We start from the raw sequence: 72,089 nt of genomic DNA on the forward strand, positions 1-72,089 counted from the left end.
TATATACATAAAATAAAAATTTAATAATATATAAATAGTAATATTTTCCGTCGAAGGGAACCCCTGAATGTATGCTGGGTCCGCCCCTGGTTCGAGTCCTCGATATGAAGAAAATCTTGTTGGAAGCGTCACCCCGAATGGATCCTGCAGTGTGTGATTTAGATTTTGGCGATGCTGTAATGTAGACTTCGAAGACCAGATGAAAAAATAAAACAATATGTAAAAAATTTCGAAACAAAATTGGACAGCCTTAATTCCCAAGCAAAATTTAACTCATATGCATGTGGATACAAATAATTGACACATACCACATGTTACAAATCACCAAGATTTCACAAATGTCGAACACCTAGATCTGTAAATTAATAATAATCAAGCTGCTTATACTCAAAAGAGACATAATTATTATGATGAGAAAAAATCGAAGCATCTTTTGTTGTTAATAAAACGAGCCTTATTAGCTGTTATGTGCATAATTATTAATGATTTTACGAACAAAACAAATTTCAGTATATGCTTATTGTCAGTATAAGTATAATTGTATCTGAGAATTTTTTTTTAATAAGATGGAAAGTATTCAAAAGAAAATTATTGCACAACGTACTCCAATTACATGATTATTTATTTAAAACATGTATTAGGAAATTAATTTTAAGATGCATGTATGTATGCTTTTGTTCATGAGCTAGAAAATATGAAAAGTTTAGAATTAAATTATGATACGTATACTAGAATAGGTATATGTTAAAAGCACTAGATTTGAGTCCTGAATCACAGGCCATGTATGTACTAGAATGTTGGTCCAAAAAGCACTAGATTGATGAGATTAATTTGGAAGATGATACGGTGTTGAGATATAATTAAGTAAATAAATGTGTGTGTTTTCTTTCCGCTTAAGTTTTTAGATCTTGAGAAGGTCAAACAATACAACATGATATCAGATTAGGTAGAGATTCTAGGTTTGAATCTCACCACCATCCGAAATTTTCATATGTTTGACTCATGAAAAAGAGTCAAACCCACACGTGAAAGAGCGATGATCGGGTCATTGCAAGTACAAGCAATTTAAAATGAGTAATAATCTATGTGTCAAAATTCAAGGGAAAAAAATCAAACAAGGTTTCTTAGGAAGAACATGTTCCAATTACTATGTCTATATGTAAATCCCAAAATTTTGTATAATATATTTCATAGTACAAGTCTCTATGGAAAGGATGATTCATTTAGATCGAAATTACATTGTCAAAATTCATTTTGTATATTTGAAAGAGGTTGACCTTCTTGCTTCTTGCATTATACCTGTCATTCAATTTGGAACCTATGAATCTATCCGATTTAGAAGCTTGGTGTCTAACTTGTAACTCATAAATTGATGGTACATGTATGAACTAATCCAACAAAATAAGTTCAACACATAATTTTCCCAATATTCTAATTGTAAATTTTGTTGTACTTTTATTAGCTTAGGTTACATTTTACACCAATACTGAAGCATAAAGATTTGTCTATTCTAAAGGCTACAAATTGTTCTCCAGAAAACTAACAAAAGGAAAAACAAATACTCTTTTAAGGCCACAATAATGATAAGATATAAATTATCAATTCTTTTCACTTGCAACTGATGATCTATTGTTTGACCATAACTTACTGAACATTTTTTTCGGTCGATTCGGAAGAACACATAAAGCTTTAATTCTTGAAGATTTTCCAATTTCATCTGCATTATGTTCATCCAAATCATCATCTTCAGCTAGCTTCATTTTCAGAGTTGAAATGTTCGACTTTGGAGATTTTATGCCTGATGCATTACTCCACTGGTCATTAACTGGTGTCATTTTGGCCTTGTTAAAAGATGCTGCTGAAGTCTTGGCTGTGTCATCATGGTTTGCTAGAAGTGCTTTGATGTTACTAGGCAACTCTGTTACATGACCACCAGACATCGCGGTTCTAGCTTGCTCGAAAAAAAGAACTTGAACAACTACCCTTAGTGGAAGTAATTCATTTTGTGCAGCATGCATACAAACATCCATTGATAGTTTCTTGCAGTCTAATATCCTGCAAAGGCGCTTTCTTTCGCTCTTGTTCAGCCCTGGATGCCCCTGCATTTTTCGTTACAGTTTGAGTTATATGCACTGACGTTTTAAAAATAACATGAGTAACATATAGGACATGTGCAAAGGATTATTTCCATGTTATGTGCAATTTTACCTTGAGATAGATGTCGATGGCTTTGTAAAGATCATCATGATCAAGCCTGGCGAATCCTGGGATTGCTTCAGCAATTGATATGAATTTTGAGAGGGGTAAATTTGTGTCACTAGCAATTTCTTGAAGATATCCATCGACAAGCTTAGCTACCTTGAGTTTTGAGCTATGTGATGCTGAAGAAGATCTTCTACTTTCTTGAAACTCAAGGTCAATATTCTCCGCGGATCGAGACCTTCTCCTCTCAAAATCTCCTCTCCTTCTTTGTGGACTTGTTGGAGGACTTTGAACCTGCAACATGAACTGTTGTAATATGGTAATAACTATATCCACATCATAAATTGTGTCACATGTGTGTGACACACAAGGTATTAACAGATCATTAACACTAGCATCTTCTAATTGAAGTCCAACCCTTCTTGCCAATTCCATTTTAGATGAACAAGAACCCTTCAATATGTTAGTTGCTTTAAGTAGTTTCAACAAGAAACTACAAGAAACTGCCCCCTTTTCAGCTGGTAACAAGCTGATTATTGACTCCAAAAGCAGCCTGTGTTTTCCAATTGAATCCGATTCGGATTGATCATGTACTATCTGCTTCTCAAAATTTGCATACTTTGAAATGTTTGGTAACCATCTTGAGGCGTAAATTCGCAATGCATCACCGATAACAGTAGCAGGTACTTTCCCACCAGATTTGATAGCTATCATACTTCTCCAATAAAGGTCTATGCTCAATTCTGCTAAATCTTCAGCCCACCAAATTTTAGATGAATCTTTATTATGTCTTCTGCTATCGGATTCAATGCAAGAAATATCATCCCTCGGGCCTCTTCTCGAGTAGGTTCTTGACAAATTAACCTTTGAAGGATGAGCTAAAACTTTCGAAGCAATAGCTTCAATACATCTGCTTGTAATTACCAAATCCTCAGACCATAAAGGGTAAGACTTTGTACTTTGTAATGTCACAATTGAGTCTTTCCAACCTGAAAGTATGCAAGAATTGAAAAACACTTCGAGTTTGTAAATCAAGTTTCCTTTCTCTACGTCCTCTGTCATCTGTAGATACTCTGCAGCACAACGAGCCGCCACAATGTTGTAAGCACTTAGAGTGATGGTAATTCCATAACAGAACTTTGCACATAGCTCAAATGCCTCAATTCCACCTGGAAAATCTGGTAGCTGCACAATTTGGTGCTGTGAAGTTTCTGGACTTTCAGAACATAGCCTCTGTAGCCTTGAACACTTTGACAGCAGAGGAAACTGTTTAACACAATCAACTCCAAATTAGTAAGCATTTGGATTCATAATTTTTACATGTCCAAACACAATTTCCTCCAAATTAGCAGGCATTTGGATATGTTAATTCATTTTCACTAGCAAAATACATGTCCTTTCGACTCTGAGAAAAAGATAAAGAATCTAACCTTGTGAAGCAAATATCTACTACCCTTTACTTGAACTATAAGATCACTAACAACTTCAGAATTAACTGACCTGCATCAACCAAAAAAACAAAAAAAAAATCTTTGATTTCTTTGGAACATTTTTGAATTTTTTCTTCTTTGATTTCAAGAAACAGAGGAAACAATTAATAAATTACCTTACAGCCTCAGTAGTAATGAAAGTGTCAGGCCTAGATCCAAGTTTCATAAACTTCATATTCTTGAGTCTTTTATTTTTTCCCTCTTTTTGTTTCACAAAAAAACACAAAATATATCAAGCAATATGCAAAACCATGAGAGACAAAGGCAAATTCTACAACAGTTGAAAGGTTTACTTTTTTTAGACACCACTACTAGTACTAGCAAATAGCAATAGATATTGTCTAAAAACAAAAAAGAAGCACTAGTTAGTTTAGAATATCCTGTCTAAAAAAAGTTTGGTAAATAACACAACAAGATTGACACTTATTTCAACTCCACAAATAGTTGCTAAGGAGAAAATAATAATAATAATAGAGAGAAGAGGAGGGACATGAAACTAAAGGTTGTGGATTTGTTTGTATCTGGCTTGCACTAATGCAATTTATATTAATGATGATGCTGACCAAAATGATATGAATCAAGAAAATTTTAGTTAGTGACATGAAAACACAAAGAATCAAAGCTACCCCAATTCTCATTTAAATCAAAGGACTGTGACAATATAAGTCAAATAATTTTGAAAAGAGAGAGAGAGAAAAAAAAGGAGGAAAATGAAGAGCCACAAAATTTATTCTAATATTAATAATTGAAATTGGAGAAGACAAAAAAAACTAATAAAAAATCCCCTTTCTTATAAATAAACAATAGCAAAATATGTTTAACTCAGTATCAAAATTAGTTAACTTATGATGAATTCTTAGATTGCAAAATATATCAAATTGTACTCACTTAGGCACGTGTTACGCTAAGACGGACTTAAATAAAGTGTCAATCTTACCATTGGAGTATTTTCTTTAGGGGAAATGGAAAGGGAATTAACCCTCACTAGTAGTAGAAATTGATGGTCAACCAACTAAACTATTAAGATTATCTATTAAGTGGAAATCGAACCCTCACCAATAAGGTAAAAGTTTAGGTAGTCAACCAATTGAGTTCATCTTGCCATTGTACTATTTGATATTAAGCAAATTTGTCATTCATTAAACTTTTCGTCTAACATTTAAAGTCTCGTTACGCCCTTGACCCTTAAAAGAAGCTTCAATTTGACGATATTTTTAACACGTAATCATAAATTGAGGAGTAAATATGGATATTTTTTTCTTGAAAAAATTTACTCTTTTGTTTTTCTACTCATTTCATGTTGGATTTCCATTAATGGTAAAAGCAAATACGAAATGATTCGGTAAAGGCCCAATTATTTATTTAAATGAACCAAAAAAAAAAACAAGGAGAGACAAAATTTGATAATACTGTTTATCATTTTACCTGTTTTGATAGACTTTGTTCAGTGCCAAATGCCAGCCATGCTGGGGCGAAAGCCGATCTAGGAAAAGGCGAGGATGTTCATTCAACTCCTTCGACAATTTTTTTTATAGACTTCGAAACTCTTGAACACAAACTTATAGGTGACTCAGTAATTTTGAAAAATTCAAAATTCAAAATTCAAAGTAAAAACTACTTTTTTTAATTTTTTGAACCTTTATAGTGAAAATTCTGAATTCGTACACTATCCTTCTTTCTTAGCAAAGTTTTTGATTATTTTAGTCAAAAACAATCATACAAGTCATCCTACGCCGCTCTCTTTGTATTAAACATTTGCCTTTTCTGTTTATAATACAAGAAATATTATTCTTTTCCTTTTGGGAAAAAAAGAAAAAGAATACATGTAAAGATAAAGTAATGATATAAAGAAGAGAGCAGAAAGTAAAAGGATATATTGTGTATCACTTTCAAAGTTGGCTTTTAAGTATTCTCACATAAGGGCCTCAAGTTCATGATATATATATATAAAATAAAAATAAAATGGGGACAAAAAAAGTTTATATATATATATATATAAAATAAAAATAAAATGGGGACAAAAAAAGTTTGCCCTTGCTTTTCAATATATCTAAATAATAATAACTAGACCATCAAACATTTATTAAAAGAGGGCAATAGCCATTTAATATAATTTGTTCAAACTTGTATGTGAAATGTAGAATTTTGTTTACCTCAATTAGACAGTTTTTTTTTAAAGATTAAAATATTGATGTGGGGATAAAATGCATTAAATTGGCAGTTGAAAGATATGCTGGTCAATTTTGTTTCTGCCTTGGATTCTACTGAAATAATACTTTATTGTAAAATTATTTGATAACAAAATCAATCACAGTGATAATAACTCTGAAGGAAAAGTGTAGGGTCCAGTTGATATACAGATGAATAAACTTAGGAAAGATTAAAATTGAAGAGAATTTTAGTATGTGGCCGTGGCATCTATTTTCTATCCCCTTATCCATACAAAAAAGAAAGTAAATTTTGTTGTTATTAAGTCTACAGAGTGATGGTAGCCATCACTTCTTTTTATGGTTATCACTCGATATTCGATATTTGATAATCATATTCTTATTGAGGTTCGATTAAATTTGAATTCACCTCAAAAAGTTTTACAATGAAGGATAAAGCAAGTCCTAAAAATTAAAATAACTCTTAGGTCTCACGTTCAAACCTTAGCAGAGACAAAAAAAACTAGGTGATTCTTTCCATTTATCTTAGCATTGATGGACATAGTAACTATCAGGTACATGTTGATGGAAGATGGTAAGTATTCCATGGAATATGTGGACAACAGGGCCATCACAAAAAATAAACTAGAATAACTCTATACTCAGCATTCGAATATAAAATCTTTGATTAAAAATGGAGAGCGGTACACCACAAACTATATATTGTTGGTTTAGCAATCACTTATGGCTAAGTTGACTTCCTAAAACATAGGTGCAAATATTATACTAAGTACTTTCTGTCATTTATTTTCTTGTTAAATTTAGTTTCATTTGTTTTAGTAGTTACTTTTTAGCATGCAAAATATGTAGAATCGTCATCATTTCATAGAAGGCTTCTTAAGAATTGCCAAAGACAGTGACTGAATTAGTTGCTGAATTATATAGTATATATAATAATTGAAGTAGCTAGTGTTGCGTATACCACACTTTTATAACAAAACAAAAGTGTCTAATTAAGTAGGAATAATGGTTGGTTTCCAATTGTAATGATATATGATATATACATACCATTGTCTTTTGTAATTCAAATATAATAAAGTATGGTGTTTTGTGATAAAGCAGTAAATCGACCTAATATGTTGCATGATGACAAATAAAGAGATATTGACCCATAGTTGGAGTTGGCACAAGCGGAGTAACAGTTGAACACTCTTTGTCAAAATTATATTAGCATATATCACATATGTATATAGATATCTTGAACATCTTTAACAAAGATTTCTGACTTCGCCACCGAACACAAAGGCACAAGCAAGCTATATATGTCTATTATCTCTAGCTATTCTACAAGAATTGAATGTGTAATGGCTCTATCAATGTTTGGTGATGAGTAGCTGGAGGAAACTATATGATGAGTTACCTCTATCAAGGTCCGGCCAGGACCATTACCATTGGCATTTGCAAATAGGTCTATATCAACATATGTACACCACTCACTTCACTCATATATATATATATATATATATATATATATATATATATATATATATATAATTGTTTATTTATATATTCGATTTAATATCAAAGTTTACTTTTAAATAAGTTCATTTGTATGTCTCTTTATTTGTATATATAGTAGATAATTCAGCGTATAGAGTTTATCTTATACACATAACATTAAATTGTTTGTTCTTGTAAGTATTATGTTTATGTTCACACTCTAAGATGAAAATTGAACAAAGCTATCGATATAACTATAGAACAAGATTTATATATAATTTATCTTAATTATGTGATTATAGTTCCAACTTCTTATGCTAGTATATTTTGTATTGAACGGATCAAGTAGAGATAAGTATTTTATTCCGAGCTTGTAAAATAAATTTTCTAGTCCATTAAATGTACTTCTAATCTGAAATATTCTTAATCTTGATATAAAAGTATTAACTGTTTATGTTGTTCATTGTTTTGGTTTACTAAAAGACGAGATTCTTTTGTGGGTCAACAGATAAATTGGAAGGTGATGACTTACATTAACGAAGTAATTATTAGTTGATAGAATCAATGTCTTAATTTAAAAATTGATGATATCACTTCATAATAGCTTAAAATGTTGGTCAAAGTTCATTTAATTTAACTTTCGAATAACAAAACGCGACAAATAAAAATAAATGAGGAAGTATTTGTTGTAAAATGAGAATGGATCTAGATAACCAATACTATTCTATAGTAGTATAGTTATATTCCATGGAGCCATTTCAGCTTTTATAGCAAAAGCTTTTTTTGATCACTTTGAATATCCTTGGGAATATATATGTGCTATGAAATGCCAGAAAGGGAATGAAGGGCTAATGAATAAAGCAGGAAAAAAAAGTAAAAAAACGACGGATCAGAGAATAAGGGAAGAAATAATTGAAAAGGTAAATTCCAAGAAATTCACTTATTAAAAGATTAAAACAACAAAAAAATAAAGTTAATGCTAAATGACCAGAAAATTTGGCCAAAATTTGACCAGAAATTTAAAAAGTCTATAATATCTTTTTTATTTTAAAATAAACTGATCTTTTTTCAATTTTTAATTAAAATGTATTAAAGTTAAACGGGTAAAAATGTTCATAAAGATAAAATAACATAGTGTGAAATGTGTTATTTTACCATTCTGGCCAAATTTTCTAGCCAAAAGAAATTTTCCAAAAAATGAAAATAAATATGAAACTAGCATAACTCCCTAGGGTCAAGTTACTTTATATATTTAAGGAATAAGATTATAATTCAACAATTATTATTGAATTATCAATTAATTTGTTATGAAATTAAGTAAATCACTATTGAATTGATGATCCAGTAATCAAAAGATTTTAAGCTGATTAGTGGATAGTTTAATGATTTTTTAAATTAGTACAAAACTGAACAAATAGTCACACATGATATATATATCTACATACTTGTTCAACGTTATACAAGTTTAAGCGTTCACCGCGACTAGGGTTAAATTATGAAGCAAGTGGCAACGGCGTCCGTCTGGGGTCGCTATCTGTGTTACCCAACGGGGTTACCAGTATTAAACATGTAGGGTCTCACTAGTGATCAATGGACCCAAAAATAGTTGAAAATATCACTTCACCGTTAGAAAAATAAATATATTAATTGGGAATTAATTAAGCTCTTTTATTTTTAGAAAGAATTCTAGTGGGAGATTTTATGTCTTATAAGTAGGGTACATTATTTGGATTAAACCGAAAATCAAATCAAATCAAATTAAAACTAACCAAATTTTAATTTGGATTGGTTTTTTAGTTTTTTGGTTTGGTTTTGAATTAATAATTTATTTTTTTGGATTTTTGGTTTTGAATTTAGAAAAACGAAAACCGAAAAACTTAAAAATAATAATGAGAATTAAGTTGGAGTTATGTTTGAACATCTATAGTTGATATACTTTTAACTATTGTGTTTTACCTTTTACTTCTAAATTTTTTTCTATGATTGATATATTATTATTATTAATATTTTCAAATTACAAATATAATTTTGATTATGTTTCTAATTATTGAAATAACCAAATAATTGAACCGAAAAGAGAACTCAAACCGAACCAAATTTATTTTGATTCGAATTGGATTACACTTCTTCAAAACCAAAAATCGAAAAGTCCAAACCAAATCTAAAAACCGAATGCACACCCATACTTATAAGATCAAGGGTGAGCCATATTTTAGAGGAAATAATTGATTTCGTTGGTAATAATTTTTTTTATAAGAGATCTAAAAGATCATTTTTAAAATTTATTTTGTAAATAGTTAGGAAATCTTAATTCATTTTTTGTGTCTCTGTAAATTCAATTGAATTTATTACTTTTCACTAGAATTATATATACATTATGGAAAACATATTGTATACATGCAATATATCACACTTTTTTTAAACCTACAATTGATTCTAGAATTTGAATTCATCTATGGATTTCAATTATAGCCATGCTTAGATTCGTTTTACCGATGGTTATTAAACTTACTTTTTGTAACAACAAAATCACAAAATTATGTTTTAAAACAATACAATCACTAAACTAATTGTTATATTCCTAAAAATACTACACGAATTAACCCACTCTGTTTTTGCTTAAATAGACAAGAATTTGAAATGGGCGATGAATAATTACAATAACTATAACTCCCTCCGTTCTATATTAGTAGTCTAAGTTATTAAAAAAAGTTATTCAAATTATTTGTCAATTTAAAAAATAAAGAAAAAAACCAAAATTTTCATTTACCCCTACAATTTATTTATTTTTTAAAAATTGTAGCCAAGTTTGTAAAGTTCTAAATAAAATTACAAGGTAAACTAGTAAAAATATTTTTTTTATGATTTCTTTAAAAAAAATAACAGGCAACTAATATGAAAAGGAGGAAAGAAAAAGGAATTACAAGAACAAAAACTCCAGGGGTCGGTAAAAGAAAACAGTACTTAATGATTGCGTTAAATAGTTCCATCATGAATATATGAATTTTAGTCCTTTAATTAGAGATCTCGGGTTCAAATTTAAGGTATGAAAAAATATTTATTGAGAGCATCACCTTTAAATGAGTCTTATCGTATGCAATAAAAATTTAATCGAGACTTTTATACGAGCTTCGAATAAGATGAAAAGTCAAATATATATATATATATATATATATATATATATATATATACTGGATTTTGCAACAGAAAGGGAAACAGTCATTTCCATACCTTAATAAAATTCAAGAGTTATCAAGAAGACTAGTCTTACATAATTCAAAATGACTGGCAGCATGCAGAAGGTAAAACCAAAGTAGTCAAAAGAATGGCCTTTTGCATTCATTTTTGCATTTCACCATACTCACAAACAACTTATTAATTATTATTATTTTTGATGACATGTATTAGTTAATTTTCACGTATTTTAATTAATTTCATGAAATATCTGTCATCTCTTATCAGCAACAGGTATCAGATAACTATATCCATCAATTAGTTAAGACAGATGTGAAGAATCACTTAGTATTTTTGTCTCCGCTCGCAAACAACAAATTATTAATTCATTTTCATTTTTCAACCAAGTTGTTGGAATTATAAGTAGCTCTACCTTACAAACAAAGACCCATCACCTGCATCTTATATGTAGGGCATGTTAATTGTAGTTTGCTTCCCTTCCTTTTTCTCATAACTAATTTTGTGTGCTTATTCTAAGACAAATAAGTACTGATTAAGATTTATGTTCCTCACTCTTAGCTTTCTCTATATATTTTCCATCAATTATAATATTTCATTTCTTCAAAAGTTATACTAATCTTATAAACGTAAATATATTTACTTAAAACTATAACAAGAAGAAACGACATCGACGTGTAATTAAACATCATACCTTTCCACAATTAATAACCAAAGTTCTACAAATATCTATAAAAACTATGGAAAAGTTAAGGCATTTACAAAAAATTTATACATGTAATGTCGAGTTAATTAACTTGATTCGATTTGACTTTTTAAAATCAAACCATAATTATAGACACGTTTTTTTTCAATATCAAACCAAATCACTAGTCAATATTTTTCTAGTTTGATTTGAATTACGATTTGAAGCGATTTATCGATTTTGTTTGTACACCCCTAGGTGGAATATATGGATGTGCCTCTTTTATGGATGTAAATTATGTTACTTTACGTCTTAAAACATTGTACATATTAGGGGCATTCACACAACTCACAAGACAAGCCAAATCTGATAATAGATGTGATACTGCTGAGCTTCGACTTGTAATATTCATTCATTACACACACCTCTATGAACTGGCAAAATGGTCATGCAAAAGTCTCTATCATGCCATTTCTTTTTCTTTCATTTTGAGCATAAACCGTTATTTGGAAAATAACACTCTCATTTCATTTATGAATTAGTGACGACCTCAAAAACACTATTTTACTTGATTAACTAAACTTAAATGCACCTCCGATCTTGTAACATGAGTGAAATACACCTAAGTTCTTGCCAAGTTTTAAGAGTATTTTCAACACTTCTCTCGACTTTTTATTAAGAGTGTCATGCTCATACAAGAGTTTGAGACCACTTGCTATGCCATATGACAGATCGAGGGTGTATCTAAATTTAATTAATTAGTCAAGTAAAAAGGTATTTTTATAATTTTCAATAGTTTGAAAATAAAACTAATAACTTGTGCTAAATTTAAGGATATTTTCGATACTTTTGTTTATATAAATATTGTGTAAATCAACCATAGATTTGGCGCCGCTTCATTGTGGGCCTCCCTTTTTGTTAATTAGACGTCTTGTTATTCTCTAAGATGAATGAATACAAGTATGAATCTAGCCACTAAGGCAACAGACCAAACACTACTGGCTTTCATCTGGCATTGCCTCCTCAACCTCCTACTTTTCTTAATTATATTAGACGGTTCTTATTTCTTTGTTAGCTTATAATATATACACATTAAGGGTGTGTTTGGTATGAAGGAAAATGTTTTCCATGGAAAATGTTTTCCTAGAAAATGTTTTCCTGGAAAACAAGTTGTTTTTTGACTTATTTTCTCATGTTTGGTTGGTGAGTAGAAAATATTTTCCGAAAAAGATTTTTAGTGTTTGATTTATGAATGATTTTTTTTTTTTGAGAAATATCTTTTATTTTTACTAGGGTAGAAAATAATTTTTGAAATTGAAAATATTTCTTAAAAACATAACTTAAATTTTTTTGGGGGTGGGGTGGGGGGGTGGGTTGAGGGTAGGGGTGAAAAATTGAATTTTTAAAGTTGAAAATATTTTTTAAAAACAAACTTAAATTTTTTTTGGGGGGATGGGGGGCTGGTAGGGGGTGGGTGGGGGGGTCGAGGGTTGGGTGAAAAAATAAAATTTTGAAGTTGAAAATATTTTTTAAAAACAAACTTAAAATTGTTTTTGGGGGGAGGGGGAGGCTGGTAAGGCGTGGGTGGGTGGGGGGTCGAGGGTAGGGGTGAAAAAATGAAATTTTGAAGTTGAAAATATTTTTTAAAAACAAACTTAAATTTTTTTTTGGGGGGAGGGGGGGGGCTGGTAGGGCGTGGTTGGGTGGGGGGTCGAGGGTAGGGGTGAAAAAATGAAATTTTGAAGTTGAAAATATTTTTTAAAAACAAACTTAAATTTTTTTTTGGGGGGAGGGGGGGGCTGGTAGGGCGTGGGTGGGTGGGGGGTCGAGGGTAGGGGTGAAAAAATGAAATTTTGAAATCGAAAATATTTTTAAAAACAAACTTAAAATTTTTTTTGGGGGGTGGGGGGCTGGTAGGGGGGCTGGGTAAGAGGTGGGTGGGGGGGTCAAGGGTAGCGTAAAAAAATGAAATTTTGAAGTTGAAAATATTTTTTAAAAACAAGCTTAAATTTTTTTTTGGGGGGGTGGAGTGGGTGGGGGGCTGGGTAGGAGGTGCGTGAGAGTGGGTAAAAAAATTGAATTAAAAAACAAGCTTTAAATTATTATTTTTTTGGGGGGCTGATTTAGGGTAGGGACAAAATAAATTGATTTTTTCAACAATTTTTTTTTAAAATTGGAAGTTGGAAGAGAGTTTTGGAAAATGTTTTCCTTAAGTTTTGAAGGGAAGTCATTTTCCTTAAATTTGATGAAAATGAGTTGATTTGGAAAACATTTTCCAAAACATTTAACCCAACCAAACATGAGAAAATTGGAAAACATTTTCCGGAAAATGTTTTCCTTCATACCAAACACACCCTAAATGTAACATTTTTCCATACACAAGTGTATATATTGAAAACATATTAAAGCACCATAAGGTATGAAGCAATTTCGTTTTAATTGTGTTGAATTTGTAATTATAACCTTTCGCACTGCTAAAAAGACGAAAATTTCCAATAATAGTATCCAAAACCCTAATTATCAATTTATATTGTCACCTATGTGGAATGTAATACTACTCCCTCCGTCCACAATTATTTGTCAGGGTAAGGTCATGCACATCCCTCAAGGAAAATTTAATACAAGGTGTAATTTGATTAGTATAACCCTACTATATCAAGAATACCAAAAGTCCACATAACTTTTCAATTGAACTACACAATCATTAAGGGCAAAATTGGAAAAAAGTGACTAATTATTTCTTGATTGTTTAAATTGACAATTAATCTTGGACATCTATTTTTAGTATACCTGCCAAACAATTGTGGACGGAGGGAGTATAATAATAGTAAGGGAAGTGCTAAATGGCCAAAAAAATTGGTCAGAAAATTTTAAAAACTATAATATTTTTTAATTTTAAAATAAATGGATCTTTTTTTTTACCTCCCTAGGAGCTCCCACCCCTTTTGCTTCCTTGGTGACTCGAACTCGCAACCTTCGGGTTGGAAGTGAGGGGTGCTTACCATCCGAGCAACTCCCTCTCGTCAATGGATCTTTTTCCCATTTTTAAGTTAAAAGATATTAAAGTTAAAAAGGTAAAAATGTTTTAAAAGGTTAAATAACATAAATAAAATATTATTCTGATCAAATTTTCCGGCCAAAAAGATTTTTCCTAATAGTAATATACTTATATTGCAGCTTTCTCACTGTCTTTCTTATTTTGTCTTTGCCTTTTTTTTCCTCATTATTTGCTTTATCCCTCCTTTAATTTTCTAACCTTAAATTTCAAGCACATTCTTGTTATTTGGTGATTATTGAAACCCCTTTTTAAGATTTTCTTTTTCATAATAAATTCTTATTTGACTTTTTGGTTAATTCCTTCATTTTCTTGTTTACATAGGAGACAAGAGAAGACAGGAAATTAAAAGGCGAGCGCAATTACACATCACCCAATAAGTTAAATGAAATGCTCAAAGGAAAAAAAAAAAAAAAACTTCTAAATTGAAAATTCATCTGCCAAATGGTCAAGTTAAGTACACCTCTATAGTAAACGTCCACGTGGTTCGTCCGAACTCCTTTCGATGAAACACTATATTGTTTATATATGAATTTTCAATTGTTTCATAGCCTTGCATCTTCACATTTTGAACTGTCTTAATAACTGGCTCCTTTAATTTGACATCACAATTAACTACTATATATGATTTGATGTAAAAACATTGTGTGTAGTTTTATTTTATTTTGATTTATGACACGTTGTTTAGCAATTGGTTTGACAAATGATGAGATGCAAAATTATTATTTTATTGGACACATTTCACCCAACTCCACCCACTTAACCTCTTGTGTTTTGTCAAAGATTCGCGTGCAACGCATGGGAGAGGCACGAATGAGTGACTTCACCAATTTGCCTTCAACTTTTTCATCTTCCATCTTGTTGACCCCCAAAACAAACAAAAAAAGTCACAAATGTGATTATGATGATGAGCTGGGCTCACACTCCGAGGCGGAGCTAGAAGTTCGAATATAGATTTAGTCAAATTCAGTTACTTTTTGTTCAAATAGTGTACTTTTATTAAAAAATTTATTAAATATGTATAAATATTAAGTTTAAAACTCAGTTGTTAATACACTTTCAGAACTCATAAGGTTAAAAGTCTAATTTAGCCTCGGCTCACACCTAGAAACATGTTAATGAATATGATTAGTACGTAGTAATCCAATTAATCATTATTAGGTTGGTTTGACGTGATTTATATGGATGCTTATCATGCTAATACTAATTGAGATAATACTACAACTACTTTCCACTGTTATTGCTGGTGGAAAGAGGAGAATTCGTACCTCTAAGAATCTTATTTGGTCCCCTAATAAGTGCAATTATATATCTTGTTGTCAAGTTTTCCAATAAATCATGGATTAATACCTTAATTAAGATAATTAGCTTGAAAAAAGATGTAATGTCACGACACAGACCATCGTGATTGGCACCCACACTAACCCTCCGGTGGGAAAACCATTAATACTAATTAGCTAACCAAAGAACCAAACAACTAAGACATTTAAGTTACGGAAGCAAGTTAAATAGCTAAAAACTGAAGTTCTCATAAACTTTCAAAAGATCTAACAACAAAACAATGCGGAAAAATATGCCTAGAAACTTGAAAGTCAATGCACCAAAACATCTAAAGTTCAACAAGTCTAAACAAGAAGGGATACAACCCCAAACTAATGAACTAATAACTAGCTAGAAAGTCTAAGTCCGAAATGCGGACATAGACGGAAAGATAACTCATGGCAGCCTGGAAGAACTGGCTCACCCTTGAATTCGAACGACGATCACTGATCTTCTAAGCGAGGTCTGTCAATAGCCGCTTGAAGATGCCCTCAACAAAGAAAGAGCAAGTGCAGTATCAGTACACAACCACAGTGTACTGGTAGGATCAGACGGCTATCCCACTAAGTACAACATACATAAGTCAATACAACACAATAATACATGCATACACCGAACATATATATTATCAACATCATTTACGAATAACGCACAATTTCATATTTCTCAAGATATACAGTTATGTCAAGTCAATGGTCTTCTCATGGAACCCAAACCCAAACTGTTAGCATACCGGTACGTGGTATCCGATCCAATGTTTATGTCGGAACGTGGCAATCGATCTCATAATTATGCCGGAACGTGGCAACCGATCCAAGTTAGTGTGTCGGAACGCAACACCCGATCCATTCAACAAGCCACAATCACAATCACAAAGTACATTCTCATAACCATACAATCAAGTCATGATTCATGGCATTCATCATTCATATATCCTCATGTACAATTAATATGATCAATAATGCAACATTCACATACAAACATGTATCGTAATGAAGCAAGAACAAACATACATCACACAATCATAGAATCACAATCATCACCTACCTCGAAACAAGCTTGAAACCCTAAGAAGCTTGATTGTTCCATTTCCGGATTCGTTTCGCTTGTTCTTGGTCTACAAACAATCAATATAATATGAGAATCAATAAACAATCACTAATTACACGGATTACTAACAATTCTAACAACCCTAGATCATACCCATGATCATCATACCTAGATTAAGGCTTTTTCCACCATGATTCTCAGATCAAAACTGTTTTCCATCGATAATTACCCATTAGATTACGTTCTACGGATCGAAAAATGGATTCAGGGAGTTAAAACCTTACCTTTAGCCTTATTAAAAATGGTGGAAATTGTCAAGAATCGCTTGAGGTTCGTCTCCTTACTCTCAAAGTCGAAAATTGCATAATAAAGATGTTTTAGAGTTTATTTTTGACTTAAGTCGCGTCGGGTCCGCCACAACGGTCCTCACCCCGCTACAGCGGCCTGGTCCGGCGGCTTGCACGGGACCAATGAGTTATTTTAATAATTCCAAGACCCCCATTTCACAACACACCTTCAACCAACGACACTCAAAAAATACCCGTTCACGCTAAGTTCAATTTCGGGAGTTCTACTCGCCTGAATTCAATTCCATAAAGTTGTACGGATTCCTTAACGCCTTATCTATCTATTCATGTGATCAATTTCATAATTAGATCACCCAATTGCCACCAGATTTCTCTAGACTTTAATGACTCCGATTTCGTCCAAATCTGGACTAGGTTGGAAAATTCCAAGTTACTACGAAAAAGTTTACCGACCCAAAAAATTTTCCCGTTAGCTTTTTTTTATAACGACGGAACCCGATCGTTACGTGTAAACTGTTTAAATACTTGTCGATTGCACATTCATTGATGCTCCTTTTAATTGTACACAATTTTTTTCGTTTTTGTTGTCTTTTATTTACCTTAATTATATTCAAAAGTGAATGATTCAATAAATTAGTATTTTTAGTCTTTCAAATATCGATAAATTTGACTTTGGTTTATATGTGGTGTATCGGATTAAGTGTATTTTATCTTCAATTAATTGATACGTACACTTTTGATCTCTTGTATAACGTTAATTTCCACAAATTTAATGAAATATTTGGTAATAAATTATCCAATTATTGATGTATTTGTATTAGTTGCCGAATTGTAATTTCTTATTTATTAAAAGTGTTTTTTTGTTTCAAATGATTCTTTATGTCACGGGAGGAGTTATACATATTTTATAAAATTCTTAATAAAAATATACTTTCTCCGTTTTAAATTGAGTGACTTGTTTTGATTTGGCATGGAGTTTAAGAAAGTAAAAAATACTTTAAATTTTGTGGTCTAAAATTAAAGATCTGTCAAATATACCAAAATGTCATTTAATCTTGAAATTAAAAAGTTGCTAAAAAATGAAAAGAATCTTTCCTTTTCAAACAGACTACTAGAAAAGTAGATCAAACAAATTAAAATGGAGAAAGTAATATTTTAATAATAAGTAATTGAATTCAGTCGAAAATCGTCCATTTAAACAACTAACTATGTCCCTATCTTATCTAGCGTGAATCTCAATTAATTAAAAATTCAAAGTAGATATTGAATGCCGAATGAAAAACTTAAAAGATGAAAACGAAATCATCTTTGACCCTATAAACTCTTTTAATAGTGGAACAAGATCATGCCATCATTCTAAAGTTGTGAAAGATTCAACTTTTATTGGCAAGCAAATAGATATACCTTATGTTAAAAGATAAAGAATAAACTCAATCGTCAATATGACTCAAAATCTTATAATTTTACGTGTCAAATTAAAAGAGTCCCCTTTGCTTTTTTTATAATAATAATTGAAAGCTGGCTAGATCTCAATCATTATTAGTCATAACATTAATTCATTCAATCAACAAATAAGCCGTATTATAGTTGTCTTTAAATTCTGAGATCTTTTCAATATAATTTTATTTAATAAATAAATATATATACATAAAAGAAAGAAAGTATTGGAAGTTAAAAGCTATAGCCTATACATATGTTTATAGCATAGGCTTTCAACTGTCCTAGAATAGTTTGACAATAAGAGAATGAATGGATTTAAAGCTGAGACTTGAGAGTGGGCGGCTTTTATATTCTCTTTTTCATAATAATAATAATAATAATAATAATAATAATAATAATAATAGTAGTAATAATAATAATAATAATAATAATAATAATAATAATAATAATAATAATAATAATAATAATAATTAAAAAGAATAAAAAGCTTTTTGTTCTATGTGAGGAAACAAATTCCACATTGTACAACCAAAGATAAACTCAATCGAATTTAGGTTTATCAAGCTTTCGAAAGTTGCATCACTTGCATGCATTTTTTAAATTATTACCCCCTCTATTTAAATTTAATTGTCTTAGCTTGATCAACATAGAGTTTAAAAAAAATATAAAAACTTTGAATATTGTAATCTTAATTAACTAAATATATGTATAATGTAACAATAGTCCAATAAGAAAAAATATTTTTAAAATAGACTAAAAAAAAGTAATTTGAGACAAATAAATTAAAAACAGATAAAAAAAATATATTTATAAGAGAAAGAAATCTAAAAAAATGATCATAAAATTGTTTTTGGTAAATGATGATACCGTAGTTTATTTAAGAATTAAGGAATGCACCTTGCAGTGCAAGGGCACTCATAGTCTATAAAATGTTGTGCTAAACTACCATAATTTATAAATGTAGTACTTGGATTTAAACTTGAACCCCTTAATTATTGAAAAAATCTCTAATTTTATGTTTAAAATATTCAAAATCTCTTATATATATGCATAAAAAAATTAAAAAATATTATATCTACAATGTATTTTTTTATCGAGAAAATTCAGAAAGCACTTTCACTACTCTCTAAATTTGCCCTGACTACAAGTAAAAGAAAGAATGCACTTAAACTTGTATACATAAGGTAACATAAAATTGCGATTTTTGAACATATTGCTAATTAAAAATTTGCCACACCCCCTTCCCCCTCCCACGCTCTTCTCAAACCCCACCCAAAAACAAGATTTAGTATATGCTTGTTTAATGCACAACGTAGTACGTGGAGGTGTTTAATAAATGTTTAAATTTTACCCTACCACATGATATAACTCAATTACAATTCACCTAACAAATTAAAAAAGTAAAAGATAAACAAGAAAATGACTAATCAACAGCTATATCTCGAACTACGAGTTGATTTTTATAAATGCAATTTACTAGCATTTGGTTTAGTGCAACGCCAGTGAAAACTTTTTTGATAGTCAATTTATTCAGATTATATATATTGTATAGTATGGTTAGCAGTTAAAATTGGGCCAAATCAGAAAAAACATACAAGATCAAGATTAGAAATTATTGCATATGAGTATCTAATGGGACACTCATAATTACCTTTTTCTCTCAATTTCCATGTGGGACATCCACATGAATTATTACAACTATATAGGATTTTCTGGAGGAGTTCTTATATATATCTACTTCTTCTTTTTTTTATTGTAGTTACAATAAATTCGTGCGAGCATGAGTATATATGTTATTCGGTTTGTTTCAATTCATATAATATAAATTAAATTCAAAGAGTCAGTCAAATGTTTATATGATTTTAAGTTGTTAATTATTATGATTTATATTACATTTTACATAATCTATAAATAATATATATTATATTTATAGTACTATGCAATTTTGAAATATAACATACTAAAAAGGAGCATAAGATAAATAAATTAAATGGAGAAAATATTAAATATAAAGCAAATTAAATTAAAATATTCAACAAAAAAAAAGAGTTAGAAAGTAACTAGATGTCCGTAGTTTCAGCTTTAACTATAAGGCTAGAAGCAGCTAAATCAATTTTTCATACAAACAGATAAAATAAAGATTATGATATATGCTATTAGTACTCCTTTTCTTTTAAAACTATATTTTTCACTATTGCTATTTATGTTTATTCTCAAGTTACTCAAAAGGGTTTGGGATAATGTAAAACTTCATTAAAAGCAAAGGATAAATATGAAAAAAAATTAATCAAACATTCAATTATTTTAAATAATGAAAATATGCTCAAAAAATTCACTCATTATGAAGTGAAGTGAGTTTAATTTTAACCTATCGTAATAGATAAATTACCTTATTTTTGCGTTATATGCAGAAGTTGTTTTTATGATTTTTGATATCATTATACTTGATTGTGAAATATGACTGGACCATTAACAAAATAATACAATCCATGCAATATGATAGAATAAACATTTATTCTCAAACCAAAAAAAGGAATGGACAATGTAACTACAGGCATGGATTTTAATATGGTTGATTAAATGTACTTTTACAAACCTAGAAATGAGGCAACAAAACAATCAACACACCAATGCTACATTTTTATTATTTGGCTCTTCATTCTTAAAGGGGACAAAAATTGACTATTACCAAAACCCAAGCTGCTCACACACACACACACACACACATATATATATATATATATATATATATATATATATATATATATATATATATTATATTAAATAAAAAAGAAAAATATTTTTTTTTAGATTTGGCTTTATGATTTAACCTAAGTTATTTTGTATCATGAATCTTGTTCCATGTGATCAATTCATCTTACCGTCAATAATTAAGTTTCACTGTGATTTGAATCTGAGACCTCGTGACTCTCAACCATTTCATTGACCACTAAGCCATAACCTTGTGTACTGTAGTCGATAATTAAGTTCCACTAAACCAAAACAACTTATGTCCAAAGAATTAAGTAAGTTTGACATGATAATTGATAACCAAGACATATAGAACCCAAAAAAACCAGCATATATAACATAGGGCAAATGAGATTGATCAGAACTATTGGGATCCATATGTTAAGAGTGAATGACAAAATGTCAGTCTCATTGATGAATCATGACCAATTAAATATGTCCTTTTTATGAACAAAGAGTTAAACGTCCAATTAAAGTTGTATGACTTATTTCTTTCAATGAAAAATTACAAAGATGAAAACATGGCCATGTGAAGCCTACCCAGTTTGTACTCTAAATATCATAATAATAACAACATATGTAACTGGTTGCAGTGTGCAATCACAAACACGAAAACGTCCAAATGGCTAGTTGGTAAGGGAACATTGATTGAATCATTTAACCAAAAAATGTTATGTTGCACACGTGAGATCATTTAATTTATTTCTTACTCTTATCACAAAAAAAAAGAAAGTAACTCTATCGATCATAGATAAATAGTCACCACATATTATTTCATTTGTTTTTGTACTAGAATATGACACTTGTTTGATGGACGCTTGTTGAAAGACATTATGATTTATATATAATTTTTGATGTGATAGTAAATCGTTTAATTCCAATACAATAAACTCTTTTCTTTCCATGGACAACTTACCGATTCGAACAGGTCATTGAATATTCACAAACGAAAAAAACAATTAGAAAAGTAGTAGTAAGATAAATTTAGAAAAAGTGGAGCGTTACATGACACCATATATGTCGAAACGTGGTCGTATTTTTAAGAGGAGAAAAATTAAAAAGCATATATTAACTTAGTGTAAAGAATGGGTCACAAAATTATATAGGGGGTCCATTAAATTGTTGGTGCATATACACAACTTTCTTGCTTTTTCTCTTCCTTTTTGGAATTCACACATATATAGCCTTTCTTAGGCTTATTCTAGATAAATCCTCTATAATATTCACCAAAAAAGATTCCCATTATGCTATGGTGATGTCATATTCTATTTTCGAAAGATCCTTATGACGAGAGGGAGTTGCTTGTAGGGGTGTGCACTATTCGGATTAAACCGACGAACCATTGGGCTCTTATCATGGGGCCCAAATCATGTTAACAGTGGTACCAAAGTAAGCCCAATATTATCATGTACACCATTGTAGATCCAGTAGGAGGCATTTGGGTCCTTATAAAGCTATTGGGCTAGAAAGCTATATACATAAGAGCCCAAGGTTGAGGCCCAAAATTTCACCAAACCATATAAGCAGCTTTCATTGTCGCCGATGAGCTGTTTGCTTCTCGTTAAGACATAGGACACATGTATGATATGAAATCATGATACGTAATTTGAAGTTTTGCTGGACATGCAATTTCAATTTCTAAGTGTATTTTCTTAAAAATTACTTTCGGAGAAAAACTATTTTTTAACTTCTAAAAAATAAGTTTCTATTGCTCCTAAAAAAGGGTAACCTACAAAAATCTCATTAGTTTAGGAGTTAATAATTTAGATTTACGCTAGTTTGTTGTATTACGAATCATACCAGATTTGGACTTCGGATAAAGTATTTCGTATAGACATGGGGTTAAAATTAGGTGCAATTTATTATAGATACACTATATTCAAGTGGATTCTTATGTATCAGACTCTCTCGCTTGCCTCGATCTTTGTATCTGGTATCCAGATACATATTTTTAGTATCCCTAATATATGTATTGAAGTATGATTCACATGTATTTAGAGATTTTGCTCGCCTCTCTCCCTGTTTTAAGTATATCTTGTAGTAAAAATATATGTATCTAGGTGTATCTTACTTAAAATTTGATATGAAGTTATTCATTAGTCCGACAATATTTAATTATTTCAAACTATAGGGAGAATTAGTAAATATGATAGAAATGTTTGCAATAGTTTTTTTTTAACGTTTGACCAAACATCATTTTTTCTCTTAAAAAATAAACAATTTTGAGCTCCCAAAAATTAGACCAAACAGGCCATATGAGATATAGCTGCAGCCCAAACCATTATAAACCTCAGGCCTTAGCGAAAGGCCTTGTTTAAAATTAGGGTTTCTTCTTCTTCTATAAATGCTACTACCTCGCCGCAACCTTCATTAATATTTCTTGTTAATACTATATTGCTCACTCCCCAGGTGATTCCTTGCAGTTTTTGTGTATTACTATGATTTTACCTTGCTTTAATTATTTTCCCCATCAAAATGATCTTTGTTTTACTAATCTAAATTGGGGTATGTTATTATTTTTCTTGATATTTGATCTCTTGTTGTTGCGATGATTATAAAAAATTCCTCGTACTGAATGCTATTGCCATGGCATGATAGACTCTTTTACACCCATAGAATATGAGCAACAACCACTTTTTTCATATTATTTTTCTGTATGCAATTTTAGTATTGTATAATAAGTAGATCCAAAATTTGTAAACAATCAAGGAGTTGGCTTCATATTATATACATGGCAATTTGTTTTGCCTTGTACTTTTTAAGCGTCTCCTAAATTGTGTAAAGGTGGTGTTTAAAGCCCTAAATTTTAATTCCAGAAATTGGGGTTACGCACACCTCCAAATTTCTTATTGAAACAATTTGTTTCTTGTACAATCAATTTTCTGTGTGTGTGAACCAGACGTAAGGCAGGTGTTACCACATTTTATGGTTGTGGAAAACCGTTGAATGTCTGGAACAGTAAAGAGTGTTCTTCGTTGCCCGATAGTTCAATTCTATGACTACTCGAGCTACATCAGAACCTCATATTACACATCTCTTTTACTTTAAAATAAGTGTCCATTACATAAAGCAAATAAAACTTGCTATATCATCTAATCGAAGAGACATTGGTTGAACCAAAAAATGAATTATTAAATGAGTTTTGAAATATATAAGTATCTAAACTTGGCGTAAGTAGTCTTTTTTTTAATTTATAGGAAGAGAAGCCAAATGACTGCACTGTGAAAATACAGAGATTGCCTGGTGACAAATATGGCTTAAAATTTTATGGCCTGTCCAATTTAGCCCATAGTTGTGTTTGGTGTTGGTTCTCATGTACTGGATTGAGGCTGTGGTCATGTGGTTTATGATCCGATTAGTTTTTAATCCATTTTAGCTGAAACCTTGTTAGTCGTGATGCTTAAACATAAAGAATTGTAAGTAGTGTATAATAACTGTATAATTAATGTATATGTATATGAACAAATTTAGATGAGAATTATTTTATAATGCTTGAACTTAAAGAATTGTAATTAAGTGTATAATAACTGTATAATTAATGTATATGTATATTAACAAATTGAGATGAGAAGGACCATTTCACATAATTTTTGAGTAAATTTGAACCTTTTTCCTTATTTTTTTTTCTTCACTTGGCAATGTCACTTTTTCTCTTTTACTACTCTTTTTTTTTACGGGGAAATTGGTGAAGAGGGAAGAATGAAATAATGGCACTAGAAAACAGATATTTATTTATTATTTTACACCACTAATCATTGATTAAACAATCATTTAGGATTAGAGAAGATGATATAATGGCATTAATTTAGAGAATTGACATGTAACCGATCCATGTGCAATTGTGCTTCATCGACCTAATTAACAATGAACTGGCACAACACCAAAATAATAATAAAAAAAATATCTATGCATGCTTTAAAATAAGGGTGCTTATTGGTTTGATTTTTCTCATAAGAAATAATATCTACATAATTAATGAATGACTATTAATTAAGACATAATTATACTAGATACATTATTTATGAACAAACACATGTATTTGAATAAATATTCTTCTTTTTTCTTTTCTTCTAAGTATGATAGATGTATTTATGTACCCATGGACAGATACATTGAATACATCAATGTAAATATTATATTGGATATATAAAATAATTAGTACTGGATACACTGGATGAAATTGACATACACCGATAATAAATACAGATATACATGAAAAAATGAAATACAAATATAGAGATATGAAGGGATGAGCGAGCGAATACAATGTATTTAGAGGCAATTCAGACTAAATATGTAATTATTAGATTTATAGATGTATTAAGTAATTAGCACAAATACTAGTGTGATTTATGAAAGTTGCTCAAAATATAGCTCAAAACTTGCATTTCAAATCTTTAACCCCAAATAAACAATAGTCCATTCCCGATACAAAAATGGTTTTGCCGTTATTTAGGTAGTCAATTTTTTTAAGTTTTCAGTTGCATAACCATTATTTTCTTTTAACAATGTTTAAAAAATTCGGTACACAGTATTATATATCCGATAACAACAATATACAAAGATTTAATTTTTTTTATAACAATTTTAAAAATTTGATATACAATATTATACCCTCAATATATATATATCATTCTATAAAATTATAAGAGGCGTTTATACACCTATATACAATAGGGGAAAAGACCTGATATAACTTTCAACTTTGCGATTTAAAGTTGATATATTTTGGCTACAAAAGTGGCTCATATATTCCCCAATTATTACATAAATGACCCAGATATACCCAAAGTTGAGAGGTAATCAGACTTTCCCTATACAAACATATAGTAGATCTCAATATCATTCAACTCCAATATCACCAAGTCTCTTTAAGCGATGAAAGGATAAAATACTTTTCCATTTGCTCAACTCAAGTGGAGGAAAAATAAACAAAAGTTTGCTGATCTTTTCATGAAGAAGTGATACTACTTTTCATGAACATAAATTGGTATTTAAATTCTCGAAATAGAGAAACTCAATGAATGAAAAATATTCACATAAAAAATGTGAAATTTTGTATAGTTGAGAATTCTTTAAAACAAAAATAATAATTTTAAAAACTAAGGGCATATGTTAGTTTTCAAATAAATCACTTGTCATTATTGTTTATGAATCAATAATTTTTTGTTCTAAAATAAATGTTAATACAAAATCTATAAAAACACGTTGAGTAGTTATTTTGATAAGAAATATTTGGAGAGAATTTTATTTTATTTTTCAAATGAAAATACCATAAAGTATTTGATAAAAAATTTCTTGATTGATCACATTGTGAAGTACATTGAGCTGTCTCACTGAAAGTTTGATCTTAAATTAGAAGGAGGTCTTGACTTCAAGCCTTTTTCTTTTGTAGTCTCATAACACTCTTTACAAAGTCATGATAAAAATTTGCAACCCTATATTTTGAGGGTAAAACTCCATAAACACTTTTCTTTTTCTCTTTGAAAATGTACTCTAAAATCAATAGATGGAATAAAAAAAATAAATCAAAATATTCAAAATAGAATAGAAAATTACTCGATTATTGAGTACTTTATAATTTTTTTGGGGGAATTATATGGAGAGAGAATGAGAGATTTATTTTCTTTTTGATAATTGGAGGGACTATATGGAGAGAGAACAAGAGATTTGTTTTTATTTTTTGAAAATTGGACTACACGCTTATTATAAAATCTAAAATACTTTGTGTGATTATCTTGTTTGTTTAATAATAAGACTCGTCCGTTCATCTTTTGATTTAACAGTAAAAAAGTTTCTAGGGTCAAATTAGTTGCCGGGGCAAAATTTTTAAAAATAGATTTTGAGTTTTAATAGTGTAATTTCTATTTTTGTTTCTTTTTAGTTATTTCTTTTTAGTTGAGTTTATCATTATCAACAAAATTTGATTTTAGTTTATTTTTCTGTTTTCTAGAACCATGGTGTAGAGATGTAGTATAGTCATATACCTCTTTGATATATCTTGTGGGAACATTCATCGAACAGTTGAATTTCGATGTGTTCAGGGCCTGGTGATTCTTCATCAAGCATTTTGATTGGAGTCTTGAGTTGCACCTCTGCGGTTACTTTTTTGGTGAAATTGGTGAAAATTCTAGTTGACATTTCATCGAACATATTGTCCATCATGTTAATCGATAGAAGTGTCAAATAACTTGGGATGACTCTTGACATTATCCACAAAGCTTAAGTTTTCTTTGGGATAATCATTCCGCTAACAATTGTAGAAATACTAATCCCCACATCTTCTACTATAACTTGTTGAGACGTAAATAAACATTTATCCTCCATCTTCTGTAGCAAATCTCGACTACTTTTAATTTGAGCGTCTACCTTAGGAGATTTTGCATAGGTTCATTTTCGAAAATGCAAGGCTAACTTCTTTTTAAAATGATTTCAATCAAAAAGTTAGTATTTGTTATGAAACATCCGACGGAACCACTTGAGAGGCTTACAACCAAGATATTTAATAAATGTCGGGTCGGTGTATAAGATTATGACATTTGTATGTCCGTTAGTATGAAGGGTATATATACCCTAGCTTTGGACGGTTGGGACACCAATATCCCAAAAGGACGGGGGTTATCTGCATACCATTTACGATAGTTCGAGGTATATTTATCCTTTTTCCTTTTTTCTATTACAACCAGTTGTTCAAACTCACCCCCAAATATATTTTGGGGCTTTACATTGCTTCTTCATCCTAATAATGTACTTTCTTTCTATTGATAGTTATCTCCAGTTAATTTCAGGACTCACGTATCTTCTTTCAATTTTGATCCTACAAATCGGTATGACTTTTCCTTGTAATTTTGAGTCTCTAATTTTGATGATTCGTAGAATTTTATTACCTAAGTCCAAGAGAAAAAGTCATACGAAAGTGACATAAAGATAATATTTTACTATATTGATAAGAATAACTTGATGCAGAGTAAAAGAATTTGAAATGGTGATGATCAATCATTAAGAACTATAGGGTGAATCGTTATGCATTATTTGCTCATTCTAATGCTATAGATTTACAGGTAAGTAGTCCGTCACTTTCTTTCATACGAATTTTGCTTTTAAAAAATAATAATTTTTAAATCAAATTGATGGGAACTCCTACAACTCTCATGCTATCTAATGAAGTGCCTCAAGAAAATGACATGATCAATTTTGTAGGTTTATCTTGCCAATGTGCTTTGTTGTTACAACATTGTCATTTTTTGGTACAATATTAAATTAAATACATAGCCAAACTAGAAGATGAAGTATTTAATATTTCCTTTCTATATATTAGTTGTGAACTTGTGGTGACCTTTTTTGGTCTGCTTATCAATGCCTTTACACAAGTAATTCTTTTACTTCAAGAACTATATTTTATGTGTATTATATGCAATTTATGGCCTCATTTTATTTATGTATCACGGAGAATTTATATAAATGTAATTCTTTTTGTAGCTTATAATAATGTTTCTATTTTCTGATTTGCTGCCTGTGGATTTTTTCTATGGTAATTAAAATTTCAAAGGAAAAGGTGGTCTTTGGATAAGATGCCAAAGTCACGTTTATAAGTGTCTTTATGAGAATAAATGTGATAATTGTAGTGGAAGTGGAATCAAACTACACTTAAAAGTACTTACAACGCCGTGAGATGGTACAAACTTTGTAAGTTGTGTTGGGACACCAAACTGTCATTTCTATATAAGGGTAACAAGTGTTTTTTTTTTCTTCCATGTATTGCTTTACCCCTCTAACTTGTCCACAATTTTCATTTTGGCACTTTATCTTAGCCTTGTTCCATTTTAATCCTTGAACTCCATTTTTTATGTTCCATTTTAACACAAAATACTATTTTTATGATTTATTTATTTTTATATATATTCTTCAATTGCACCTTCTTATTTTAAATCGACATGTGTCATTTAATTTAGTTAAAAATTTAAAAATTAACAAAAAAAAATTCTTTTTTAAAAATAATAATTTCTTTTTAAGAGTGTTATGTATTTTTGTGTGAAAAATAACTGACGAAATTGTGTTGGTTTTCTTTCTTTAAAATCACTGACAACCTAACAAAGTCAGTCGAGTTTTAACATTGTTTAGTAGTGTTATTAACTAAGTCAGTCGAGTCTTTTTGAAGATGAGTTTTTTTATTCGTATTGATTTATATTAAAAATTAAATGTGAGTATTTGCGTTAAATTTAGATAGCGTAGATGATAAGAAAAAATAAATAAGTAGTGTTATTTAATTTGATTGAATGTTTAAGAAAGAAAATCAAAGAACTTTCGTCAATTTATTTTCATGCAAAAATACAGAGAAATATCAAAAAATAATATTATTGTTTGAAAATTTTTATGTTCGTTCGCTCGCGAATGTTTAATTTTTTTAATTAACAGGCATACGTCTATTTTTTTAAATAAGAAATTGCAATTGAAGAACATAAATAAAAACAAATCATAAAAATTAGTATACATGTTTAAATGGTACAGAAAAAATGGAGTTTAAGGGTTAAAATGGAACAAGGCTAAGTTGGAGTGCCAAAATAAAAAATGAGGGAAAGTTTGAGGGGCTGTGTATATGTTTCGCCTATTTAAATTATACTTCTGAATGCTGCATACAATTATTATTTTCATATCTTAGTCATTTAATTTATTAGATTACGTTACACGTAGCTGGTTAATAATTGTAAATTTTAGAATCACCCAATGTGGTGACATTTGTCTGGAGAAATTAGCACAACGATTAATTGTTATAACTCTCAACTTGATTTTCTCTCCTCCTTGATCTTACACAATTGGACTTCATAAATGCATAGATTGTTACTGTGTATCTGATTGATTTTGAGAGATTTGTTTCTTCAGTAGTGGAACAATAAGCTAGTTTATGATATTCAGATTTTATTCTTTCTTCTTCATTTTTTGGAAGCTAGATCTATCATTTATTTTTGTGGATAAGAGTGACATTGGAATTTTCTCCATTTACTTTTGATTTTCGGATTCTGATATTGAGGAATAATTGAAATTATTTTTGTGTCAAATATATGTTATTCTCAGCTCTCCGTTTGTTATCATCTGCTTTGATTCTCAAGTGTTAGAATTGAAGTCCTTTTTGTGCTTCTGTTTTATCTTTTGTGATTTTTCGGTCATATAATTATATCTTTTGGTATTTAAAGTTGCTTTTAAAACTTTGCAGGTTGATCTTCCACAAGAGAAAGTTGAACTCTTACATTTTAAGAAGTTCATCACCACATGTATAGCTGATATATTAATTTTCCCGCTCTCAAGTTTGTAAATATACGTGATGTAGGATTATATAAAATATTTTTATTTGGTTTATGTTGCTACAATTCAATCAATAACACTCAATTGTAACGTAATAACATTATCATACTTAGTAGGCGTTTGGCCATGCGATATCATATCACGATATGGTGTCGTGAGATGAAATCAGCGTTTAGACATGCGATTTTACGCTGATTTCATCTCATGATTCCATATCATGAGAGGTGATATCATATTCTCCAAAAACCATGATATGGAATCACCATGTGATTTCATATCATGATTTGAGATATTTTAATACAATAATTGATCCATGAGTTTATATTTTGTTAAAACAACCCCACATTTATATCTACTAACCATTTGTTTCATATGTAAATAAAATTTATAATCACATCATTACTTTTTAAAATTTATTATTCTCACCAATATAAAATTTATTATCGCTTTAAATTTGGTGAATATAAATGATAAAGTAGAAATTCATTTGGTGAATATAAATGAGAACAAAGGGAGTAATACTTTTTTGATTTTTCATAATAAAGAAAAACGTCTTAATCTTATGACTAAGCATAATATTGATAAAAGATAATTTTCATTGGCGGTGCCGCACTTTCTTAATCTTAGTATTTGCAAAATGTTCGTTCACATGACTGAAGGATATCAAGTCCAATTGATTGAGGACTTAGGAAAATTTGATCAATTAGTTATTAATATTTAGTCAAGTGGACTAGTTATAATTTTTTTGATTAAATTTTATTAGAAGTGTTTTTGACTCAAACTTGTGGTAACTTTTTAAAATTTCGTTATTCAATAATATTTAACTATTGATTTTTCTTGTAAATAGTTAGAAGTTAGTGATGTTTGTTAATTTTTATCTTAGTGCATTTAACTTCTAAGTTAATATTTACTCACTAATGTATGTTTTTTTTCTACTTTATAGGTTATTTGTAAGAGTAGTTGAGAGATATGAACATATCAAGTACAATTTATGTTCAATTTTTTTTAATTAAATTAAAGTTAGATGAAACAATTATTTAACTGAAGAACAAATAACTTTGTAATAATTATTATGCAATTTTATAATTTTTGTTTATTTGATAAGATTGAATAAACAATTAGGGCCATTTTAATAGTTTTACAACTTATGGGATTTTTATATTTATGAGAAAATATACAACACAAAAATTCCATATCGCATGTCCAAACAAACCTTCAATTTCATCTCATGATTCCATATCATAATACCATATCATGATTTCATATCATGATATCATATCGAATGACCAAACGGACCCTTACTGTGTTTACTAATTGTTTTAAAAGTGAATTGGATAAATTAGATCAACAAATTAGTCATGTTGGGGCCGGAGAAGAAGTCAAAGGCGAATATCTCTTTGCCCCCCTCTTCAGTCAATGCTTTGGCCTTCATCTCTTTTACCCTTTTAATTAGTTTTTTTCATGTGTAGGGGCACTTTTTTAACCTAATCGATAATTGTTAGGATGAATCACACGTGGGAGAGATATGAAATCTCTGAGCAGACAATCGCACAAGCTTTCCCATCTAGTAAAGAAAATAAGAGGGAGAAAAGAACAAATAAGCACTGAAAATAATTTAATTGGTAAGAGCTGATAGAGAAAATATCACGTGGTCATAGTTTTTGGGTAAACTTTAAATGAAGTTACTTTCCATGTAACCTAACTTAGATTATTTTAGATTGACTTAAAAATTAGTCAAATATACTTTTTAAGTTATTTTTAATTTTTGAGAGTGTTTAACAAAATAAAAAATAATTTAAAATATCTTAAAAAATTAAAAGTTTTTTTTTTCATGGACTCTCCTATTTTTATTTTTTTTAAAGTTAAGCCAAAAGGGCTCTTATAACACTATAGGAATTTTAAATAAGAGATAATAATTTAAAGAGAATATCACATAATTTTAAGTATATAAAAATATTTTTCTTATTTTAATTTATTTATCTTAATTTTTTTCTCTTTCAAAAAGATTTTCATTTTTACAATTCTTAATATTTAATAGTAATTTAATATTAAGATGCTTATTTTGTCATTAATGAAAAATTTCTAGTAATAAATTATTTATAATATATTTAGATTTCAAATTTTAAAAATCTTTCTGACTTTTTAGTTCTATATATGCCAAATTAATACACCACATAAATTTAAATAGAGAAAGTATAATTTAGAGAGATATTAAATATTTTCCTAAAGAAAATTGGTGGGACACCTAACATGATTCGCTCTGGCCATGACAGTGACATTGGCATATTCGCGGCAAAGTTAAATTGCCACATGTCCTCAAAATTTCAAACTATGGTATGATTTAATATTTAATTTTACTATAAACTTTTAATTAAAACGTTACATATTCTTAATTCCCATTGTATTAAGCCACACGCGACAAACACATAAAGTTGCATCGAGCCAGTCAATTCAACACGTCAAAAGACTTTGGCCTTAAGGTAAGGAGCATGCAAAATAATAAATGACTAAATTGCCCATACATTCAATTAACAAAAAATAAGGTTATACTTATAAAATGGAGGATTAAGTTTATATGAATTAAATTAGTCTCTTATTTATAAAATAAATGAATAATAATAATGATATTTTAAGTACAAGGTAACATTATACTTATTTTGTCCCGATATATCTAATGATTGAAAGTCAATTTAACTAATTTTTGAAATTAAACTAGATAATCAACTTAATATTTTAAAATTAAATTTTACATGTTCAAAATTTATTCTAATATCAATATGACTAAATAGTATATTTTAAAATATTAATCAAAATTTATAATTTGAATGTTGAGAAATAAAATATATACATGTCTGGAGATGGAAATGTTGTCTCTTAAATTTTGATAAAATAACATTGATAATTGCACGATAGTTTATAATACTTCATCAATACTAGGTATTGTCAGATGTATAAAATAAAATAAACAAATGAATTAACTAAAGTATGTCCAAATATAACAAGTATAGATACTTTATCTTCAATTAATTAATGTCTGATTATATTAATTATTAAATTTTCTTTTTCTATTATATATTTCTCCTGCTTTAATTCGTTTTTCCTATTTAAATTTGGTACAGAATTTAAAAAGTAAAGATTTTTTTTGTGTCATAAGCTCTTAAATTAAAGATACCCATATATATATTGTAGTCTTAAATATGTCACGACAATTTTTTTTTTTTTATAAAAAAGTTATATTTCTTAAAAATAGACTAAAATAAAAAATAAAACAAACAAATCAAAACACAAAAATCTAAGTATTATTTTTCACTTTATGTCTATATCTAGTCTAAAAAGGATTAATACCAGTATATGTAAGGTAACACAAAAAAAAGTATTAAACAAATCTTTGAACTTGACGTAAATTGTTATGTTAGTTTCATCCTTAAATTATTGATAATTTTAAAAATAATTTTCTACTTAACTAACTAACTTTAGATACACCCCGATTTAATACATGACATAACAAGTGGTCCCAAATTATTGCAGGTGCATGAAACTCTTGAAAAAAAACTTGACGAGAATTTAAGGATTTGTTTCACTCATATTGCAAAATCAGAGATATATTTAAATTCAGTCAATTAATTAAAGAGGTTCTTTTAAGACTATCAATAATTTACAATTGAAATTAATAACTTTACCCTTAGTTCCGAGGTCTTTTCAATACTTGTCTAAAAGCCAAAAACAAAAAAAAAAAGTGTAAAAAGGGTATTATTGTCCTATTTTTTTATTTTTCTAAAAAGGTAAACAAATGATTAGGGAAGGAAAGGAGATAAAATTAATTAATGATTTGTATTAGCCGGTAGAAGTGGGGTACTAGACAATAGAAACGGCTTCTTTGTAATCTTCTTTACAACTGCCATTTCTCATAAAAATATATTTCATCCTTTCTGGCCTATATTTTTGTCTCTAAATTTCATTCTTCCACAAATTCCTCTCTATTTTTATTTTTTGTGACTAATATTCTGCTTCAACCATTTTTTTCAGGGTCACAAAAAAATCGAAAAGTTTTATTTATTTTGTTGTTTATCTATAAATCTGTCCATTTTTTTCTGTGTCTGAATTTGTGGGTTACATTACAAGTGGATTGATCTGTATTACAGGGATTGATAGAACCATAGAAATATAGTTAAAGAAGGAGAAAGATGTGGGGTATCACTAGATTTTTGGAGAAAGTTTATACTTTTGAAGAAGGGGGATCTGGGTATTGTTCAAAGAAGAAGGATGATATTTGTAATGAGGTAATTTTTTCTCTCTCTTATGTTTTTCTGTGTTTGTAGATATTAAAATTTCAAAGTTTTAGGTTAATTTTCAAAAGGGGGTAAATTTTTGTTATTGAAATTTCATAGTTTTAGGTTTATATTTGATTTGATTTGATTCAAGGTTCTGTATCCCTTCCTGTGAGCTTTTCTGATTTGAATTAGTAAAGAAGAAGGAAATTGTGAATTTTGATTCTAGATTGTTCCTTTTCATAGTCATTTCCTTGTGTTTTAAATGAAAGTGCCCTTCCAACAAGTATTTTTCTACTTTTGCTTGAAGCTTAATTTAATATATATGGCATTACTCATCTTGGGGTGGTAACAATCAGCACAACACAATTTGGGTAGGTACTTAAAAGAACTCTGTTGCTCGGACTCTTCAAAAAATATATATTCGGGTGGGTGCTGGGTCTTCCAAAAGTAGTACAGTTTTGAAGCATGTGACATGGGTGTTGCAACATTTTTGAAGAGTCCGTGCATCATATTCGTGAGTCTGTCACATATTACTTTACCATGGTTAAGTCAACTATTTTAATTAATTTGGGTATGGTTAATTATGGGACTTATATTGCTTCTGCTTAATGGGTATTGTTCAAACTTCAAACTCAACAAGTTTATTTTTTCTATTTAATAGTTTTTTTGCTTATGAATTAGAGCTATGTGATACAGGATGTGTCTTTTTTATTTTTGGTACCTTGGTGAGTGTTATCTCAGTTTTGCTTTTCTCTAACTGAGGTTTTGTTTATTGCAGGGAGCTGGTCGAGCATTGAGCATGTCGAGACTAAAGTGTGCACTTCGTGGCTTGGACCTGAAAACATATATCTTCCTTTTTTTGTTTGTTCCAACATGTGTGTTTGGTATATATTTGCATGGACAGAAAATCACTTATTTTCTACGACCTTTATGGGAAAAGCCGCCAAAGCCTTTCCATGAAATGCCTCACTATTATCATGAGAATGTGTCGATGGAGAGTCTCTGTAAACTTCATGGATGGGGAATTCGGGAGTATCCTAGGCGTGTCTTTGATGCAGTGTTGTTTAGTAATGAGGTGGAAATGCTGACCATACGGTGGAAAGAGCTGTACCCTTATGTAACAGAGTTTGTTTTACTTGAATCCAATTCAACATTCACCGGATTGCCAAAGCCTTCGTACTTTGCTAATCACAGAGATCAGTTTGAGTTTGTTGAATCAAGATTGACATATGGGCAAATCCCCGGGAGATTTAGGAAAGGAGAGAACCCTTTTGTTGAGGAAGCTTATCAGAGACTTGCATTGGATTATCTCCTCAAACAAGCTGGTATTCAGGATGATGATTTGCTGATAATGTCGGATGTTGATGAGATACCTAGTAGACATACCATCAATCTCCTGAGATGGTGTGATGACACGCCTCCAGTTCTTCATCTCCGATTGAAGAACTATCTCTACTCTTTTGAGTTCCTTGTGGATAGCAATAGCTGGAGAGCTTCTGTTCATCGGTACCAATCTGGTAAGACAAGGTATGCACATTATCGACAGTCAGATATCATCTTAGCAGACGCAGGATGGCATTGTAGCTTTTGTTTCCACCACATAAGTGAGTTCATATTCAAGATGAAAGCCTACAGCCATTTTGACAGGGTAAGATTTTCTCATTTTCTGAATCCAAAGAGAGTGCAAAAGGTAATTTGTGAAGGAGCTGACTTATTTGATATGCTACCGGAGGAGTACACATTCAGGGAAATCATAGGCAAAATGGGACCTATTCCCCACTCCTACTCTGCCGTTCACCTTCCAGCTTATCTTTTGGAAAAGGCAGACCAATATAAGTTTCTCTTGCCCGGTAATTGCATGAGAGAAAGTGGCTGATCTTGGAGTGTTAAGTTGTGTTTTCTTTTCGTAAATGTCAAGGGTGCAGTTTCGCGTTGCTCCTTGTGAAGCAAATAGAGGATCCTTAACATGTTCAACATTAACATCTCCATAAACTATTTGGAATGTTTCAAGATGATTTTGGAATTGACGGGTTGTGTTTTGTATATACTTGTTAGAGAAGATTTTCTTGATCAGGCATGGCGAGTTTTCTGTTGGAACTGTGCATAACTCTGTATTCTGTGTAGTATACCATTCCTGATTTTGCTCCGGGATAACATTTTTGGGGGGCTTTTCCTCATGATGAGATTTTTTTGAATAGGGACTAATTTATTCACATATATATATTCTTGTGTTGCATTTTCTCTATGACCTTGTAGTATTCATATATATATATATATATATATATTTCATCACAATTCTTGGTAATTATTGTGACTCATCAGATTTCACGATCTCCACTCAACTTTGATAAGTTTCTTCTTTTTTTGCCTTGCTGGTATTGGATTCATTTGAATGTATAAGTAGAAGGAGATTATGTGCAATTTCATCTGAATCCTTCCATTTTTGGTTGGGGGAAAAGATGATGTTGTCCGTTGGCCCTTTAGTTTTGTTGGATTGCCACTCTGCATTCAATCTTTTTTTATTTCTTGTCCGTCGCATGTGGTGTACTTACTACATGACAATTTTGTGGTGCCTAACTCCATCTATATTATGCTTTTCTGTTCATTCAGATTGTGTATTTGCATTGAAATAATTGTGTTTCTTTTCTAGTCTCTCTTTTACACATGATCACATCAAATCATGAGATTGTATTTTGGTTATTTCCACACTTTTATATCAATATGAAGGCTAATGTATGACTTCTTTTCACTATTTATATTTTTTTCACATGAGTTGGGAATCGGAGAGTTAGCATAGGCCCCATCATGATGACCCATCAATTTTTGAGTCATGACAACTTAATTAATTATGCATAACCTGTGTATATTACTAATAATAATGTAATATATCATATACTTATAAGGCGCTTTCAATATGATTTTTTTAGTATTGGATGCCTATTGCACTAGAGTCGGATTTTAGACATGACACTATTAACTTTGTTGAGACTTGAGAGTGTTTATTTAATAATTGAGAGAGTATTCAAAATATTTAAATTGTTTTGTATAAAACATGATTATAGATTAAATAAACTTAGTCTTATACCCACATGTAAACAACTACAAAGTCTTATACCCCACATGAAATTTTGTCCAAAGTGTTCAAGTCACATGAAGCGATATGAACAATATAAAATCATATAGTAAAAAAAAAAAACTTCGATATTTAAATAAATACTGAACTAAATTTGATTTAATTCTTCACTTCACTATTTAGTTACATAAATGATCAAAAGGAAAACATGAAGAAAAATAACAACAAGAAGCTCACTAAGCAATTTTAAGTTCTTTGATGTTCACATGTTTTCTTCTTAAAAGATATATTCATATCTATCGAACAATTCTCTTTTTTATCTAAATCACACTTCCAAAACTAAATTATGTACATTTTTCTTCATACATTTACTTATTTTCTTACAGCAATAGGAATTCTAACATAATGTTTGCCATCACTCCATGCCAAACTTCCAAAGTTAAATTTACTCTTTCTTTGATGAGTAGATATGATTTTGACCTCAAATGATATCTTCTTTGTCTTGGAATTAAACTTCAATACATGTGGACTCACTTTAATTGCACTATTTCTTGGAGGTTTAACCACTAATTTGTATATCGAGTTGACATTTCCAACATTAGTAACAGTTCTCCGAATAGTAACTGAATTCTCAAGATTTGGAATCGATATTGAAGGGAGATTTAAATCCAACCTAGAAGGTACTTTACTTGGACATATAATTCCTCTTGTAGTAGAATTTTTCGTATCGAAAAAATATGTAGTCGCATTGCGAACCTTTTCATTACTATAACCCAGACTGCAAAGATAATTCAAATAATCATTGTTATCCATATCATAGATTAGTCCAGGATCCATAGCACCATTTGGATTACAAATGCCACCTCCAAAATCAAATGGATCAGCAATTTTATTTCCTGCTCCTTCTGAAAATATTTCAAATCCATATGTATCTTCATTCCATGCTACACAATCAAAAAAAGATTATTACTCCTTCCTTCCTTCTGTTTCAATTTATATGAGTTAGTTTGACTTGACACACAGTTTAAGAAAAAAAAGCAAGACTTTAAAAACTTGTAATAGGTTAACATATATTGTTAGTATAAAAATAACGCATACAAGTAAAATCATTTTTTCAACAAAATTTGGAAGGGTGTATACTGTATAGTGCGAGTGTGAGTTATATACACACCAATATGTACAAGTATATTAGTACCATAGGTAAAATTTATGAATTAGAACTATATAACAAGTTAAATTACACATATCGTATTTTTTTTAAAAGATATATTATCAGTATATATAACTTAAATTTATAATATATTACCTGTAGTTACAAGTGCGGATTTAATAGCGGCAGGAGACCAATTAGGATGTGCAACTTTAAGGAGTCCAATAATTCCTGAAATATGAGGAGCTGCCATTGATGTTCCAGACATCAGTTGAAATCCATTATCACCTTCTTTATTAGGAGGAATTGCTGCAAGTATATTTACACCAGGAGCTGCAATATCCGGCTACAATAATATTTGTATTAGATACATTCAAAAATAAATAAATAATTAAACAGACTTTTAAATATATCTATTTTTTGTTGTATTTGTATATTTCATGTTGAAAATATTGAAGTTATGTTATATCTGCCACTGATTAATAGAAATTTCATTTAAGACAATATATAATTATATATTTAATTACCTTCAAAATATCTGGGGTAAGTGAGCTTGGACCTCTTGATGAGAACTTAGGCACCTTTAAATATACTTTCTGGCCCTCAAGAACTTCAGATCGACTGATTTTAATCTTAGGATCTAAATTACTGTTGCAAAAAATAAATCAATGTGCACTAATATAATAACAACGTAACAAAAAAAAATAAAAATTAAAGGTATATTCATAGGGTAGAAGTGAGTTTTCGATTTTTTTTTCTTCAAGAAAATGATTCATTTTTTGAGGAATAATATATTCAGTTGAATTTTTTTAATTACCTTAACATGTTAGATTATTAATACTTATTTAAGAGTTGAATAAAATAGTGATATGATTTTAGAGATGATTGTAAAAGAAAATAAATTTTTTCCGAAAGTGGAAAAACTCATCCCCCCCTCAAAATACACTCTGAATTTTCTTAAAACATTAAAAAATAATTTATTTTTGTCATATTAAATACAGTCTGAATGTGTTGTGATAGAATAAACATAAGAGATTATCGGAAAGTATTAAAAACATTCTTTAACTTGACGCAAATTATTAGTTTCGACTCTGAACTATTGACAATCTTAAAAACACCCATGTACTTGACTAACTAAACTTAAATACACCCCTGATTTGCCACATTGTATATCAAGTGGTCTCGAACTCTTGTAGGACCATGGGACTCTTAATAAAAAATCGAGAAAAGTGTTAAAAAATCTCTAAACTTGGCAAGAATTTAGGGATGCATTTCATCCATGTGGCAAGATTATGGGTGTATTTAAGTTCAATTAGTCAAGTAGCTAGAAGGATATTTCTAAGGTTGCCAATAGTTTAAGAATAAAACTATTAACTCACATAAAATTTAGAGGTATTTTAAATACTTCTGAAAATAATAAAGTGAAACACTAAGAGAAATATTTGTTTACCTCGATTTACATTGTTGAAAATAATCAAATATTTGATTTCCTTGCTCCAAATCAACATAAACAAATGGTATAGGGACACCAATAATTTGATTGTAGTCATTGATTCCAATAAGAGGGTGAGTAGCAACAATAAAAGCCAATACCCCACTAGTATTTAAAGTCGTCAAAGATGTGTATATATCATCTTCCGTTTGAAGGAAAGGCATTAAAACTTTTCCTTTCACTTCTTCAACATTAATAGTTTTAATATCTTCAGGACTGCAAATAAAATTAAAATACAAGTATATATTAACAAAGTTAAATATTCAATTAAAAGTTACGTGCTTAAATCGTATTAACTTTTATTATGTATTGATTTATACAATATACAATATTTCATGACTTACCTTGTTATATTTTTAAAAGTGACCAAAGAAGCAAATGCTTGCTCCTTCCCTTGAAAAATTCCCTTACCCTACAAATTACAATAGTCAAAAACTTTCAAAAGACATCAACAAGAAAGCTAAAATCGATTATACCTAGCCTCACTATATATAATGCGGTCTAGTTCACTATTTGATACAACTTTTTTCCATTTGATTTCAACCCTATCTCATTCGGTGGCGGAGCGGACACCTTTCGTTGAAAAATTAGCACAATGTTTTTGTGTTTTATTTTGAAAATGACACGCCATTATTCTTGGACACCCTTAATAAAATTTCTGACTCGATCTCACTTTTAACAATGATAAAAGATGTAAAAAGCTTACTAGTATTGTGTTGTTGTTGGCAAGTGTTAATGGAGTAACAATTTCTCTATCTTCATTACTAGCAGCAACAAGTATGATCCATGGAGAAGTAGGAGTGACTGTATAAGAGTCAGGTCCAGCATTTCCTCCAGCAACAACAAAAGGTATACCATGAGATGCTGCATGAAAAGATCCTATCCCCATAACACTATAACTTCCACTAGTATCAACTTCAGCAAAATTAATTAGATCACCACCAAAAGATGCTGATAATACATCAACACCATCTTTTATTGCATCATCAATACCAGCTAGAATATCAACACCACCACAATATGAATCACCTTTATCATCCATCCAACCTATCTGTTCAAAATATAGTATTAAATAACATGTTAGCATAATATGAAAATTTGTAGGGCATCTAAAGAGAGACCGTTGCTTGCCATTTTTTTTTTAAAAATAGGTTGAAAATAGCCCTAATGAGTTAAAACAAGTTGAAAAATAGCCTTTGCGGGTTAAAAGCAGACCTCACGGGTTAAAATGAGTTAGAAATGGTTCTTTAGAAAAACTCACAGGTCATATAAGATCAATGAAGCTCTTTTTTTTTATGACAAGGGAAACCCGTAGTCGCTACCCTTTAGGTGCGCACAGGGTAAAACCCCCGCTCCTATGCAATAGCTCGCAAACCACATAGGAGAGGTAACTCGCACTAGGCAAGCCTGGTGCAATGAGCTCGACCCAGAAGGCAAACCCCTTGCTTTTGTTGGCAAGAGGTTTCGAACTTGAGACCTCCAACATGAAAGTCCCAAGCTCAAACCACTGGGCCACCCCGAAGGGTAAGATCAATGAAGCTCTTGATACTACTGTTGGTTTTTTTAAAATGAGACGGTTACTTAAATGTATCTCAATATTTTAATTAAGTATATAAGAGCTTTAAATAACCAATTTGAGCACAAAATTTCTCAACAACTAAAACAAACTAGTACAAATTCTAGATTTATTATATTAAAAATTTATTACAATAACTAAAGTAAAATTTAACACGTTCTATTTTTAACAATTTAAACTTGTAAATGAGTAACACTTGAAAAATATACATACCTTATACATAGCTATACGTGCATTTGGTGCTCCTCCTCGTACTGTCCCCATATTAAGACCATAATATTCCAAATTATTAACATAAGAACCAGCAGCTGTATAAGCAACATGTGTACCATGTCCAACATCATCTAATGGTGATAAATTATATATTTTTTCGACCATTGTTTGATTTAGTCCTCTTTCTTCCATCAATTAATCCTTTTATGTACCAACGAGCACCAATGATTTTTCTATTACAATGTTTTGTGGCATTGAAATTTCCTTCAGATTTGCAACTACCTTTCCATCGACTTGGAATTGGACCTAGTCCTTTATCGTTAAACGCTTCCGAGTCTCCCCATATACCTATAATCATCTCAGTATTAATATGTGTATTCAAATTCAGACATCATATGAGAAGTACTAGTTTATATATAATAAGGAGAAAATTAAACCTGAATCCAAAATGCCAATGATTGATCCATCACCCTGATTTGTTTTGGTGAGAAGATTATTGGGATCATTTTTAGAAAGACCTAAAAAATCCCAACTCCTTGATGTACGTGTTTTATAAACAGGATTTTGTATAACTCGAACCACATCAGATAATTCTGTAACGCGATTAAAAAAACATATACCAATTATGAGAATCTTTTTTTTTTTTGAGAAAGTTATATGTCATTATAATTTTTTTATTTTATTGTGCTTGTATATAAGGTACAAAGAAATGATAATGAAATATTTTTTAACCAAAATTAAAAAATACCTCCGATTTGTTTGGCTTGATGATTAGTGAGCTTAGCAGCAAATCCAGAAAAGCCATGTCTATAGCTATACACCATTTGTTTTTTGGCTTCTTTCTTACTACATGAGAAGAATACATGAGTATATATTTTATGCAAGATTATAAACATTTTTAGTTTCACAATCATATCACTTATAAGTAGATATTTCTATGTGTAGCGACCCTCAACGACGTCTTGTGATTTTTGCTTCATTTCCCCCTAATTGATCCTTTTCGTAGCTTTGGAATGATATTCATGACTTGAAGAGATAACTGACACAACATTTGACGTAATCAGATGTGTTTTGGAGTTAAAAGAGGAAACTTTTGGGTTTTGATTACAACTCCGCTAATTCCAAAGGGTGGTTTGTGACTTGGTTGAAAAATTTGCAGGCTATTACGGACGGTTAGGCCCACTTCACCTACCAATATTTGACACTTTGTTGGGTTGGCGGGCTATTATTGGCTGTTTTTGAAAGGGTTTTTCTATTATATCTTCTTTAATTAAACAAGTTAACTCAGGAAAATGTGGTTTTCAAGTGGTCCGAGAAGTGTGAAGTGAGCTTTCAAAAGCTTAAATCTCTATTGACTTCAGCTCTAGCTTTAAATTTATTAGTAAGGGGTAAGGATTTAACTGTGTATTGTGATGCTTTCGAGATTGTCCTTGGGTGTATATTGATGTATCAAAGGAAGGTTCTACTCTTTTAGCAAGGTAATGGTTCACAAGAATAACTACCTTACTCATAATTTTGAGTTATAAAGTGGTAGTATTTGCTTTGAATATTTGGAGGCATTACCTTAGTTGAGTTTATTGTGAGATCTTCAAGATCATCATAGCCTACAATACATCTTTGATCAAAATGATCTCAATTTGAGGAAACATAGGTGGTTGGAATTATTTAAGGACTATGATATGATGCTTCTTTACCATTCAAGCAACACCAATGTAATTCCATATGCCTAGAGTAGGAAGGCAATGAGTATGGGTAGACGCACCTTATTATTGGTTGAGGATCATCTTTTTTCTTTTGACATTCAATCCTTAGATAACCGATTTATGAGACTTGATTTTTGAGTCAAGAGAGTTATTTCTTGTATGGAGTGTTGTTTATACTTTTTGAGCAGATTAGCGCTTAGTAGTTTGAGGATGAGAAGTTGTAGTTAATTCGAGATAAAGTGTTGAAGGGTGAAGCTAGAGAGGCAATACTGCATCTTGAAGGTGTTTTGAGGATCAAGAATCATGTTTGTGTTCCTAGAGTGGGTGACTTGAGTAGATTGATATGAAGATGTATCGTGACCTAAAGCAACACTATTAGTGGTGTAGGATGGAGAGAGATATTGTGAAGTATATGTCTAAGTGCTTGAATTGTCAACAAGTATGAGCACCAAATACAAGGTGTGGTAATTTAAGGGATGTCGATAACAAAGGGGAAGTAGGAGAGGGTAGATATGGATTTTGTGATAGGCTTACCACATAATTTGAGGAAACTTTACTACTTTGGTCATTGTGGATAGACTGACTAATTAGTTTGTTCATTTCTTGCCAGTTCATATTATGTACAATTCAGAGAGATTAGCTGAGATTTACATGTAGGAGATAGTTTTTTTGCATGGGGTGTCTATTTTCATCATATGAGATAGAGGTATTTTGTTCACATCTCACTTTTAGAGTTCGATGCAGAAGGAATTGGGTACATGAGTTGAGCTCAGTACAACATATCATTCGCAGATTAATGGGCAGTAAAAAAGGACTATTCAGGTCCTTGAGGATATGTTACAAACATGTGTTATTGATCTTGAAGTTCATATTGGGACAAATTCTTTTCTTTAGCCAACTTATAATAAGAACTTCTATTCTAGCATTCATATGTAATCATTTAAAGTTTTTTTTATAGTAGGAGATGTAGAATTCCAACGAGTTTTTTTAATGTATTGGAAGTTAGGGGTTCGGGCAAAAATATGTTGAGAAATTCCATAGATAAGGTGAAGTTGATTCATGACAGATTTCTTACAACTTAGAACAAACAAATAAGTTATGCTAATCGGAATGTTTTGGACTTAGAGTACATGGTTGGAGAGGTGATATTGCTTAAGGTATCACCCATGAAGGACGTCATGAGATTCAAGAATAAGAAGTCAAGCTCAACCCTAGGTTTATTGGTCTATTTCAGATCTTAAAGCATATTGGTTAAGTGGATTATGTGTTATTGTTACCTCCAGGTCTTTTAGATATTCACCCTCTGTTTTATATGTGTATTTTGAAGAAATATCGATCAAATGATTCAAAGAGATGCGGTACAATTGAATTAAATTTTGGCCATTGAAGAGGAGTCAATATATAAAACTATTTTAGTTAGGGAGATTTGCAAGTTGAGGTCCAAGGAAATAGTTGTAAAGGTTTAGTAGAAGCATCATCTGGCGGAAGAGACCACTTGATTGACTCATGAATTAGACATGCGTAATATATATCCCAAGCTATTTGACCTTTCATGTATGTTCTATATCCTTACATATGAGGATGAACACATACTATAACACTAGATGATGTCACGATCCTCAAGGTCATTTTTTTGATTTACTCTTCTTTTCCCCCCATTTGACCCTCTCCATAGCTTTGGAATGATGTAGAGATGAGTGGAACGTTCAAGGTGGACATTTATGTTTTGGGAAAAATTGTGACTTTTGAAAATTTAAAACTTAAGAGGGTTGACTAAAGTCAATATATGGGGCTAAAAAGGGTGTTTGAGGGTTTGATGACTACTAAATCCAGAGGGTGGTTTTCGACTTACTTAGAAGATTTGTAAGGATCCCGAGACACTCTAGAGTGATTTGGACCCTTAGTTTAAAATTTTGAATTTCTTAAGTTTGAAGTTGACCACGATTAATATTCAATCAAGACTATCTATGATTGGTAAATTCAATAATTTCAACAGGTCCAACATATGTTTTATGATGAATTTTCACTATTGGTTTATGTTCGGGGAATCCTAGATGAGTTTCAGGTGTTGAAATCAAATTTTGAACTTGGCTTAATTTGCTATCAAAAGGACCCTTGGTTGGAAATCTTGAATTTGATAAGTTTGGAATTGACCATAATCAATATTCGGTCAAGATGAACTTTGATTGGTAATTCAATAATTTTAATAGGTCTAAAATGTGTTTTATCATCGATTTTTACTATTGATTTATGTTTTAAGAGTTTAGATGGGTTTCAGGTCTTGAAACCAAATTTTGAACTTGGCTTAATTTGCTATCAAATGGTGCGAGCTTGATTGCACATTTGGAGCGAACTTGCACAAAAGATAGTTTTTTTAATTCCATCTATACGACTAATGCGAGGGTGAGTTCCTAATACCTGATTGGTTATTTCCCCATCATTTTATCTTGGACTTTAGACTTAAATTAGTGTTTGGGAATTCAAAATTCGATGGTTTTCAACCACAAGATTCTGTAATCAATTTTTGAAGGATTGAGGTTTGATTTGATATCTATTTTGATTGAAATTTTATATTTAAGTTCCTTATGTTACATGTGTAAAATGATTTTGAAAGAAAAATTTAGTCTTGTTGTCGAATTTCGAGGATTGGCTTTTGCGTGAAATTAACACAAAAATTTTGGATAAGCTTATGGGTATCAATAGACTCATATTCCACGTATAAAACATGTTTTTGATAGATTATGAGCGTTCTAAGGTCATTCAAAGAGGGGGAGGTCGTTATGAGACTGTTTGTGGCTTGGGGTTTGACTTTGATTTAAATTATGGGTGTGTTTGGTATGGAGGAAAATATTTTCCATGTGATAAATGATGCAAGTGTATTTCACTTCATACTCAAAATTATAGATTACACCTAGAATATAAACACAAAGCTAGACACAAAAGGTCAAGAGCATATCCTTGATAGGTTACCTACCATACCTACAATATTTGACTATTACACATTACCTACAATACTTGACTATTATCTTACACACAATCTAATAGTTGAAATACAATATCTTAACACTCCCCCTCAAGCTGGAGCGTACATGTCATATGCTCTAAGCTTGTTTCAAATGTATTCAACCCGAGTTCCTCTAAGGGACTTGGTAAGAATATCTGCCAATTGGTCATTTGAACAAACAAAGCTGGTGGCAATGCATCCGGACTCAATCTTTTGCCTAATGAAATGACAATCCACCTCTCTATGTTTCGTTCTTTCATGAAAAATCGGATTTGAGGCAATATGAAGGGTAGCCTAATTGTCATAAATAAGCTTCATCGGTTTGAATTCAACATATTTCGACTCTTGAAGAAGTTGTTCAACCAAATAAGCTTGCATGTAGTAAGATCCATAGCTTGATATTCTGTTTCAACACTAGATCTTGCAACGACATCTTGCTTTTTACTTTTCCAAGAGATTAAATTATCTCCAATCATGACACAATACCCGGATGTAGAGCGTTTATCTGTTGGAGAACCTACCCAATCCACATCAGAATATCCAATGATGTCAGTGTGACCTTTGTCTTCATATAACAATCCTTGTCCTGGAGCTCTTTTGATGTATCTGAGGATGCAAATTACTGCATCTCAATGATCTTTACATGGAGCTTGGAGAAACTGACTAACCACACTTACTGCAAATGAAATATATATCTAGGCGTGTAATAGTTAGATAATTCAATTTACCAACCAGTCTTCGATATCTATCAAGATCTTCCAATGGCTCCCCCTCTCCAGGAACAAGTTTGATATTTGGATTCATAAGAGTGTCAATAGGTTTGCAATTTAACATGCATGTCTCCTCTAATATGACCAAAGCGTATTTTCTTTGTGAGATAGCAATACTTGTCTTGAATTGTGCTACCTCAATTCCTAAAATATACTTTAATTTCCCCAAATCTTTGGTTTGAAAGTGACTGAACAAATGCCTCTTTTCTGGGCCATTATGTCGATAGAAAACAAAATGATCTGCTTTACTTTAGGACATCCCAAATTGTTGGACAACAGAGCTAAATCTGCCAAACCATGCTCTCGGAGATTGCTTGAGGCCATATAAAGAACATTTGAGACGGCATACTAAGTTCGACTCCCCCTGAGTAACAAATTCAGGAGGTTGCTCCATATAAACTTCCTTAGCAAGTTCACCATGCAAAAAGACATTCTTAATATCTCTTTGATGAAACGACCAATGATGTATTGCTGCCAAGGAAATAAACAGTCGAACAAATGCAATTTTGGCAACTGGAGAGAATGTGTCACCATAGTCAAAACCATAAATTTGTATGTACCCTTTGGCAACAAGGCGAGCTTTCAGCCGATCAATTGTTCCATTCGAACCCACATTTACGGTATAAATCCATCGACTTCCAATAGTAGATTTCCCCTTCGGTAACTAGACCAATTCCCAAGTTTAATTTGTCTATAAATCATTCATTTATTCGATCATAACATTTCTCCACCCTGGATGTACCAATGCTTCACTAACAGTCTTTGGTATAGGTACAGTAGATATGGTAGATACAAAGGTATAATATAATGGGACAATCGATGATAACTTAAGCAGTTATATCTCGATTGTTGATTTCGAGTAGTACGTATACTTTTGCGCATGACAATTGGTGGGGTTGTTGCATCTGATAAGGCATGACTAGAGCAGGTGACGAATGAGCAAAATATGAGTCATCAGGAGCTACTAATGTATATGTACTAGGAGTAGTATTATCATTATTATCACTAAGAGGACAGGCACGTCGGGTGTATACTTGAAGAGGAGGATAAATGGTTTGATGATTGTTTGGAAGACTGACTTGTGGTAGAGGAACTATAGGTACTGATAGAATTCGAGGAATTAAATTTTTGCTTGTAGTGCTTGGTGTAAAATAGGGAGATGTTTCAAAAAATGTTATATCTGCAGTGATAATTTTTTTTTTGGATCATAACACTTGCAACCTTTCTGGTGACGAGAGTATCCTAGAAATACACACTTAATTGATTTTGGTTGGAGTTTGTCATTTCTAGTACTTAGATCATGGACAAAGCAAGTACATCCAAACACTCAAAGGTAGACGATAAGGATTTTGACCTGGAAAGAGAATTGAGTGAGGACTTTGATGTTGCAACACAGTGGAGGACATTATATTTATCAAATAGCAAGCAGTGAGAACGTTATCCCCTAAAAAAGGAAAAGGAACATGGTATAAGTAAAGTACGAGCAGTTTCAATGAGATGCCTATTTTTACGTTCGGCGATCCCATTTTGTTGAGAAGTATATGCATAAAAAGTCTGGTGAGTGATTCACTGAGACGACATGAAACTGGCAAAAGGAGATGATAAGTACTCTTTGGTATTATCACTGCGTAATACCTTTATTGAAACACCAAATTGATTTCTTATCTCAACACAAAATATTTGAAAGATAGAGAATACTTCAGAACAATTTTTCATTAAAAACACCTATGTGCAACAGAAAAAATCATCAATAAATGTAACAAAATACTGAAATCCTAAACTTGAAACAACACGACAATGGCCTTATACATCTGAGTGAACATTATCAAACATATATGCAGCCCTGTTATTGACTCTTTTGGGAAACGAAATGCGACTATGTTTCCTAAGTTGACAAGACTCACATTCAAAAGAAGACAAACTGGAAAGACTAGGAATTATTTTTTGAAGCTTTGCAAGACTCGAGTGATCATGACGGTTGTGGAGAAGGTCTGATGAGGTGGTAGAAGTGAAGGCAATTGGTGGTGGTGATTTTGACATTTAATACAGTCTCTGTGACTTATATCATGTTCCAATCGTCTTCCCCATTTATCGGTCCTGTACAACAACAAAGTCAGCCAAAAAAGTGACACCGCAATTGAGGTGTTTCATTAATTTTCTAACAGAAATCAAATTAAATGGACATTCAGGAGCAAATAAAATTGAGTTTAAGAAAATAGAGGGAAGAAATTGCACGTCCCCTATTTCATTAACTACAGTTCTTGATCCATTAGCAAGGGTAACTACAGATAAGGTTGTGGAATGAATGATATTTGAAAAAAAGATTTTGATTACCAGAGATATGGTCAGATGCACCAGAATCTAACATCCATGGGAAAGTGAGTGAAGAACTGGTTTGACAAGCAAATGAATTACCATTTTGTGAGGTTTCAGGTAAAGGTGATTGTCGTATAGCTGCTTGATACTGCAAGTAGTCACTATAATCTGCTTCAAACAAAGTAATGGAATTGTCCAGTTGACCATCTATGTCTTTATGGGTTTGAACCATGTGAGCGGTACTCCGATTGTTAGTATGCAGTGGTCGATCATACAATTTCCAACAAGATTGTCGAGTATGGCCTGGCTTGTTGCAATAGGGTCTAGAGTTCCTGTTGTTCCCCCTTTGATGGACATTTAGTTCTTGTGGATTTTCATTTTCATAGCTAATACAGATGTCTCAACGTTATTGATCTCAATTGTTTCTGAACCAATACACAATAATCGAGCTGAAACATCGATTAAGGAAGGAACTGAGGAACTTGCCAAGATTTGATCTTTTACTGGTGTCAGATTAGATCTAAGTCCTTTCAGTGCTAAAACCATAAATAACTTATCTCTTTGTTGCTCCTGTGTGGTGACACTTTCAGAGAGTGACATGAGAGAATCAAATTAATCTTTCAAGGTATCTATTTGTTCTAAATAACTTGCCATATCTTGATTATTCTGCTGAAGTTGGACTAAGTCTGAGACAACCTTGTATATCATTCGTATACAAAGTCTTAACTTTAGTTCAAACTTTATAGCAAGTTTTACAAGATTGAAATAAGTTGAGTAATTTAGGTTCCAAATAGTTCCATAAAATATTGCATAATTGAGCATCAATTCGAGTCCACTTAGTCCTTTCACTAGCAACAATATCACTAGTATTTTTAACTAAATGATCCTCATATCTTTGTCCCATAAACAACATCTCAACAGATGAAGACCACGGTGTGTAATTATTACTACCTTCCAACTTCGCAGTAGTAATAACAAGAGAACTTGAAATAGAGGAAAACATTGATTTGATATCACCTGAAGATTCAATTTTTTCGGAGACTTCAATTAAAGATTCACCTTTCTCTGACATTATGGCTTCAACAACTAGATGAAATACAAAAAAAAGTCATTGGTGAAAAGAATGCAAAACAGAAAAAGAGAAGAACACAATTCCTATTTATGACTGAGATCTGGTTGAGACCTTTTCTGATCAGAACTGAACCAGAAATTTACCGGAATAAGAAGGATGAAACAGAAGAATGACTGGAGAGAATGACTCGAGATCTGGTTTAGTCCTTTTTTAGATTGGAACTGAACCAGAAATTTTCTGAAAAAAGAAGAAGACAAAAACAACCTATGAAGTGACTGTTTTTACTGGAAAACTATTTCGATTATCGAAGATTATAGGAGACGTGATGGGTAAGGGTAGAATGAATGATTGACCCTCACAACTTGGAATGAAAGTTTGAGATGGCAGGAAAAATCTGCCAAAGTGGCTCCTAATAAAAGAAGATGTCAGAATAGTCACCGAAAGATCTTATCGGGATAGTTACTGGAGAGGCAACTTGAGACTCTACAAAAACAGCAGAGGCTCTGATACCATGATAAATGATGCAAGCGTATTTCACTTCATACTTGAAATGATAGATTACACCTAGAATATATACACAAAGCTAGACACAAAAGGTCAAGAGCATATCCTTGATAGATTACCTACCATCAGAGGCATATGCAAGAGGGGGTCACCAGGTTCACGTGAACCTATGCTCCCCTCCTGAAATCATATATAGTAGCGTTATATTTTTAATTTTTTTGTTAAATATAGATGTGTGAACCCACAATCGAAGTATCATATAATAGAATGATGATTGGGTGCACCTCTCAATGACATTAGAAATTTGAATTTTATATCTATCTTGTATTATTTTTCTTTTTAAAATTAGGTAGCACCTCTCTAAGTGGTTATTGGTAGCATTTTTGGCGTTATAATTAATTAATCATTTCAATTTTGGACCTATAGATTTAAATTTTTAATTGTTTTCAACGATACAAAACTAAGTGTCAAACCAATTAGATTCACCTTTTCACAATAGTGCACTGTGCACCCATCATTTCAAAATCCTGGATACGCCTCTGCCTACCATACCTACAATATTTGACTATTACACATTACCTACAATACTTGACTATTATCTTACACACAATCTAATTGTTGAAATACTCTTTGACAATATCTTTACACCATGAAAAATGTTTTCCTAGAAAACAAATAGATTTTGGACTTATTTTCTCATGTTTGGTTGGAGAGTAGAAAATATTTTTGTGTGTTTGATTTATGAATGAAAAATATTTTTGAGAAAATATCTTTTATATTTACTAGAGAGTAGAAAATAAATTTTGAATTGAAACTGATTTTTTAAAAACAAATAAACTTAAATTTTTTTGGAGGGGGGTGGGCTGGGGGGGCAGGTGAGGGGGGTAGGGGTGAGATGGAGTAACAAAATAAAAATTTGAAATTGAAAATATTTTTAAAAACAAACTTAATTTTTTTTTTGGAGGGGGTAGGGGGGGGGGGGAGGGTCACGGGAAGGGGTTGGGGTGAAAAAATAAAAATTTGAGATTGAAAATATTTTTTAAAAACAAACTTAATTTTTTTTGGAGGGGGGGGGTCACGGGTAGGGGGGTGTGAAAAAACAAAATTTTGAGATTGAAAATATTTTTTAAAAACAAACTTAAATTTTTTTGGAGGGTGTGAGGAGCTAATAGAGGGGGGGGGGGGGGTCACGAGTACGGGTGCGGTGGAAAAATAAAAATTTGAAATTGAAAATATTTTTTAAAAATAAACTTAAATATTTTTTTGGCTGATGGGGGGGGGGGGGGGGTCGCGAGTTGGGGTGAAAAAATAAAAAATTGAAATTAGAAATATTTTTTAAAAACAAACTTTAAATATTTTTTTGGGGGTAGGGGGTGGGCTGGTAGGAAGCTGGCCGGGGGGTGGGGTTGGATGAAAAATAAGAATTTGAATTAGAAAATATATTTTAGAAACAAACTTTAATTTAATTTTATTTTATTTGGGGGAGTATGGGGGGTTGGGATGAAAATAAAAATTTGAAATTGGAAATATTTTTTTAAAATAAACTTTTTTTTTTGGGGGGGGGGGGTTGGTAGGGGTCTGGCTGGGGGAGGGGGTATGGGTGAGGGTGGGGTAAAAAAATTAAAAATTGAAGTTGAAAATATATATATTTTTAAAGCTTTAAGATTATTATTTTTCAAAAAATAAATTGTAATTTGAAGTTGGAGAAAAATTTTGGAAAATGTTTTCCTTAATTTTTTAAGGAAAGTCATTTTCCTTGAATTTGAGGAAAATAAGTTGATTTGGAAAACATTTTCCAAAATATTTTACCCAATCAAACCTGAGAAATGTGAAAAACATTTACCTTCCTGCCAAACACACCCTATGACTTACTTTTTCTCTGACTTTGCTTGGGTGGGAACTTATTGTGAAAAACATGTTATTGGTTGGGTAAAATAAATTGGGTTGAAGAATTATTATGAGAGTGACATCCAAAATAGAGTTTCTTTTCCAATAAATGGCCTGACATTTGTAAAAATAATTGGACAAATTATTTCACTTACACTCCTTTACTTACCTTAATATCTATTTATCGCTATTTATTTCAAAAGTCCCTTATTTACCTATGTATCTCGCATGTATCCCGTGCACAACACTATGTATCCCGCTATGTGGAATGTATCAAACGTTATGTATCCCGTGTACAATGCTATGTATCCCGCATGTATCCCGTGCACAACGCTATATATCCCGCTATGTGGAATGTATCAAACCTAATGTATCCCGTGCACAACGCTATGTATCCCGCAAACATAATTTTTAAGGGATTTTTGGTAAATAGAATACTAGAAGGGATAGGATGTTATTTAGTACTTATAATATGTGGTTCCTATAATTTATACAAAATAATTTTATGCATCGTAGAGAGAAAATTATTTAGTCATATTAAAATTTTAATTATTAGTAGATATTCAGAAAAACATAATATACATACCTTCCAATAGTTTGACCTAAAATATCATGATGTGAATCTGTGATAAGTTCATGATTATCGTGGGGCTTGTGTCCCAAGTAGACGATGTAAAGCTGTAGATCCAAAGAGTATACAATCAAGAATAAATAATTAATAGTAATTAATTACTAGAGAGAATATTGAAATTTTTTCCAGAATTTGGCGCAAATTATTAGCTTTATTATCTTCGAACTATTGATGGTCTTAAAACACCAATCTACTGAGTAACTAAACTTAGATACACCATCAATCTTCCACGTGACATATATAACCAAATTTAAAAGTGTTTCCAATACTTCTCACTAATTATTATATACATATGTATCAATTGTCCCTTTTGGCCATCTTCAACATGAAAAGGGGTGGAACAATATCGTATAAAATCATTTTAAAAAAAAAGAAGCTAACTATTACTCACGTACACAAAAGGATATTACACCCTCCATTCTGTTTTGCTTGTAGCATTTACGATAAATAATTTACTGCAAAATTCTTATTATTTTAGAAAATGTAAAAAGAATTTCTTTTTTTCAATTTTATACTTACACCTAATAAATATTGAGAGAGATTAATGTGGGAAAAGTAAGAATTAGTTATAAATTAAAATTGAAGGATAAATAAGAATAATTTTGATAAATTATTATAGTTAATCAATATTTTTTAAATAGAGTTTAAACAACATGTAAAAGGGAAAGAAAGGAGTACAAGTTTCAAAGATCATTTTTTTATATAAAAACTTCAATAATAATTGAATTATACCTTAGCATCTTCTACATTTGCTTTTGTTGTTATTGCACATAAACAAGTGAAGATTAACAAGAAAAATAAAAGAGAAGAAGTTGGATTATTCATTTTTTTTATTCTCTCCTTTCTTTAATAAAAAAACTCTGAAAGGGAGAAAATAACCCAACTTTTAGGTGAATTCAGAAACTAATTTTTTAATAAATTTTAGTACTAGCAATACATCAAGCTTTATATAGCCTACACTCACCGCATAGAGTACTTGTATGGTGCAAGAAAACTATGATCCTACTTTTACTCCTTAAAAAAATGATTGTGTTTTAAATATTTGCGATCGAATGTATACTATATATTTTTAAATGAGTGATAATACATGTTTTTCTTACGAATATAATCAGTGACGAAGTAAAAAATTTTGTTAAGAAATCACGTGAGAGTGTACTTTTGTTTCTTGGATTCTTGAAAGAAATGATTTTTTATTATTTGGAAGATAAATGGTGCATGGTAATTGAAAAGGGCTTGAAATCCTTTCCAAATTCAAAGATAAATGTAACATGTAAAAATAATTGGAAGGTCCCCCATAGTGTGCTTATAATAAATATGCATATTAATTAATTAAATAATAAATAGTGGTAATTTTTTTACTAATAGTAGTTAATTGTTATTAGATCTAATATTGTTATAGGCTTTATCGATATTTACAAAGTGTCAAGAAAAATATATTTAGCGATAATTAAATAATTACCGTTAATTAATTGTATCATTTTTGAAGTATTGCATAGTGATTTGGGAAAATGCATAAGTACCCCCAGTCTATGCCCAAAATCCCTGAGACACACCTGACCTTTACTAAGATTCTAGTACCCCCGAACTTATTTTATATATAATTTTCTACCCTTTTCAGCCTACGTGGCACTATCTTGTGGGCCCAGTGCATGTTGACAATTTTTTCAAGGATAGTGCTACGTAGGCAGAAAAGGGGTAGAAAATTATATATAAAATAAGTTCGGGGGGATAATAGGACCTTAATAAAAGTTAGGTGTGTCTCAGGAATTTTGGGTATAGGCTGGGGGTACTTATGCATTTTCCGTAGTGATTTCCTTCAAAGGTATAACTCAATGTGATTATATTTTCTATGTACTCCTGAGGTTTATCAATATTCAAATTGAATTGGGGGAATAAATTAAAGCTTATGAGTATTTTTCAATGCCTAAGCTAAGTTATGACAACCGTGAAATAATATACTATACCTCATTTAATTTCTTTTTTCTATGGTATGGAATGAGATGCCTTTCTTATCTAATAATTAGAATCCTCTAGTCTTGATCTGCCCATAATTATATAACCCTATAAATATATCTTAGTCAAGATCACATTATCACCAAACAATTCAACTTGACATCTTTGGCTAATTGTTGTGTAGCATCTAGGATCAATAATATTCAAAATGGTTGATCTCCAAAATCAACTTGGATTGAACACGCATCAATCATACTCTCATGAGCAAAACTATAGATTATGATAGTAGTCATGGCCAAATAATGAGGCCTATAGGTTATTGTTCAACCATGCCATTTTCTCAGCCCACTCACAACAATCACATGATGATAGGCCATGGTAGCCACACCCAACACCATGATGGACATTATGGACATGACAACTATGGTAGTCATGGGTAGGGGTGTACATGACCTGGTTGGTCCGGGTTTTTCAAATATCAAACCAAATTATTTGTGTAAAATTTTTAAACCAAACTAATAAAATTAGAATTTTTTCGGGTTTTTCAACCTCGGGTTGGTTCAGGTTTTTCAAATACCAAACCAAACCATTGTGTCGAATTTTTAAATTTATAAATCAAACCAAATTAATAAACCTCGGATTTTTTCGGTAAAGTTTGCATACAAACATATAATTAATTTGTGCTCCAAATATTTCTTTAGTCCAACCAAAATACAATTATCTAAGGTGTTTCTTAAGAAAATAACACAAAATATGAGATGAGTGATGAAACTAAAATATTCAATAAAAAAATAATAATGAAATCATCATATAAAATAAATATTGCAAAGTCATAATAAAAATGATCATAATTTAAAAGTACTAAATCACGCTAAAATAAGTTTAATAAGTATTAGTTACATTACTAAATATTTAAGGAAAATTAAAATTAGATTATGTACTTTAATTGTCTAAATCAATGTAAAACTAAAGAACAAATATTCAATATTATTGTCATTCTTAGTGTTGAATTGATTTTTTTTTTTTTTTGCATTAGTATTAATTTGATTTTGATTTAAATTTTATTATAATTATCAACATCTATGAACTATAATCTTTATTGGACCATTCCGAATTCTAAGTTTTAAACTTGAAATAATATATTAAAAGATAAAAACTATGAAATAGTATAAGAAATATTTTAAAATTATATCAATGTAAATATTTTTATGTATAAAATAAAATTTTAAAATTACATATATGATGTCGGGTTGGTTTGGTTTCAGATTGGTTTCTTTTAGTTAAAACCAAACCAACCCAAATATAGTCGGGTTTTTTTCCAATACCAAACCAAGTCAAACTAAATCACTAGTCGGATTTTTTGTTCAATTTGACTCGATTTTCGGTTCGATTTTGTATGCCACACGAATCAACCAACTTTTCAAGTAGTGCTACCATGGTCCATAATGATGGTAGCTATGGTAGTGGGATGCAACAATCATCCCACACATCGTCCATGGCATCCATGGGACACCATGATCATGGTCATGGTTATGGGGGCAGCCACACCCCAGAGGCGTATATAAGGGGGGTCACCGGGTTCACGTGAACCCATGGTCCCCTCCCCAGATCATAAATAGTAGTGTTATATTTTTAAAAAATATTAAAATATAGATGTGTGAACCCACACTTGAAGTATCACATAATACGATTATGACTGGGTGCACCTCTTTGAGAGAGGTTAGAAATTTGAATTTTATATTTATCTTGTTTTATTTTTCTTTCTAAAATTAGATAACACTTTTCTAAGTGGTAATTGGTGTGTGTGTATTTATATATATATATATATATATTAATTTTAGACCTATAATTTTAAAATTTTAACAGTTTTCAATAGTAAAAACCTAAATGTCGAATTGATCAAATTTATATCATAGATCAACCTTTTTATAACACTGCACTCATCATCTCAAAATCCTGAATACGCCTCTGCCACACCCTAGTAATTATAGTCAAAGCCAGAAGTTCAACTGGGCTCTCAAGATCATATATGGATTGTGATTAAATCAAGATAAATTTGATAATGATCATATAGTATGTGTGTTTTGGTAGTGGCCTTTTAGCTTTATATAGCACGAAGGGTCTCTTACTTAAATAAGTAACGTGTACTCTCTGCGTTTTTATTTATATATCGTCCTTATTAAAAATAGATGTTTTTAAATATTTGTCATTTCACAAAATCAATGCATAAATGACACTATTCTTCTTATTTTACCCCTTAAAGTTATTAGTCTTGAAAGTATACATTTGATCAACATAGAAAAACTAAGTAAGTAATCCATGTTCATTGGTTAAATTAATTAATCAAAATAAATTAATTCATATCCATTTATTGAAAATTTGACTTCAAAAATCTAGTTTCTTAAAAAGTGTGAAACCTAAAATGATGACAACTAGATAGAAACGGAGGGAGTACTAAACAATCTTCTTATAAGTGTTATATGGTTATGGCTAAGACAACTAATATAAGGCTTTATCCCAAAACCCAATCTATGTGGTTGCTTCTTCGTCTTCATTCTTTTTCGTGTTGTTGTTCTCCAATTCAACCTTTTAAAAAAAAATAAAAAATAGAAAATTGATGTACCGAAAATGTGATTATTTCGAGCAAATTATATATTAAAAGACTCAAAACAGCGAGAGGATTTCATATCTTAATTTTGGGACTGTTTAGAGTGATTCTGAGTTGATCGAGATTGAATTCGTCAATGTATACTTTATGTATAGTCAAAGTATATTTCATGTATAGTTAAGCTATATTCAACTTTTAAAGTGTATCATAATGTATAATAAATATATAATTAATATAGTAATAAGTTATATTGTAAGTCGATGCATACTTTTTATGACTTTTGACAAACTTTATAATATTTAGTCGGTATATATTTACTATGACTCTTAACTATTTTTAGAGTTAATACCTCATATGATCACTCAACTATGCACTTTTCTCTCAGAAAGTCACTCAACTTTCAATTTTCACTCAAAAGTCACTCAACTATGCACTTATTTCTCAGAAAGTCACTCAACTTTGAATTTTAACTCAAAAGTCACTCAACTATCCACCCTTTCCTCAGAAAGTCACTCAATCTATTTAATTGTTTTTTAATTACAATTTGTTGATATTAATTGTTTATATAACAAATCAAAATTTAAAAAAATAAAAAATATCATTTAAACCATTTAGTGATCCACCCACCTAACCCGATCCATTAAAAAATATAATATGACCCATTTTGTTTTGCCTTTAATCCTAAATTTAAACAATTAATATCAGCAAATTTTAATTAAAAAATTTAATTAAGGATTAGTTTAAATGATAGATTTTTGCCTGTTACGTTAGGATTAGTTTAATATCAGCAAAATTTAATTAAGGATTAGTTTAAATGATAGATTTTTGCCTGTTACGTTGCTGATTAGTTTAAATTGATCTCGTTTAATATCAGTAAATTCCTTAATTTTACTTGGACTTGTCAGAGTGTTTAAATTTAGGATTAAAGGCAAAATAAAATGGGTCATATTATATTTTTTAATGGGTCGGATTAGGTGGGTGGATCACTAAATGGTTTAAATGATATCTTTTATTTTTTAAAATTATTTGTTATATAAACAATTAATATCAGCAAATTTTAATTAAAAAATAATTAAATAGATTGAGTGACTTTCTGAGGAAAAAGTGAATAGTTGAGTGACTTTTGAGTTAAAATTCAAAGTTGAGTGACTTTCTGAGAAAGAAGTGCATAGTTGAGTGACTTTTGAGTGAAAATTAAAAGTTGAGTGACTTTTTGAGAGAAGAGTGCATAGTTGAGTGACCATCTGAGATATTAACTCTTATTTTTATGTACTAAAAATATGACTATATTTAATTTGTTATAAACTAATTATCTTATTATATATATATATTTGAAATTGGCTAAGTCATCAGTTTAGGGCCCACGTCCATGTTAGAAAAGGTGGATATACATCACATTAACAGAAAGATTAGATAGCCCACGGTTTATAAAGGGGTCGTTTTGGATAGCCCTAGGTTTAATTAAACCGTGTTCGGTAGCTGGTTAGAGTTATGTATTGGTATTAGTAATGTATAAATTTATTATGATTAAATTTATGTATTATTTTATGCAAATTTAGTTCTGAAAGGATATATATTAATTTTACATGTATTCGTTATTCCACCTTCTATTTTGTATAAATAATACATTACTTTAATTTTCTGATAACTTATACATGTAATAGTTATGCAAATTTCTAAATTATCAACCAATCGTTGTATGAATTTTATAGTTTAAAACTTATTTCCTGTGAATCTACCAAACGTCATATTAATATATGAAAATAAATACATGATTTCTTACCCAGCTACAAACCGATCCTTTTAAGCAGAGGCAAACCCACCCCTATATATGGGGTGCACGTGCATCCGTTAACTTCAGATTTTTTTTGTGTGTGTATAGATGTATATCTATCTTGAGAAATTAACAGTGCACCCATGAAGAGTATACAAGAGTGTCATTGTGTTGTTGGTACAATCAAGAATAACCACCCGTGAGTACACTAATTCATTTTTTAAATATTGGTGCACTCAAAGTCTTTCAATTCTGTGCCCTACCTTGATTTGCTTCCTTTGGCTGGTAACAACACAAATGACCACTCAAAGTATATATTAATATTCCTATACATATTATGATAAGTTCGTATATAGCATAATGGATTCCATGCATCTACAAGTTGATATTGGCGAATAAAACTCAGTGCTAATAATTTAAATGCATAAGAACAAAAGAGGTACAATTGACCTTAAAATGTTCTCCATTTGTAGCAAAAATGAGAATGAGATGCATTTCTTATCTTATTAGAATCCTCTATTTTTATTACTCTATTCCTCATTCCTAAAACCCTATAAATTTACATCATTCAACATCACATTCTCACCAAGCAAAAACTTAACATCTTTAGTTAATTGTTGTGACGTAGCTACAAACATCAATATTCAAAAATGGTTCTCCAAAATCAACTTGGGCACCATCAAGCATTCTCTCATGAACACAACCACTATTCCGCGGAGAGCAACCATGGACAAATGATGAGGCCTTTCACCATGCCATTTTCTCAGTCTACTCACAATAATCACATGATGGTGAACCAACACAGTGGCGGATATTATGGAAGCAATGGCCACGGCCATAGCAACTATGGAAGTCATGGCCATATGCCACATGATTCAACAAACTTTTCAAGTAGCACAAGCATGGTCCATAATGATGGTGGCTATGGTAGTGGAATGAACCAATCATCCCACGCCCATATGTCGTCCATGTCCATGGGACATCATGGAGGTCATGGTCATGGTCATGGTCATGGACATGGACTAGGTTATGGTGGAAGCCACCAAAATAGCTACAGTCAGAGCCAGAAGGTCAACTGGGCTCTCAAGAATTTGGATGACTAAATTTGACACATATATATAATATGTGGTGAAACTAATATTGTGTGTTTGTGGTAGTTACTTTGGCTATATGTAGCACAAAGGTTTGCTACCTAAATAAGTAAACAATCTGCTGCTATCTTAATTTATATTATCTATGTATCTGCTTTATCATTGACTAAAATGATGAATAATTAAAAGTATGTTTATGATTAAAATGATTTGCATGAAATTACTTACGATTTTATCATGTCCAGATACTCAATTGAAACAAGTTGTAATTTAAGTATTTAAATTGAAGGAACCATTGTATTCATGCACTCATAAATCTATGTTCTCTACAGTTCTCCACTATTTCAAAAAATTGCTTGCAACACCTCTATTAATTTGTAATAGTGCAAAACTTATTTTAACTAATTAAGACTAAAAAACATATTCCTATATTATTTAGACCAAGAATCATATTTAATGAATTAAATGAATATCAAATACTAAACAAATTTAGTTTCCTACTTCAATTTTGAATTATTCATCCAACATAAATGAAATTTACTGACACTACAAGAAAAGTGCTCATTACATGAGAATTTACCTAGGGATAATATAGTAAAACCCCCATGTAATTTGATTACCTGCGAATTTTCTTGCAAAACGAAATCCGATGGAAAAACCTTTGTAGGTAACTCTTACTTGCGGATTTATACAAGCCCTAGGTAATTTATCTGGGGAATTAAAATCCCCAGGTGATTTACTTGCGGATTTATCCGCGATAACTATCGAAAATTCTTGCAGATTTTTTACCAAAATTTCTTATAAAAACAAAATTTCTTGCGGATTTTCATAGAAATATTTCGCAAGTGATTCCCCATGAAGATCCCCAAGTAAATCCCTAGGAGTTTGGAGATGAAATTTTGTGAAACAAAAGGAAATTTCTTGCGGATATATATGGAAATTTTGCTCAAGATAATTCCTATGAAAAGAAACCCGCAAGAACCAACAAAAAACACTATTCATGTTATATATCATTTTCATTCAACAAAACACAGAATTCATAATTCCTATGAAAAGAAACCCGCAAGATCAATAGTCTATGATTCTTAAACATACATAAACAAGATACAACTCAAATTTGAATCCTAAAACTATCTCAATCCTCATTATAGTTGCTTTCATTCACGTTATCATGAGCAGAACCACTGTCATTCAGGCTATCAGAGTCTTCACCACTTTCATTCTCATAAGCTTGATTGTCTTCTTGAGATGATTGCTCATTTGAAGATGATGTGTTGTATACATGTTTCTTCAATAAGTCTAGTTCCTTCTCCATCCTCTTTTTTTTGTGACGCTCTTTCTGCAATTGAGCATATAAGTCAGCATTGAAAGCATTTGTCTGAGCTTTAATCATCTCATCAATTTCTTTCGATAAAGTCGATGTTGATTGTTTAGACGATGCCTTTACAGATCAACCTAGGGAGCCAAGACCTTTAACTCTTCCTTTTTTTCTTTCCACCAAAATTGCACCCAGATATCCATTATTGTTAATTGAAAAGATTGACCAGCTGAATTAGTTTCTCCTTCTGCAGCTGATGCACTTTGAGAAGCTAATAATTCTTGTTTCTTTCTTTCAAAAATATTTTGCATCAAAACAGGTTATTTGAGACAATATTTAATGGAAAATATTATCTCAAACTTAAAGATAAAAAGCAATATATATGATGATAATTCATGTCTGTAGACTATAATGCAACAATTATATATGGAAAGATTTAGATCTATTCTAATTTCTGTTACCATATTCATTAAGCTACAGTGGTAAATAGGTTTACATGCTTAGCTCAATCTAGGTCACATCCCTGGAAATTTAACTATGATCAGGTCACCATAGGCCTATTCTGATTTTTGTCCATATCCATTCAGCTACAGAGGTAAAAAGCTTTTCAAGTTGTAATCACCTAGCTAAACAATGCTAATGTTATGTCCCTTTGGGAATATCCAATAAAATTGGTGGGAAATAATGCTAATCTTTTATGCAAGTCAATGCAAAAGATAACATGGTTTAGTATAAATACTCGGTATGGTAGGTATTTACTGTTTCAAACAGGACTTGTTGTTTCTGAAAGAAATACAACATTACTCTTGATTAGCTGAAAGTTAAAATTTAAAGATATGCATAACGTGGAAGTTATAATCCACATATATATCGGTACTGAAAATTGCTTGCAATATGTAGATGCTCGCGGTAGCAGTACCAACATAAGACATATAGTAGAAGCTTAGTGTATGGTATGCATATCGACCACAAAATTCAAACATGTGTTAGTTATAAACTCACAAAGGAGATCTAAATGTAAGCACAGTAACTGTGGACCTTCCAACTACATAAATATACATGACATGTTAACCTATATATAATGAAAAGCTAGCTCCTGCAAGTTGTTGAGCAGACGTACGTGTAGTATACAGATTCAAGACACTGCAATGTACAAACTAAAAGCCTGCAAAGAGCCCTTGAAGCAACAAAATTTGTTGAATTGGGAAGCATTGATAACAGGACTGCATGGAGCAAAAGGAAGACAGTGGATCTGATGCAAGCCTTATCTTGAATGATTGCGCGCATAAATTGTTTTGAACCAATGTAGATCAATATATATTATCATCACCAAATGGAACTAGAGGTAGGACTGAAAAAATATCTTTTAATAAAACTATAATTGGTACAAGTCATCGATCATCTATATTATATTAGGGGAGCATAAAGTCATTTGTTATAAAGCTAAGGACATTTTTGGGGTCAGCGTAAGGTGATTTATAAATTAAACTCTTATTAGTAACATATAAAAAGTCATCCAACAAATCTTTTTATATGTGAGTGCATAGCCAACTTCTAATAAATTAAAGGAGGAGGGTTACTATATATAAGTTGATAATTGTTAAATTGCTGAATCAATACACTATCAATGGTGAAAAAATGTAAATGGAAGCAGTTAAGAAAACAGAGAGTACATCTTCTTCAAAGAACTTTCATTGAATACCATCTGTGAATCAGATTGTCTAACTACCAATGAATAAGGCTAGGACCTTTTATATACAAAAGATTATACTTGCTAATAATCTCTAACAATCTACTAACTACATAAAATATCTTCTAACAAACTCTAACTGACTCGTGTGCCAGCTCAGCTCAACTAGCTGCAACTTGTTTATCATAGTTGTAGTCCTCAATACCCCCCTTCAAGCTAGGTGGTATGAAGATGTTCTTCAAGCCTAGCTTGGAAACTAGATAAGAGTGTTGTGTAGAACTTAGCCCCTTTGTGAGGATATCGGCAGGTTGTTCCTGTGTGGGCAAATAGTGAATCATCACAAGGCTAGCTTGAACCTTTTCCCGAATGAAGTGACAGTCAATGTCGATGTGTTTAGTCCTTTCGTGGAATACAGGATTAGCTGCGATCTGAATGGCAGCTTTACTATCACAATATAAAGAAACAGGTAAAGACAATGACATATCCAGCTCCTTGAATAAACCAGTTAACCAAACTAGCTCAATGATAGTGGAGGCGAGGCTCCTATACTCTGCCTCTGCAGAACTTCTGGAAATGGTAGGCTGTTTCTTAGACTTCCAGGATAACAAAGCACTTCCAAATTGAATCATATAACCAGTAATGGATTTCCTAGTATTAATGCAAAAGCCCCAATCAGCATCACAGTATGCTTGAAGTGTGTCTGCTGTCTGAACAGCCATATAAAGACCGAGACCTGGAGCTTGTTTCACATACTTCACCACTCGAACAACTGCTTCCATATGAGAAACCTTAGGAGCATGCATGAATTGGCTCAAATGTTGGACTGCAAAAGATATATCAGGTCTTGTTATGGTAAGGTATAACAACCTTCCAACTAGTCGTTGATATTCAGTAGGGTCTGCTAACAAAGAATTAGCACCTGAACTTCCAACATGTAGATCAAACTCATGTGTGGTAAGCTTCAAATGCAGCTCAACATGAGTGACAAATGGTTTGGATCCTCCTAATCCCAAATCAGAAATGAGCTCAAGGGCATATTTCCATTGATGCATAAGCATACCACTGGCATTTCTGGCAAATTCCATGCCCAAGAAATATCTCAAAGTGCCCAAGTCCTTAATTTTGAAGTTTGCCTTAAGTACTTGTTTGGCATCATCTATAAGTTGTAGACTGCTTCCAGTAATCAACAAATCATCCACATATATAAGTACAATCACAATCCCATCTGCAGTCCTCTTGATCATCAATGAATAATCAAGATGGCTCTGCTGAAAACCAGCGGCAAGTAAAGCAGTAGTGAGCTTCACATTCCACTGTCGAGAAGCCTGCTTCAGCCCATATAGAGACTTAAGTAACCTGCATACTTTAGGATCCCCTGTCTTATCATACTGAAATCCTTGTGGCAATTCCATATAGACTTCCTCAATAAGATCTCCTTGTAAAAAGGCATTATAAACATCCATCTGTTGAATGTCCCATCCCTTTGAAACAACCAAGGTCAGAACAGTCCGTAATGTAACCATTTTTACTACAGGAGAGAATGTCTCTTGGTAATCCAGGCCTTCTTTCTGATTATAACCCTTTTCTACGAGCCGAGCCTTGAATCTTTCTATCTCACCACTAGCTTTATATTTGACTTTATAAACCCATTATCAACCAATTGCTTTCTTTCCTTTTGGCAAAGAAACAACCTCCCAAGTTTTGTTATCCTCCAATGTTTGAATTTCCTCCTTCATAGCATGTACCCATCTACAATCATTAGCAGCCTGATAATAAAATTGAGGTTCAGTCTCAACTGATGAACTAGCAATGTAACATTGATAGGTGGAGGAAAGACAACTGTAATCAATGTTGTCTGAGATAGGATAAAGACAATGGTTTGATCTACTTGTGGAGGTAGTAATGAAATCTTTCTGCCAAATGGGTGGTTTGCCTGTCCTGTGAGATATCCTTCTCTCAGGAGGAGGATGTAAATGATCATCAGAAACAGCTGAAGGAGGTGAAACTACTGGTATAATTTCCTCACTTGTTATTATAGCAGGTTGGACTGCATCTGCATCCTCAGTATGAGAGGAACATGGAGGTGAAGCCAAAAATACTGTTGTATCATGTGGATCAGCCAATGCTGGGGACTGAAAAGGAAACACTGCTTCATTGAACACCACGTCCCTACTAACAAAGAAGTTTTGATGCTCAAGATTATATAACTTGTAACCCTTTTGTGTAGAACCATAGCCCATTAAAACTGATCGAATAGCCCTCAGACCAAATTTATCAGTTTTGACTAGATTTGTAGCATGACATAGACAACCAATTACTCTCATGTAGGACAAGTCAGGAGATCTCTTATACATCAATTCAAAAGGTGATTTATTGTGCAATACAGAAGAAGGAATTCTATTTATAATGTGTACAACACTTAAGACACACTCACCCCAGAATCTAATTGGTAAGTGACCTTGAAACCTCAATGCCCTTGCAGTCTCTAAAATGTGTCTGTGCCTTCTTTCCACTACACCATTCTATTGTGGTGTATGTGGACAAGAACTTTGGTGCACAATCCCATGACTCTTGAACAACCCATCACACTGAGTATTAAAGAACTCAGTACCATTATCTGATCTAAAAGTCTTAATTTTCTGTCCAAATTGAGTGTCAATCATCAAAATGAAATTCTGTAAAACAGTAGAAACATCAGATTTCAAGTGCATTAAGAAAATCCATGTCCATCTTGAATGATCATCAACCACTGTTAGAAAATATCTCATTTTATTATGTGTAGCAGCCTTATAAGGTCCCCATACATCCAAATGAATCAAGTCAAAACAATTTTCACTTCTACTTTGACTAATAGGAAATGGCAATCTAACTTGTCTTGCCAATGGGCATACATCACAACTAGGTAGAACAAGTTTTTGTGGACTATCAAACATCTTAATTTTCCTAAGCACACTCATAGGGATGTGACCTAGTCTCTTATGCCACATTTCAACTTCTTCGCATCCTTTAATAGCTGCCAGTGCCTTCTTTGATGTATCATGATGTTGGTGTGGTCTGGTAATGTACAAGCCATTAATCTCTTCACCAATCTCCTTCACTTTCCCAGTGAAGAGATCCTGAATTATAAAGAAATCAGGAAAGAAAACGACACAACAATTCAGTTCTTTAGTGACCATAGACACTGAAAGAAGATTGAACTGAAAAGTTGGCACACACAACACATTTTTAACTACATCACCTTCTGTTAATTGTGAACTGCCTGAGTGTGTAACAACAGTTGAATCCCCTGTGGGGAGTTGGACCTTTCCTGGGTGAGAAACTGATAATCCATGATTAAGTAGAGCTGTATTACTAACCATATGATCAGTAGCACCACTATCTACTATCCAAGCTGAGCTATGAGTGTTACTGTTACAGTGAGAAGAACCAGCAAAAATACCTGCTACATTTGCACTGGATTCACTTAGCATGGGTTTGTTCAGCATTTGAAGGATGTTGTTATATTGACTCGGAGTAAACTGTGACACAGATCCAGGTCCAAAATTTCCAGCAATAGATCCAGAACTGTGTCCATTTGTATTTCCTGTAAATTGCATGGGAGAAACAAAATGGCCACTACCATCACCTGTATACTGCATTGGGTAATTGAGATTATTGTTGAAATTATAATGCTGCATTTGAGGCAATGAAGGTGAAGTTACAATATTTGCCTTCTTCTTTCCTTTGTAGTCGGCAGGGTAACCGATGAGTTGATAGCAGGTGTCCTTTGTATGACCTTGCATATTGCAATGTGTGCAGTGCTTGAGCTTGTTACAATTGGCTCGAATGTGCCCTTTCATGTTACAAAAATCGCAATATATATTTCCTCCTTTGTGAAATCGATGAGAATTACCATTACTACTTCCATTACCAGAACCTTGAGAACCTTGAGATCCAAAACCACTACCTCCAGGCCTGTGAGTGAATAATGCGGTTGGATCAATCGTTTGTCCAGATCCACTTAAGGAACGTTGGCTTTCATCCTGAACAATCATTGCATAACATTGATTCACACTAGGAGATGAATTCATCATTAGAATTTGGCTCCTTGCTTGCCCATAGTTATCGTTCAACCCCATAAGAAACTGAAGTAATTTTTGCCTAAGCATACTATCAGTATAATCAACTGATTTTTCACAGTCGCAGGAAGGAGGTGGGAGTATCAAGTCATATTCATCCCAAAGATCTTTCAATTTCGAATAGTAAACTGAAACAGGAGAAACTCCTTGAACATGCGTAACAATTGCTTTGTGGAGATGAAAGATACGTGACATGTTTACCTTGTCCAATCGTTCCTTCAAGTCATTCCAAACCAAAGCTGCATTAGATCGAAACAAGATACCACTAACCAAATATGTGCTTACATTATTCATCAACCAAGAAAGGACCATCGCATTGCATCGATCCCACTGTTTCTTCTCCAGTTCTTCCTTAAAATCATCTCTTCGAAGACTGCCATCAATAAATCCCATCTTATTCTTCGTCAAGAGGGTTAATTGCATAGCTCGACTCCATAGTGAGTAATTTTCCATCTCTGTGAGCTGGATTCCAATCTGCACAGCTCCTGGAATGTCAGATGTCAATAGATACAGAGGATGATTGTGGTCGATCTTCGTCACCATCGCAATCCTTCAACTCTGCAATATACTGGGAAAAAAATGGAGATGCGGAAAATTCACCCAGAACTCTATCAATTAAGCTTTGATACCATGTTAAATTGCTGAATCAATACACTATCAATGGTGAAAAATGTAAATGGAAGCAGTTAAGAAAACAGAGAGTACATCTTCTTCAGAGAACTTTCATTGAATACCATCTGTGAATCAGATTGTCTAACTACCAATGAATGAGGCTAGGACCTTTTATATACAAAAGATTCTACTTGCTAATAATCTCTAACAATCTACTAACTACATAAAATATCTTCTAACAAACTCTAACTGACTCGTGTGCCAGCTCAACTCAACTAGCTGCAACTTGTTTATCATAGTTGTAGTCCTCAATATAATCAATATAAAATTAGTCTAACTATAATAATTAGTAAATGTTGCAACTACTTATATCGAAGACCTGTTATATGAATATTGATGATTTATAGTTGAACTCGACTAATCAAAATATATATTGAGAGATATATAATTGATTGCTAATCCACAATTATAAATAAACATACAAAAAAGTAGTAGTGCACAGCCAACAAGAGTCAGATACAGAATGATAGGCCACCACAACCAATAGTGATATCTTCAAACACTTCCAGTTCTATGTTTTTCTTTGTTCAGCAATGCAACAAATTCAGCATAAAAGAAAGGGAATATAATTTCTAAGTGGACTGAACAAAATACTACTACAATGATAGTGTTGTTTTTTTGGTCCATGTACCTAGAGATATTGTTTCTGCGGATATATTTCCCTAGGTAATATCATAGGTACTGTTTTACTCGAAAATATATATAAAAGAAAAATGATTAAGTTTCCAAAAAATCGATTAAACTTGTGGTTTAAGAGAAATTGAATTTCCAAAAGAACAGAGTCGCAACTTAATTTTTAGTAAAAATCAAGAAAAAAAACTTAAGATTTTCAAAAGACCTAAACAGATAAGATCACTTGAAAATAAAAGGGTTCGAAGTTCAATATACATTCTGAGAAGGTGTTAGGCCCTCGGAATGTCCGCTAACTTGCGGTTGACCGGCGATTTGACTAAAATGATTTTGATTAAAATTTATAACTAAAGTAAAAGAACTCATTTTTTTTTATTATTAATTATTATTATGATTATTGTCATTTTAATTATCTTAAAAAATGACATAAAGGGGAATATTTTTAAAGGGAAATAATTTAGGTGACAAAACTGATAATAAAAATAGAGCTAAGTATAAAACGTGAATATTTTAATTTGAATATGATGAAAAATGAGATGGCTATTTGTGGAATTTAATTAAATTAAATCATAAAATAAACAAAGTTAGTCAAATAAAACAGTATAAATAAGGGCAAACCACATAAATCCCACTAGTTTAGGTCTTAATTATTAAGATTCCCAATAGTTTCAAATATTACTTCATGTACCACATTTTATGCTTAGGATACATGAGTCTGAATCCATAAGATACATGTATCTGCCGAATTTTAAAATTGAGATACAAAATTTATTTATTTAAATTAATTGTTTGGAACTAATTTCCTTAATTAGAGGAGTAATTGAGGATTTTCAAAATACATAGATAATTAATTTCATTTTATTATTCTTTAAAATAGTAAATTCATTAATATTATTAATATAAGATAAAAACATGTATATCTTGGTAATGCAATTTGATTAATTTCAAATTATTACTCTTAAAATAATAAATTCATTAATTTGATGTATCTATTATCAATATATGATGTATCCAACAAACTAAACACTTAGATACATGAGTGTCCTGCAAGTACATTCATATGTATCATAGAAGTATCTAACATAAATTTCATGTATTTGTTATAGGTATCTAGTATTGATATTATGTATCTATATATATATATATATAAAATATTATAATTTTATGTATCTTTTATACGTATCTAGTATTAATTTGATGTATCAAGTATCAATTGCATATGTTATATCCAAAAACATGTATCTCGAATACATAGTAAGCATATACATCTAATTATGTGTATCTAAATATGGAATATACAAAAAGATAAAGCATATACATTTAATTATGTGTATTTAATTTTCATACGTTATATCCAAAAACATGTATCTCGAATACAAAATAAGCATATACATTTAATTATGTGTATCTAAATATGAAATGTAGCTGAAACACATGAATTTAGGGACAAATCACGACTGTAGAGTATCTATCGTATCATTAATATCATCGTATTGTTAAAAATCATGTATCCGAAATTTAATGGTGGATACATATACATGGTCAGACACCCCATTACTAAAAATACAACTTAGATCTTAATTAAGATTACTACATATTGGATACACATGTTTCAAGGGCTATATCATAGTAATGTTGGTACTACCAAATCCATGTCATGGTAACCAAAGAAAGCCTTAGAAGAACACCAACAAACAAAACTCTCTACAATACTCCCTTTGATCCTTTTGCGTTGTGGTATAACATAATCAAAACTAAGATCGATTTCTTTTGGAGACAAACAATCAAGACACACTCTGAATTAAAGTTTTCTCTGTAGCAGTTACTTTGATTTGATCTAGTTATAGATGAACAATACAAAATAATATTTGAGTTCAGGAGAATTTGTCGGTCATGGTGATGATATCTTGAGAAAAAGAGAGTAGATTAGCTATTGTTGGAATGAAATTGTACGATGAAATTCTTGAATCAAAAAGGAGGAGACATAATTGAGTAATAAATATGGGAGGGGAGAATTAAGAGATAGTGGTTGATTTGGAGTGAAAGAGTTAATTAAGCAGATAATTAATCAATCCTAGTTTTAAGATATGTGAGTATCTAATAATCTAATTGTATCTTCAAATAATATATTAA

General features: G+C 31.2%; 3 protein-coding genes, 1 long non-coding RNA gene and 1 other non-coding gene across 5 annotated transcripts; 3 read left to right on the forward strand and 2 right to left on the reverse strand.

The window, feature by feature from the left end:
• Window positions 1–1,571: 1,571 nt before the first annotated feature.
• LOC125814911 (BTB/POZ domain-containing protein At1g67900-like) lies at window positions 1,572–4,347 on the reverse strand. The gene is made up of 4 exons (XM_049494359.1): window positions 3,809–4,347; window positions 3,633–3,702; window positions 2,209–3,468; window positions 1,572–2,099 (listed from the first exon to the last, which is right to left on the reverse strand). Exons 1-4 carry the CDS (start codon window positions 3,865–3,867, stop codon window positions 1,599–1,601), a joined length of 1,890 nt encoding a protein of 629 aa, XP_049350316.1. The 5' UTR covers window positions 3,868–4,347; the 3' UTR covers window positions 1,572–1,598.
• A 19,332-nt stretch (window positions 4,348–23,679) lies between these two features.
• On the forward strand, window positions 23,680–23,769 carry LOC125816043 (small nucleolar RNA snoR8a). The gene has a single exon (XR_007442205.1). It is a non-coding gene; the product is annotated as a small nucleolar RNA snoR8a (small nucleolar RNA).
• Window positions 23,770–34,286: 10,517 nt separating this feature from the next.
• On the forward strand, window positions 34,287–36,913 carry LOC125815173 (uncharacterized). Its single transcript, XM_049494589.1, has 2 exons — window positions 34,287–34,720; window positions 35,490–36,913. The coding sequence occupies exons 1-2, from the start codon at window positions 34,625–34,627 to the stop codon at window positions 36,585–36,587; spliced, it is 1,194 nt and encodes a 397-aa protein (XP_049350546.1). The 5' UTR covers window positions 34,287–34,624; the 3' UTR covers window positions 36,588–36,913.
• Window positions 36,914–42,412: 5,499 nt separating this feature from the next.
• Window positions 42,413–54,907, reverse strand: LOC125815509 (uncharacterized). Its single transcript, XR_007442174.1, has 3 exons — window positions 54,835–54,907; window positions 54,058–54,149; window positions 42,413–42,563 (listed from the first exon to the last, which is right to left on the reverse strand). It is a non-coding gene; the product is annotated as an uncharacterized LOC125815509 (long non-coding RNA).
• Window positions 54,908–61,042: 6,135 nt separating this feature from the next.
• On the forward strand, window positions 61,043–61,734 carry LOC125815414 (uncharacterized). The gene has a single exon (XM_049494879.1). The coding sequence runs from the start codon at window positions 61,088–61,090 to the stop codon at window positions 61,538–61,540; it is 453 nt and encodes a 150-aa protein (XP_049350836.1). The 5' UTR covers window positions 61,043–61,087; the 3' UTR covers window positions 61,541–61,734.
• Window positions 61,735–72,089: the final 10,355 nt, after the last annotated feature.

Source organism: Solanum verrucosum, unplaced genomic scaffold (genome assembly GCF_900185275.1).
Source record: "Solanum verrucosum unplaced genomic scaffold, falcon-dt-bn FXZP01000085.1, whole genome shotgun sequence".
Classification (NCBI taxonomy): Eukaryota; Viridiplantae; Streptophyta; class Magnoliopsida; order Solanales; family Solanaceae; genus Solanum; species Solanum verrucosum.

What these genes read in the sequence shown, in the direction of transcription:
- LOC125814911 (XM_049494359.1), bottom strand. Translation starts at nt 3,867, where the DNA reads ATGAAGTTTATGAAACTTGGATCTAGGCCTGACACTTTCATTACTACT. An exon ending in ATTACTACTGAGGCTGTAAG is followed by an intron (nt 3,703 to 3,808) that starts GTAATTTATTAA and finishes TGGTTGATGCAG; the next exon opens with GTCAGTTAATTCTGAAGTTG. An exon ending in CCATCGACATCTATCTCAAG is followed by an intron (nt 2,100 to 2,208) that starts GTAAAATTGCAC and finishes CGAAAAATGCAG; the next exon opens with GGGCATCCAGGGCTGAACAA.
- LOC125815173 (XM_049494589.1), top strand. Translation starts at nt 34,625, where the DNA reads ATGTGGGGTATCACTAGATTTTTGGAGAAAGTTTATACTTTTGAAGAA. An exon ending in AGGATGATATTTGTAATGAG is followed by an intron (nt 34,721 to 35,489) that starts GTAATTTTTTCT and finishes TGTTTATTGCAG; the next exon opens with GGAGCTGGTCGAGCATTGAG.
- LOC125815414 (XM_049494879.1), top strand. Translation starts at nt 61,088, where the DNA reads ATGGTTCTCCAAAATCAACTTGGGCACCATCAAGCATTCTCTCATGAA.